Source organism: Bombina bombina, chromosome 6, assembly GCF_027579735.1.
Source record: "Bombina bombina isolate aBomBom1 chromosome 6, aBomBom1.pri, whole genome shotgun sequence".
Taxonomy (NCBI): Eukaryota; Metazoa; Chordata; class Amphibia; order Anura; family Bombinatoridae; genus Bombina; species Bombina bombina.
This window is the reverse complement of record NC_069504.1, coordinates 871,050,787-871,122,875: the sequence shown is the minus strand read 5'-3', so window position 1 is coordinate 871,122,875 and position 72,089 is coordinate 871,050,787. Positions and strand designations below refer to the sequence as shown.

The 72,089-nt window shown below is 39.6% G+C and overlaps 1 protein-coding gene across 1 annotated transcript; it reads right to left on the bottom strand.

Annotated features, from left to right (window-relative positions):
* Window positions 1-17,434: 17,434 nt before the first annotated feature.
* Window positions 17,435-39,830, bottom strand: LOC128664745 (olfactory receptor 1468-like). Its single transcript, XM_053719552.1, has 2 exons — window positions 39,145-39,830; window positions 17,435-18,365 (listed from the first exon to the last, which is right to left on the bottom strand). The coding sequence occupies exons 1-2, from the start codon at window positions 39,828-39,830 to the stop codon at window positions 17,435-17,437; spliced, it is 1,617 nt and encodes a 538-aa protein (XP_053575527.1).
* Window positions 39,831-72,089: the final 32,259 nt, after the last annotated feature.

Sequence of the window (72,089 nt, the reverse complement as noted above, 5' to 3'; positions counted from 1 at the left end):
GAGCCAAGAAACGCGTAGCAAAAAGAATTTGTTCATATTTTTATACATGCTTGCTCAAATATATTGATGTTCCAAGGCTATCATTTGCAGTGCTTTTAATAAAGTATTTGTTTTTAAATAATTATTGCCTGAAATCTTTATCAAGCAAGTGGGACACTACCAGACATCCAGATTGGGAAAAGGAGTTATCATACCGGAGTGAGCCAACTGGTCAGCTCTGATTACCAGCCTGTTTCCACAAGCACTTTGGTGTGCTCTTGGCTATTGTGAATACCTTGTGCACAGATCGTCAGTTGTATGTGTTTTCTTGTTCTGATCGATACACACATTTGGGCGCCTCTCTCTGTTTGCATTTTCAGAAGTACAGGTTTCCTGCTGGTAAATTTTGGAGAGTGCTGCCGGATAGACTGTGACCCTCTAGACATATATTGGGGACTTTGAGTCAAACTATCCCTCATCATACATAAAGAGAAAAGTTCACCAACAGAGAGACAAAGTAAAACCTTTGAGCATTATCAATGCATGTCTTCATTTTCTATTAATATTATATACCTTCCAGCCCTCTTTGTCTCCACCAATCCCTACCCTGGGGTGTCACTGTTCCACTGCTCTGAATGAACTAGGTCCCTGACCTTGAGGATGGGCATAACTCCCAAAATCGAGTTGCCACTCCCCTCTCAATTGAGCCTCTAGGATGTTATTCGTGTTGCATATTGGTTATAGTATTTGTATTTGTTGAGTCTGATCTAGTGTATGAAGATAAACCTCCCACTTACCCATAAAGCGATTTGTGCATCTCTGGGCATCTACCAGTGTGTCTGCCTGCTCATATAGCAGTTGTTGATGAATTTCTCTTTTTAACTGCTTTACGGTTGGGGCCTCTCGATTTAACCAATTTTTAAGAATAACTTTCCTTGCCTGTAAGATTACATTGTGTGTGAATATTGTGTTTGACTTGTTTGTGTTCTGACAATCCAGGAAACAAGTATCTGAGGTGTGAACATTTCCAAGGAGATTCCAATAGATCTTAGCCAATAGTGGGTCATTCCCCAAAATCTGGCCAACAGCAATTCCAGATCATATGCAGCAAGTCCGCATTGATTTGAGCACATCTTGGGCAGGTCCCTGAAGACTCAGTCTCCCAGATTTTATATAATTTTGGCATAATATACACTCTCTCAAGAAGCTTAGTGTGGGATTCCCTAAGATCCATGGACAGGGTTGCACATCATACCCTATATATGCTATGTTTAACCTGTATCATAGAGATCTCCATGTTTAACAGAGCCGACCATTTCTCACTGATGTGTTTCTGAGTGTGCACATTGTTTAATGCCATCAAGGCTTTGTAAATTGGGGTGATAGATGTATTCCCTTGCGAGAATAAGTTACCCAATTGATAAATAATATGATCCCCTTTAGAGAGGGTTCCAGAACCAAGCAGCGCCGCTACGTAATGCCTAGCAAATATGTGAATCGTCTTCCCATCTCCCTCTAACATCTTTAGCACTGTATTCAACCCTCAAGTTTCCCAGTCTTTAAAGGTTTGTGTTGTCATCCCTGGAATAAAATTGGGGTTCCCCTGTAGCGGAATGTATTTAGATACTACAAATTTTCCTTCACGCGTATAGTGGTTGTTGGATTAATGCATGTTGTGGCAAGTGTTTGTCTATTTTTGCAGCTTGCAAATGAGGTAGCATGGCTAAAGACCATGGATATGTAAGTTGTCATTCTAAGTCAAGGATGGTGAAGTTGTCTCCCCCTGTTAGCCAGTCTAGGACATATTTAGCTTGAGTCGCCCAGCTATATAGCTCTATGTTCAGCACAGCCATACCCCCAGAGTCAAAGACGCTTCTCATCCTGTCAGATCTAATTCTGTGTTTTTATTAGCCCAAATAAAGGAAAAAAACAGGGAATTCCAAAATTTCAGATCTCCCTTACTAATTACCAAAGGTAGCATCTGCAGTTTATAAAGTATTTTGGGGAAAAAGATCATCTTAATGAGAACTATCCTACCCAACATCGTAATTGGGAGCTTTGCCCAGTGTGTCACCAAATCCGTGGCCTCTCTCTTTAGTGGTGTGTAGTTAGCTCCATACCAATCCGAGGGATTCAACGACAACTCCACCCCCAGATAGCTAAAGGTTTTCCCTGCCTGTTTGAAATTGTATTGAAAATCTGGCACACCAGTAGTACCAGTCAACCACACAATTTACGTCTTATCGGTATTCATCTTATAGCCAGATATTTGGCCAAAGTCTGCTATAATATCCATCAGTTTTGGGAAATTTAAGCTAGGATTTTGCACATGAAGGACCATGTCATCCACAAAAAGTGACAAGTGAAGTGTGGTTGTTCCCACTTTGAGCCCTCTGGTTTGTAACCTACTATTTGCTGCTAAGGGCTCTATAGCTAAATCAAAGAGCAGGGGTGATAGCGGGCATCCCTGTCTTGTACCTCTTTCAAAGGAAAATGGTTGCGATTGAGTTCCATTAACCAGGACTGCTGCCTGTGGATTAGAGTATAGGATGATTCAGAACTTTATCAAAGCACCAACTTAGGAAGGCCTGGTCTTGGATACACTAACACTTCACAAATGGATTTTGGTATATTTATTATGATACAATAAAAACAATAATAACCAGTGAAATTCCAACAGTGTGCATATATGTTTTTGGTTCAATCTTGTATTTAAACAATATTGGTAGCTAAAATTGGTAAATGGTTTATTTTAAAAAAACAGTCCTTCTTAAAATCTTTAAAAATAAAACAATCTAAAATCTAAAAGTCCCTCATGGATCCATGTTAACAGTCTAGTAATTCTTCCAACCTTTCATTGGAGTCAATATATTGTTAACACTAATAACTGCTTGTTAAATTTCTGACGGTTTAGAAAACTCCCTTAAGCAAAGCACTGAGTTGGGATAATTTTAATATCCCAAGTAATGCTTTCCACGTTTTAAGTGGGGAGCAACGAAAAATAGCTTTCAATGTCTCCTATTATCAGTATCAATCCGGTTGTTGTGTGGCAGTTAAAATACAAATCAACAGTAGTGTAAAAATAAATGGATAGACGTTATTAAATACCGGTGTTCAGTGATGCAAAAATATATATTGTGTGACAATTTCAAAATTAAACTAAATGTTAAAGGTGACTTCCTAAAATCAATATGAAATTCTTTCAAAAATCGTGCTAAATATTCCTTTCAAAAAACTTGAAAAAGAAAACAAAGTATAATCCTCAAGTGAAAAAATATATATATAAATACACTTGTGAGAAATAGTCAAATGAATAATCTTCAATTCAGTGCTAATTCCAAAACTGTATAAAAAACTGTATAAAAAATGTAAAAAATAATAAAAAATGGTCCATGAAAATAAGTGAGGTTATGTGAAAGTCAGAAACCTTGCTTGCAAAAAAAAAAATAAAAAAAAAATGTCCTCACAATCCTATGTGTGCGAGATTTTTCAGGCAGCCCTGGGTCCCTTTGCCCTCAAGTGTATGGTCCCTCAGCCTTTTCAAGCCTTTGTTCCCTCTCCTTGCTAGCTTGCGGTCCCTCTGCCGAAAAAGTATATAATAGTGTAGATTGCTACAGATATATGGGTTGTAATGTTGGGGGGGTATTGTATGTTTTTTTTTACAGGCAAAAGAGCTGAACTTCTTGGGGCATGCCCCGCAAAGGGCCCTGTTCAGGGCTGGTAAGGTAAAAGAGCTTTGAACTTTAGTAATTTATTTTTTGTACTTTAGTTAGTTTATTTCATTGTATTTATTTGTAGGAATTGTATTTAATTTATTTATTGATAGTTTAGTGTTAGGTTTAATTGTAGATAATTATAGGTATTTTATTTAATTAATTTATTGATAGTGTAGTGTTAGGTTTAATTGTAACTTAGGTTAGGATTTATTTTACAGGTAAATTTGTAATTATTTTAACTAGATTAGGGGTATGTGGGTGGTGGGTTGTAATGTTGGGGGGGGGGTATTGTATTTTTGTTTTTTTACAGGCAAAAGAGCTGAACTTCTTGGGGCATGCCCCGCAAAGGGCCCTGTTCAGTTCTGGTAAGGTAAAAGAGCTTTGAACTTTAGTAATTTAGAATAGAGTAGGGCATTTTTTTATTTTGGGGGGCTTTGTTATTTTATTAGGGGGCTTAGAGTAGGTGTAATTAGTTTAAAATTGTTGTAATATATTTCTAATGTTTGTAAATATTTTTTTATTTTTTGTAACTTAGTTCTTTTTTATTTTTTGTACTTTAGTTAGTTTATTTCATTGTAGTTATTTGTAGGAATTGTATTTAATTTATTTATTGATAGTGTAGTGTTAGGTTTAATTGTAGATAATTATAGGTATTTTATTTAATTAATTTATTGATAGTGTAGTGTTAGGTTTAATTGTAACTTAGGTTAGGATTTATTTTACAGGTAAATTTGTAATTATTTTAACTATTTTAGCTATTAAATAGTTCTTAACTATTTAATAGCTATTGTACCTGGTTAAAATAATTACAAAGTTACCTGTAAAATAAATATTAATCCTAAAATAGCTATAATATAATTATAATTTATATTGTAGCTATATTAGGATGTATTTTACAGGTAAGTATTTAGCTTTAAATAGGAATAATTTATTTAATAAGAGTTAATTTCGTTAGATTAAAATTATATTTAACTTAGGGGGGTGTTAGTGTTAGGGTTAGACTTAGCTTTAGGGGTTAATACATTTATTAGAATAGCGGTGAGCTCCAGTCGGCAGATTAGGGGTTAATAATTGAAGGTAGGTGTCGGCGATGTTAGGGAGGGCAGATTAGGGGTTAATACTATTTATTATAGGGTTAGTGAGGCGGATTAGGGGTTAATAACTTTATTATAGTTGCGCTCAGGTCCGGTCAGCAGATTAGGAGTTAATAAGTGTAGGCAGGTGGAGGCGACGTTGTGGGGGGCAGATTAGGGGTTAATAAATATAATATAGGGGTCGGCGGTGTTAGGGGCAGCAGATTAGGGGTACATAGGGATAATGTAAGTAGCGGCGGTTTACAGAGCGGCAGATTAGGGGTTAATAATAATATGCAGGGGTCAGCGATAGCGGGGGCGGCAGATTAGGGGTTAATAAGTGTAAGGCTAGGGGTGTTTAGACTCGGGGTACATGTTAGAGTGTTAGGTGCAGACGTAGGAAGTGTTTCCCCATAGGAAACAATGGTGCTGCGTTAGGAGCTGAACGCGGCTTTTTTGCAGGTGTTAGGTTTTTTTCAGCTCAAACAGCCCCATTGTTTCCTATTGGGGAATCGTGCATGAGCACGTTTTTGAGGCTGGCCGCGTCCGTAAGCAACTCTGGTATCGAGAGTTGAAGCTGCGTTAAATATGCTCTACGCTCCTTTTTTGGAGCCTAACGCAGCCTTTATGTGGACTCTCAATACCAGAGTTATTTTTATGGTGCGGCCAGAAAAAAGCCGGCGTTAGCTACGCGGGTCCTTACCGACAAAACTCTAAATCTAGCCATAAGTTTTTTCTGTTTCCTGGAGACATAAGAGGTAACAACCCCCCTGAGCACTGTTTTACCCACTTCCCAAAAGAGAAGAGGATTATCCCTATACCACTGTTTAAGATGTTATAGGCCAGCCACTCACCCACCAAGTGATTTCTGAGATTGGCATCATGTTCCAAATATCTAGGGAATGACCACCCATCTCTACATGTCTTGACTGGGCCAAGTTTTAGTTTAAGTGTAATTGGGGCATGATCTGAAATGGTTGGGTTATCTATTCCAGCCTCTGTAATTCTCGTGTTTAGAGTTGGAGATGTCAAAAAGAAATCTATTTGCGACAATCTGTCTTTCGTGGGTGTAATGCATGTGTAGCTTTTCAATTCATGGTTTCTTTCTCTCCAGATATCCGTGAGCTGGAGTGCTCTTTTAAACTTGTTTAGTGTTAAGGAATCTTGTTTAACATTATATTGTCTACTGGGGCCAGATACGAGGAGACTTGGGTTCCTATACCTTTCTGCAGGTGTTTGTGATGCTATGTTGTAATCTCCCCCCAGTATTACAGGTACATCCGCCATCTTCAGAATGTTTACCCTCATGGCACTCCAGAATTCTTTTTTGTGTGTGTGGTCCGTAAACAATGCCTAGGATCAAAGAGAGATCCTCCAAAATGACTCTAAGGAGAACAAACCTCCCCAACGGATCCAAGATTGTTTGAGTTACCTTGTAGCTAAGGTTCTTCCTGAACAAAAAAGCCACCCCCTAGCTCTTTTGCTCTCATAGGGAGTGTAGATTTCCTCCCCCGCCCATTGTTGTTTAAATTTCTCATGCCCACTGGGTTTCAAGTGGGTTTCTTCTAAAATGGCAATATCTACCCTCTTGGCTTTGAGCTATTTCAAGATGGCCTTCCGCTTTATAGGTGATGTAACTCCCCCTACATTCCAGGACATAATGTGGACCCTCATAATGAATTCCTAGACTTGGTAGTTATTCCCCCCCTCCTCCTTTCACTAGAGATTTGGTGTAATATCCTTTACAATAATTTTACGAACTGTATGTTATGTGTCTACAGGGTAAGTACTTACAGTTGTACACCCCGGGTTTCTCCTGAGTGTATCGTATTGTCTGGCAACAGTGGCAAACTAAAAACAAAAGATGAACACAGAAAAATGACAACAGTGTTGATAGGATACTAATGCAGTCAAAACTAAACAGATAAAACAATAAAACAACAAAACAATAAAAACAGTTGAAGAAACCCCCATTTCAAAAAGGATATATAACAGAGACCATGTATTGCACAGTAACTCTGCAAGTAAGAGTTAAAGTCTTCAGTCCTTGTATACTGTTATTTCCAACTATATAGGACCTTCACATTATGAAATCAGGCAAGTAGAAATCTCAAGAGAGAACAATGTCAGATCTCCTCTTCCTCAATCCTTTAAGCTTCTATTTGGTTGTTTTTACAAGAAGCGAGGGACTTCATGAAGACCTTGAGTTGGCTGGTGTCCTCAAAAAACTTCTGACCTTGAGCCGTCTGCACCTTGAGTCTAGCTGGGTAAAGTAGAGCAATGGATTCTCCTTTATCTAAATGCTCTTTACAGAAGGGTGAGAACTCCCTCCTCTTTTTAGCTATTTCAGCGGAATAATCTTGGAATAGGTGTAGCTTACATCCCTCATGAACCAATTTGGGGATCTGTCTATATGCCTTAAGAAGTAATGTCTTATCTTTGAAATTTAAATATTTAATCATGACTTGTCTGGGCATTGACTTTTGACCTTCCTTTTGTTGGGGTAGTCCAACCCTATGTACTCTTTCAACCACACAAGGTATATTGGAATTGGCAAGTCCCAGCAGCTTTGGACGTACCTGTTCTGCAAAGTCAATAGAGTTGAGCCAAGGATTGAATCAGGGAGGCCTACCACCCGGATGTTATTCTGTCTGGACCTATTCTCTATGTCATCTAATTTTTCTCAAAGAGCTTTATTTTGCCGCTGTAGCTGAGTGACATTTAATGAGACCTCTCTTTGCTGGCTCTCTGTATCTGCCACCTTTTGTTCAACCGTAGTAAGCCTTGTGGAGAATATATTTAGATCTGTCCTTAGGGTATCTAGCCCTGACTGTAATTGCTCTATTTTCGGAATAAAAAGTGCTTAGAGCTGGGACACTATTGGGTGTGTGTCTTGCTGAACTTGATCTGCCACCTCAGGGGTGGTTGACAGCGGCGAGTGAACTTCTACTTGGCTCTTGAGCCTCCTGTCTTGTTGACGCTGCTTGCTGGCCATCTTGTCCGTTTTTTAATATACGGTGTATAATATTTTTGCATACAGAAATATAAGCGCACGTGTCCACCACAGAAGCACCACAATATACCCAAGCAAATCAGCAATCAGTACAGATTGCAGCAGAAAATGCATGAACACCACCCACTCACAACATTAAAACAGTAGTTTCCAGCTGATGATTCTAGTCTGAATCTGTTGGCGCTCTACAAATAACCGATAATAATAATAGTAGTTAGGTTTCAGCACCGATTAGACCAAAGATGATATTCTGTGTGTGGGGGGGGGGTCTTAGGGGGGAGTATGGGTGCTCTACGCCATCTCCATGTATTCAGGCCCTATGGAAAAGGATTCCCTATGGGAGGCGTAGACTGGCATGTCCCTAACCTCCTGTCTTGCTCCAACTTGTCTAGGGAGGTTCACAGCGTGTTGATATGTGACTATTCCCCCTTTTCCTCTACTTTTCCCCTACCCCCCTAATGATGAAGGCCCTCTCTCCCACCAACTTTCACTTTTTGAAGGGAGCTCAGTTACCCTCAAACTGCCCCACCAAGTCAAATTAGCCGGCTGTGTATTTCTGGAAACGACAGATGGTTCCCCAGACTTCCAATATATCTATAGTAGGTTAGGAGAGAAATACTATTTTGACCTGTTGAGGTGCGTGTAAGAAATTCCTGAGAAAGTTAGTTAAACTGGGGCTATTGTTTTTTGGTAGCGAGGTAGGCCTCAGACAAAAGTTTCTTATGCAGGGTGGTGTTTGCAGTTTGTTCCACTACAACCTTAGAGTGTGACTCTCGCTTCTCTCCCGCCACAAAGAGCCTGAAAGATATTATGTCTGTGTTACACAATGGGGATCTGTAGGCCTCTATTTACCAAAGTCTGGCGGACCTGATCCGACAGTGGGGATCAGGTCTGCCAGACCTCGCTGAATACGGAGAGCAATATGCTCAGAGCAGGTGGACAGGTTATGGAGCAGCGGTCTTTGTGACCGCTGCTTCATAACTGCTGTTTCTGGCGAGTCTTCAGACACGGGCCATCAAACTCCATTCGGAGCTTGATAGATAGGCCCCGTAGTGTCTCAATCCTACCGCCCCACAGCACAGCCGTTAGACAAGATGGCGGCCGTCAACTTGTTGCGCAGCTTACCAGCAGCAAGTCCCGCTGCATATGACTGTTCTGTGAGGTCGGATTCCGACAATGAATTACTGTATCAGGTAGGTCTGAGCACTCTCCTGCCCCTCAGCTATTCCTCAGAGGGGTGTTGATCACATCAATTGCGGCTGCGATCATGTGCCTGATGGTATGTTAATAGTTCTTGCCGATGGGGGAGCAAATCTCACACGCTCCTTGCTAAACTAAGTCCGGGCAGATGTATTTGGATTATCCTGCCAAGGCAATTTACTGGACTGTGTCGCAGTTTTAGAAGCCGGAATGCACGAGCTCCCAAGTCCTGCTTCTGTCCGCTACGCCCACCTACCGAAAGTCATTTCCTTGCTATCTTATAAGTGATAAAAAGTTTAAAGTATGGATTCAGGAAACATGGAGTACATAATAGAGAGTATATTAAACCAGAAATATTTTGGGAAGCCTCTAAGACAGTGCTTAGAGGGGAAATAATATCTTATCTGAGTGAGATCAGAAGGAAACAAAAAGAAAATCAGAAGTGTCAGGACAATTGTCCAGTATAATTCACCATTTTGATATTGCATATTAATCACATATGTCTGTGCTATATAATATAGGGGTACAGTTGATCATGTGTATTTACTTATATATTCAGGTACACATACACATATATATTATGTTTCAGTATTAATATGTAGCTATTAGTTAGTGCTGCTTGTCAGTATATAATTGCTTACTGTGAAGTTTTTGTACTTTATCAAAATAATCCATCTTTTGTTACTATGATATTTAAGGTCCCCAACATAGCTGCATGATTCCTATCATTATATTACTGCTATAAATATTCACAAATATCCCCATGTTTGTCATACATGGTTCCAGTAAGTCTCTTTTTCTATAAACATTAGTGGGGTTCAACCTTGGTTAATGGTCAAATAGAGATACTGACTTGTTTTTCAGAATATATTTACAAAATACATATTTGTCTGTTATAGCTTAGTGATGAGTGCCATCTTCTGAGGAAAAATATTCTAGCTGCTAAATCTTAGCTTATTAACACCAATGTTAATTAATCTGTAATTAGTGTTAGCCAATCAATTATGTGAACCTAACCTTATCAGTTGGGGTGGAGTTAAGCACTTTCCATAAAATACACACTCACCCAACAAAAGGTGGGAGGGGAAACAAGCAGACAGCACAAAGGGCCACACTGAGCATGCATGATGACCACATCCTAGCCAGAGGAGATGGGAGGCTAAGCTGATCAGACAAGTCAGGATAATGGCAAGAGAGGGTCCAGGGGTAACCTAAGAGGGTCTTTTTACACTGAACCCCAGTGAAGGATCCCACAATGTTGATAAGTATGAATCAAATCTATATGAAACAATTTTGTTAATATGGTTTATGTTCTTTACATTAATATTCAAAGTTTTATTATTGAATCAGGTGAGTTAATCAATTCTGGTTTTCCCTTTATAGTCACAAATGTTTTATTAGGTAATTCCTGTTAACCTGGTCTTATCTGTCGACAATAACACTGGGTCAATCAGGAATCTGGTAATAATATTATTTTCTTATGGTTTGCCAGGATTATTAGTTTACCTGATCCTTGCCAGCTATGCTGAGAATTTAAATAACAAAAGTTTCTGTTTCTCTATTATACATGCAAGCTACAGCAAATAAAATAATTTAGTGATTGTTTTCATTAGTTTTAACCGGATAATCATTAAATCATTGTAATGATGTATGCTTATTGATTTGCTTTATTCAAATATTGCTTATTATTTTTAATAATTCTTTTAATAAACTAGGTTTGCTTATTGATCTTATCCCAGTTTAATTAATAGACAAATCAGAACTAAAAGGATTCAGGTTTTATATATATTATCCTTTGCAAATGATATAGTTCAGAGTGTTATTAAATTGCACACATTGCCCCTGCAAAGTTGGTAACCACTATTATATATATAATGAGTTACATTATCAGAATGATATAGAGGTTCCATAATATTTTTTGTGTCTAAACACATAATACACTTTGCTGGTACACTACTGAAATAATAATAATAAGGATAATATTCACAACAGAAGGAAGTGATTCATTTTTTAACAAATGCATATAACAGATATCTAAATAATGCAAGACAAACATGGGCCAAATACGAACAAGCAAAAAAAGAAAGAGATACCTTATTATTACATACAACAGCACAAAAAGAATTAAAATAAAATGCTAAATACATTAGATTTGGAAATAAATCAGGGAAGCTCCTGGCTAATATAGTAAAAAATCATAATAATTCTAATAATATTGAAGCAGTAAGGGTGAATGGTAGACTTACTAATACTAATAAAGAGATCCTCCAGGTATTCTTTGAGTACTAAATATTTTTACACATCCAGACCTTCCCATTAGAATAATAGAAAAGAATTCTGGTCCAAAATTAAAACCCCTAAAATAACTAGTGAAATATTACACAGAATAAATAATCCTATCTCAGAGGAAAAAATTATCCAAGTTATAAAAGATGCTGCAGGCAACAAGACACCAGGTACAGATATGTTACCTAATGAGTACTATAAATTATTATTGCCTGACACTATTACATATTTAAAGAGATTGTTTGATTGATTTTTTATAACTTTCTGTCCTCATGGACAACGTTAATTTTAAAACAAAATAAGGAGCCAGATAGATTAGGGTCATATAGACCCATATCACTGTTAAACGCAGACTACAAATTCTTAACAAATATTACCGCAAGGAGATTACAGATCCCCATGGAAGAAAGAATTGAAATTGGATGCAGAAAAAGCATTTAATTCCATTCACTAGGATCACTTGTTCCACTCTCTTCAGCAATTAGTTTTTTCTTACAATGGCCTCTAGTTATCAACGTGTCTACTTACCTGCCATCGCCGGCCCCAATACGCCCGCCTAAGCTCGCCTACCATCGCAGCCGTGGACCTAAATACGCTCTCCAAAGTTATCAATAAATCTGTAAAAAAATCCGTGCACCAAGTACGTGGCGATGAGCAACGGACTGTGATAGTTATCACTCATCCGATGTCGCTGCTCTTCGGCTTTTTTACAGCTTTATTGACAAGCTGTCACTAAGCACCCAAACTAACTATACTGTTCTACCCCCTATACCGGCGCCCCCTGAGCCCCCGCAACTAAATAAAGTTATTAACCCCTAAACCGCCGCTCCTAGACCCCGCCGCAACTCTTATAAATGTATTAATCCCTAAACCGCCACCCCCGATGCCCACCGCCACTCTAATAAACTGATTAACCCCTAAACCGTCGTTCCCGGACCCCGCCTCCACCTACATAATACCTATTAAAAGAGTCCAATGTGATGGAAAGGATTGCAGGCTGCACTGTAGGTTAAAAGTAAAAACAAAATCGTTTATTGAATACTGTTTAAGAATGCTTATGTTCTTATTTAGAGTATGTTAATATTTCTCTTTATACAGTAATAATATACCCCCTTTGTGCTTAATGCCAAATGGTGCATTTAACATTTGTCATAAGTCAATTTGAGATTTAAATGTGAACAGGCATTTAAGTGGTTAAACTTTTTTACGTGTATAAAGGGCTGTACAAGGAATCAGCTGCTATCCCTGATGAAGTGCTTCTTGTAGCAGGAATCGCGTCGGAGAGCAGTAACTCCTGTGTGCAAGGGTGTTAATACAGTGATGTGTGCTTTATATTCTTAAACAGTATTCAATAAAAGTTTTTGTTTTTACTTTTAACCTACAGTGCAGCCTGCAATCCTTTCCATCATATTGGACTCTTTTGCTCGTTATAACAGCGTTGGGAAATCGCTGTCTTGAAAGGATTTGTGGAACATGTCTAGTCTCTGAGATAGAAGTGTAAGTGTAAGTGCTGCTGGCAGCGTGCAATCAATTGAGCTGAATAGCAGGTGTGTACAGCGTTTCGGATCCACAAGGAAAGCAACAAAGTTTTTTGTAACCTGCTTCCCCTCCCTGCACTGAGTAGGACCGGTTGGATGTATCGTCTGAATCTACAAGGTATTGTCCGGTGTGGGGGAGAACTGTATAAAGCTTTGTGAAGGCGAGAAACTTTCCAAACAGTTTGTATTTGATAATTGGTCTTTCTTTAACCAAGAACCTGCTGTCTTGTATGCACTGTATGTTCACATATAACTTGATGCTCTATCACAATATCGTCACTCACATTGAATGTACTAAGATTTTATATCTATCAAGTGTCTGGAGTGAACATATATGGACTTATACCTGTTTTGCACCCAGCATACATATATCTATTTTATAAAACTACTGCACGCTTGCACACAAACATTACCCAGAGAGAGCCTAGGAATACAGACCGGTTTGCCGATCACAGTGTTCTATGAAGTTTTTGTATGAATGTTGATGCTAATACCTATTAACCCCTATTCTGCCCCCCTATACCGCTGCCACCTATAGTACATTTATTAACGCCTATCCTGCCCCCCCTTCACCGCCACAACTATAATAAAATTATTAACCCCTAAACCTAAGTCTAACCCTAACACCCCCTAACTTAAATATTAATTAAATACATCTAAATATTATAACTCTTATTAACTAAATTAATCCTATTTAAAAATAAATACTTACCTTAAAAAAAAAAACCTAATATAGCTACAATATAAATAATAATTATATTGTAGCTATTTTAGGATTTATTTTTATTTTACAGGCAAATTTCAATTTATTTTAACTAGGTACTATAGCTATTAAATAGTTCATAACTATTTAATAGCTACCTAGTTAAAATAAAGAGAAATTTACCTGTAAAATAAAAACTAACCTAAGTTACAATTACACCTAACACTACACTATACTTAAATAAATTATTCCTATTTAAAACTAAATACTTACCTGTAAAATAAACCCTAAGATAGCTACAATGTAATTAATAATTACATTGTAGCTATTTTAGGAATTATATTTATTTTACAGGTAACTTTGTATTTATTTTAGCTAGTTAGAATAGTTATTCTGATTGGAACCTTTCAGCCAATAGTAATGCAAGGGACGCCATCTTGGATGAAATCACTTGCATTCAAGATCCAGTTTACGGCGGAGACCGTATTGAAGAGGAGCTCCTCGTCGGATGTCTTCAGTATGGACCCAATCTGCACCGAATGTCTTCAGGATGGACTCGCTCTGCGCCAGATAGATGAAGATAGAAGAGGATGCATGGATGAAGACTTTGCTGGCTGGATGAAGATGGAAGACGCCACACGGCTGAACACTTCTTGCCAGCTGGGTGGATCCTTCAAGCGGAACTTCAAAACTGTGTTAGGTATATTTAAGGGTTTTTTGGGTGAGTTTTATTTTTAGAGTAGGGTCTGGGCATTCAAAAGAGCTAAATGCCCTTTTAAGGGCAATGCCCATACAAATGCCTTTTTAGGGCAATGGGGAGCTTAGGTTTTTTTTATAGGGTTTTTATTTGGGGTTTTTTTTTGTGTGGGTGGTGGGTTTTACTGTTGCTGGTGTTTGTATTTTTCTTTACAGGTAAAAGAGCTGATTTCTTTGGGCTAATGCCCCGCAAAAGGCCCATTTAAGGGCCATTGGTAGTTTATAGTAGGCTAGGGTGTTTTTTTATTTTGGGGAGGCTTTTTTATTTTGACAGGGCTATTAGATTAGGTGTAATTCTTTTTTATTTTTGATAATGTGGTTTGTTTTCCTAATTTAATGTTTTTTAATTTTTTGCAGTTTAGCGAGTTTAGCGAGTTTTTTTGTAGTTCAGTAATTTTTATTAAGGTTAAATAGTAGATTTAAATAATTTGAGCAGGGTTAGGTTTTTTTTTAATATGTAATATAGGTAATTTAATTGGTAGTTTAATGTAATTTTAGTATAATAGTTAGGGTAGGTTAATTAATAGTTTAATATAGTTTAATTTAATTCTACAGGTAAGTTTTAATTTATTATAAGATAGGGATGTTGTAATTTTAATGTAAAGTTAGCGGGTTGTTAGATTTAGGGGTTATTAGCTTAATTTAGTTTATGGCGATGTGGGGGGTTGGTGGTTTAAGGGTTAATAGGTTTAGTTAGTGGTAGTTATGTGGGAGGCAAGGGGTTTAGGGGTAAATACTTTTATTTAGCTGCAATGAGGTCCAGGAACAGTGGGATAGGGGTTAATACTTTTATTTAGTTGTGGTGGGGTCCGGGAGCAGCGGGATATGGGTTAATACTTTTGTTTAGTTGCGGTGGGGTCCGGGAGTGGCGGGATAGGGGTTAATACTTTTATTTAGTTGCAGTGGGGTCCAGGAGCGGCAGGATAGGGGTTAATACGTTTATTTAGTTGTGGTGGGATCGGGGAGCAGCAGGATAGGGGTTAATAACTTTATTTAGTTGCGGTGGGGTCTGGGAGCGGCAGGATAGGGGTTAAAACATTTTAGTATAGTGGCAGTGTTTATTGACAGTATTTAAATAAAGTTAGCAGTGAGATCGATGACTGTTAGTTAACAACAGTTCGCTGCTCATCGCCCCGTACTTGGTGTGTGGCTTTTTGCCGGCTTTTTTTAATAAATATAGAGATCATATTCAGGTCCGCGGCCATGATGTTAGGTGATGTTAGGCAAGCGTATTGATGCCGTCGAATTCAAGAAAGATGACGGCTTGATAGATATCCTCCTTTAACTCAAAATGTCCTAAGTATTCACACCCCATTGTAAAGGACTTTAAGCAGCAAATCGGTATGTCTGTCCCGGGACAGGTAAGGGAGTGAGCTTTGTGCAAACATGTTATTTCCCTATTCAGTTTAAGGAAATTTCCTTTGAAATCTCATGAGAGTTAAGTCAAATCTCATGAAATCACAATAAAAGAGTTCATGACCTCAGCATTGTTGATGTTTATTGGCTGCAGTTCATTTCTTAATTTTTTTTTATTTTTTTGTTACCAGCAGTTGAAGTATACATTTTTGCACAGGACTTACTCTGGTGAGCTGAGTAAATTGTGAGGTAAAATATCTTCCTTTTTTTACATAGAGATGCTCATGTGATATTTTCCTGCATCATTTTATAGTGATTTAGCATATGAGTATTATGTCCCTTTAAAGGGTACAAGTGGAAAAGCAAATGTAGTAAGTGTTACCTACAGGGAGCAGATATCACCCATTTATTATGGGAATGCCCGAAAATATATCAGTTCTGGATAAAGATAGAATTTTGGCTCAAAAGAATTATAAGGATAGAGAACTTCCAATTTAATATGCAGATAATAGTGTTCTTAGTTGATAAATGGAACTGTGCTGGAGAAAATAAAATAATCAATCTAGCTATATTAGCAGCAAGATATATAATTAAAAAAAAATAGAAAACTAGACAAGAACCAAAGTTGGGAGAATTGATTAATTTAATCAAGAAGCAACGTATAATAGAGAAATTTAAATCAGTGTTGTTTGAGAGAGATGATCAAGAAACATTTTTTTTAAAAATGGTCCCTGTTTTTGAAGGCTTTTCCAGAAAGAGAACAAAATATACTTACTTACCCTTTTAAATTCATAGAAATACTAGAATTGATATAGACTTATAAATATACTCTGAGAGGATGGGAGGGGGAGAGGGAATATATATACAGTATATATATATATATATATATATATATATATATATATATATATATATATATATATATATATATATATATATATATATATATATATATTTCTCTTGATAAGAGACAAGTCTACATATACTAAAGAGCCTCGAAAAAATGTAATTTCAATAGTAGATTGCAGACTGTGTATGAAGGTTCATCATTAATGAGTTAAACATTGGTACAATTTGTACAGATATATTTATTTTTTGGCCCTGTGCGGCCCCAACACTAAACAAAATATATTTTATGATTATGTTTTTTCTTTCTGTACTGTACTGTTTTTGGTGGGGGTTTTTCCCTAAGTTTTTCCATAAGTTAAAAATTTCATAAGTTAAAGTTGCTGACCAATATCAATGTAAACTAGTGCTGTTTTTTCTTGTTTTGTATTGTTTTTGGTTTTGGTTATGTGGTATTTTTCTTTCTTTCTTTTTGTGCTTTGTTTTAATATAAAATCCCAACAATGTGCAGTTAAAATGGGAGAGATATACACTCTAGCTTAACTGAATATATATTTGGTTTTATTTATATATGCTCTTTATCCTTTTATTGTGCCCTGTGTGCTGCTTAAATTTATTTTTGTATTCCGTACACATTGTTGGTTATAAATAAAGATATATGAAAAGACTAAATAAAATATTTAAATGCCAATATAAGGGTAAAGGAAATACCTGTTAACTATATAATAGACTCCAGCAGGCAAAGTGGATCATTCGGAACAAATTAAAGGGGATACATTTTTGGAGTAAATTGTCCCTTTAATGTATTCCTTTTTTAAAACAATCCAAGCACTAGACCTTTCACTAAAAGTCCCTAGCACATTGTGGCAACCCAAAATGGCCCTGATTAGAAAAGGGGTTAGTGGTATTTTAATTGAAGTCTGAGAAATATATATTGGGAAACATTAATTTATTAATATTTACCCATGTTATTTTATTAAATTTATATGCTTCAACAGAGCTAATCTTATTTCTTTATTCCTCAAACTGTATATGAGTGGGTTACACAGAGGTGTACCCACAATATACAAAAGAGAGAGGACTTTATTTATAATTAATGAATGTCCTTTGGAAGGAGCCATATATTTAGTCATCAATGTCCCATAATAGGTGCATACAACAGTAAGGTGAGAACTACAGGTAGATAAAGCTTTTTGTCTTCCAATGGTGGAGGAAATTCTGTGAATTGCAAGGGAGATATATGCATAACTAACAATTATGAAGATAAATGGAAAAAGGAGTATAGGTAGACAGGACATGAAGACCTCCAGTTCCAAAACAGATGTATCTGAACAAGACAGATTTAGTAGTGGAGCAAGGTCACAGAAGAAATGATCTATGACATTTGGACCACAAAAATTTAAATTAGATATCAATATTACTGGTATCAGTTGGGATAAAGAGCCCACAATCCATGACAACAGCACTAACATTTTGCATAATGCAAGGTCCATTAACGATGTATATTGGAGTGGTTGACAAATAGCTAGGTACCGATCATAAGACATTGCAGTTAGAAGGTAGCATTCTGTTGCAGCTGAGAAACCATAGACATAAATTTGAATAAAACATCCAGTTACAGAAATTGTGGAATGCTTTCTGTTTATAGTATGTAACATATTGGGTACAATATTTGTGGTGAGCAATATATCAGCAAGAGAAAGCTGACCAAGGAAAATGTACATAGGAGCCTCTAAGCTACTTGTTGATACCAATATGACGATCAGCAGATTTCCTAGAAGAGTGAGAATATACACAGTAAGTGCTAGGACAAACAAAAAATGATTAATAATATGAAGTTCTTGAAAGCCAAGCAAAATGAAGGTTATCACTGAAGTCTGGTTCTCCTCTTCTCCAAATCTGTAAATAGAGTTTTGTATAAAATGTGAAATTCTATGCTGCAGCATTTCAAGAAAAAGAGGTGATAGAAATGCACTGTGAGTTTTTGATATCAAATATCTAATTTTGGAAGTTTATTTGTATACAAAATTATCCAAAAGCAAATTATATGAGTGCAAATGTTATTACAACCCCTTTCTAAGGTTAAACTGTTATTTTCGCAATTAAATAAATTACGTTTACAAAAAATGGAATGCTTGTATCTAACTGAAAGTTCTAAATTCAGAGTATTCTTTTAGACCTGTATGAGCAAACCTGATAAGACACACCATTATATATCACGATAGAAACACAGTGCACTACATACTTGTAATTTAAAATATAAATTGTTTCTACTTCAATTAAAGGGTCTGTACATATTATGCAATTGCTATAAAGCTTTATATGTGACATATAATATATGTCTGGTCTTTAAAAAAAAGAAAAAAAATAGTCCTTTATTTTAACCTAGTGGCCAAAGCAATGTGTTAATGACTATAATCTGAAAGAATGATAGCTATAAGTCCACTGGGAGGGCATTGAGGAGCCCTTATCATGTTCCATCACAATATAGAGAGCAAGATATCCTTAACTTAAGAATTAAAGCCATCATTTTTAAAGATCATGGTTTCTGCTCCATTATCTGTCAGCTAGCACTCAATGCCATGCTTACACCTCTTTGGTGATTGATGTTTATGTTATTTGTTGTGGTAGTTCAGCCTGTTTTTTTTATCATCCCATGAGATTTGCGATGATTGTGTTATGATACATACGGGCCAGCAGATTAACAGATCCGCCGCCCGTGAGTAGCGAATGCAGGTGGACAGCTTTGCAAGTTGAGAAGCTGTCCGCCCGCCTGTTAGTACATGAAACCCTTTGTGCTCTGACAGTGATGGCTTTATCAGCATGGAGCTCACTTATATCTGTCCCTAATGGGCCACAATAAAGGAGATAAGAAAAACATACTCAAGAGGCTTTTCAGGCCATGTCGCTGGTCTACAAAACAGTGACATTTTCTTAAATTAATTGCTGATACTGTATATGTTAGACATGTATAAATAAAACCATACAATGGACAATCAGAGACAAAAGACAATGGGTAAAGTAAATTCTCAGTCAGACGGGAATAAAAAGCACAACCCATAGAAATCAATATACTCATTTTTACATTCTTTCATATTAGAGGAAAAAAATAGAACATAGTATAGGGCTCAAAACAAATATCTTTTAATGTTCTGGACAATAGTATATTTTTTTCAAAATATATGCACCCATTTCCAACAATTATAGAAATGTATAAAAAGAACAGCTATTGAAAGAGCAGAGTACCATTTAAGTGATTATAAGAGTAATAGGAACCAAGTGGCCTAAAAAAAAAGTAATGTTTTCTTTTGCATATGACAGATTATAAATCCTATTTTCAAAATCAAACTTTTTAGTAAGTTTATAAACCAATAGTAATTTATATTTACATATTGTTTTCCATTTACGCTTGCAAAAAAAGGGCAGCATTTAACCACTATTTTTGTTATAAATCAGATAAATAACATAATTTATGTAAGAATTTACCTGATAAATTAATTTGTTTCATATTGGCAAGAGTCCATGAGCTAGTGACGTATGGGATATACAATTCTACCAGGAGGGGCAAAGTTTCCCAAACCTCAAAATGCCTATAAATACACCCCTCACTACACCAACAATTCAGTTTAACGAATAGCCAAGAAGTGGGGTGATAAAGAAAGGAGTAAAAAGCATCAACAAAGGAATTTGGAAATAATTGTTCTTTATACAAAAAAATCATAACCACCATAAAAAGGGTGGGCCTCATGGACTCTTGCCAATATGAAAGAAATTAATTTATCAGATAAATTCTTACATAAATTATGTTTTCTTTCATGTAATTGGCAAGAGTCCATGAGCTAGTGACGTATGGGATATCAATACCCAAGATGTGGAACTCCACTCAAGAGTCACTAGAGAGGGAGGGATAAAAATAAATAACAGTCATTTTCCGCTGAAAAAATAATCCACAACCCAAAATAAAATGTATTCTCAGAATGAAAAGAAAAACTTAAAACATCAGCAGAAGAATCAAACTGAAACAGCTGCCTGAAGAACTTTTCTACCAAAGACTGCTTCTGAAGAAGAAAATACATCAAAATGGTAGAATTTAGTAATTGTATGCAAAGAAGACCAAGTTGCTGCTTTGCAAATCTGATCAACTGAAGCTTCATTCTTAAAAGCCCACGAAGTGGAGACTGATCTAGTAGAATGAGCTGTAATTATCTGAGGCGGGGCCTGACCCGACTCCAAATGAGCTTGATTAATCAAAAGCTTTAACCAAGAAGCCAAGGAAATAGCAGAAGCCTTCTGACCTTTCCTAGGACCAGAAAATATAACAAATAGACTAAAGTCTTCCTGAAATCTTTAGTAGTTTCAACATAATATTTCAAAGCTCTCACCACATCCAAAGAATGTAAGGATCTTTCCAAAGAATTCTTAGGATTAGGACACAAGGAAGGGACAATAATTTTTCTACTAATGTTGTTGGAATTCACAACTTTAAGTAAAAATTTAAATGAAGTGCGCAAAACCGCTTTATCCTGATGAAAAATCAGAAAAGGAGATTCACAAGAAAGAGCAGATAGCTCAGAACCTCTTCTAGCAGAAGAGATGTCCAAAAGGAACAACACTTTCCAAGAAAGTAGTTTAATGTCCAAAGGATGCATAGGCTCAAAAGAAGGAGCCTGTAACGCCTTCAAAACCAAATTAATACTCCAAGGAGGAGAAATTGATTTAATAACGGGCTTAATACGAACTAAAACCTGTATAAAACAGTGAATATCAGGAAGTTTAGCAAACTTTCTGTGAAATAAAACTGAAAGAGCAGAGATTTGTCCCTTCAAGGAACTTGCAGACAAACCCTTATCCAAACCATCCTGAAAAAACTGTAAAATTCTAGGAATTCTAAAAGATTTACGAGCTTGTAACATAGTATTAGTCACTGAGTCAGAGAAACCTCTATGACTTAGTACTAAGCGTTCAATTTGCATACCTTCAAATTTAATGATTTGAGATCCTGATGGAAAAACGGACCTTGAGACAGTAGGTCCGGACTTAACGGAAGTGGCCAAGGTTGGCAACTGTATATCCAAACAAGATCCACATACAAAAACCTGTGTGGCCATGCTGGAGCCACCAGCAACACAAATGATTGTTCCATGATGATTTTGGATATCACTCTTGGAAGAAGAACTAGAGGCGGGAAAATATAAGCAGGATGATAACACCAAGGAAGTGTCAGCGCATCCACTGCTTCCGCCTGAACATCCCTGGAACTGGACAGGTATCTGGGAAGTTTCTTATTTAGATGAGAAGCCATGAGATCAATATCTGGAGAACCCCACATATAAACAATCTGAGAAAACACATCTGGATGGAGAGACCACTCCCCTGGATGTAAAGTCTGACGGCTGAGATAATCCACCTCCCAATTGTCTACACCTGAGATATGCACCACAGAGATTAGACAGGAGCTGGATTCCGCCCAAGCAAGTATCCGAGATACTTATTTCATAGCTTGGGGACTGTGAATCCCACCCTGATGATTGACATATGCCACAGTTGTGATATTGTCTGTCTGAAAGCAAATGAATGGTTCTCTCTTCAACAGAGGCCAAAACTGAAGAGCACTGAGAATTGCACGGAGTTCTAATATATTGATTGGTAATCTCGCCTCTTGAGATTTCCTAACCCCTTGTGCTGTTAGAGATCCCCAAACAGCTCCCCAACCTGAAAGACTTGCGTCTGTAGTGATCAAAGTCCAGGTTGGCCGAACAAAGGAAGCCCCTTGAGCTAAACGCTGGTGATTTAACCACCACGTCAGAGAGTATCAAACATTGGGATTTAAGGATATTAACTGTGATATCTATGTATAATCCATGCACCGTTGATTCAGCATACAAAGCTGGAGAGGTCTCATGTGAAAATGAGCAAAAGAAATTGCGTCTGATGCTGCAGTCATGAGGCCTAAAACTTCCATGCACATAGCCACTGAAGGAAATGACTGAGACTGAAGGTGCCGACAGGCTGCAACCAATTTCAAACGTCTCTTGTCTGTTAGAGACAGAGTCATGGACACTGAATCTATCTGGAAACCTAAAAAGGTGACCCTTGTCTGAGGAATCAAGAAACTTTATAGTAAATTGATCCTCCAACCATGTTTTTGAAGAAACAACACTAGTTGATTTGTGTGAGATTCTGCAGAACATAAAGACTGAGCTATTACCAAGATATCATCCAAATAAGGAAACACCGCAATACCCTGCTCTCTGATTACAGAGAGTAGGGCACCTAGAACCTTAGAAAAGATTCTTGGAGCTGATGCTAGGCCAAATGGAAGAGCAACAAATTGGTAATGCTTGTCTAGAGAAGAGAATCTCAGGAACTGATAATGTTCTGGATGAATCGGAATATGAAGGTATGAATCCTATTGTAGACATATAATGTCCTTGCTGAACAAAAGGCAGAATAGTCCTTATAGTCATCATATTGAAAGTTGGTACTCTTACATAACAATTCAAAATTTTCAAATCCAGAACTGGTCTGAATAAATTTTCCTTCTTTGGGACATTTATTCTTTGAATAAAACCCCAGAACTTGTTCCTGAAAAGGAACTGGCATGATTACCCCTGAAGACTCCAGGTCTGAAACACATTTCAGGAAAGTCTGAGATTTTAATGGATTTGCTGAGATAAGTGAGAGAAAATATCTTCTCACAGGAGGTCTTACTCTGAATCCTATTCGATACCCTTGAGAGACAATGCTCTGAGTCCATTGATTTTGGACAGAATTTAACCAAAAATCCTTGAAAAACCTTAATCTGCCCCCTACCAGCTGAGCTGGAATGAGTGCCGCACCTTCATGCGGACTTAGGGGCTGACTTTGGTTTTTTGAAAGGCTTGGATTTATTCCAATTTGATGAAGGCTTCCAATTGGAAACAGATTCCTTGGGGGAAGTATTAGATTTTTGTTCCTTATTTTGACGAAAGAACAAAAACAGTTAGAAACCTTAAATTAACCCTTAGGTTTTTTTATCCTGAGGCAGAAAAAAACCCTTCCCTCCAGTAACAGTTGAAATAATAGAATCCAACTGAGAACCAAATAAATTATTACCTTGGAAAGAAAGAGATAATAATCTAGACTTAGATGTCATATAAGCATTCCAAGATTTAAGCAATAAAGCTCTTCTAGCTAAAATAGCTAAAGACATGGATCTAACATCAATTTTGATAATATTAAAAATGGCATCACAAATAAAATGATTAGCATGTTGCAGTAAGCGAACAATGCTAGATATGTCAGAATCCAATTCTTGTTGCGGTAAATTCTCCAACCAAAAAAGTTGATGCAGTCACAACATCAGCCAAAGAAATTGCAGGCCTGAGAAGATGACCTGAATATAAATAGGTTTTCCTTAGATAGGATTCAAGTTTCCTATCTAAAGGATCTTTAAAAGAAGTACTATCTTCCATAGGAATAGTGGTACACTTAGCAAGAGTAGAAATAGCCCTATCAACTTTGGGGATCTTTTCCCAAAAATCTATAGAAATTGCTGGTAAAGGATAAAAAAATTTAAACCTTGAAGAAGGAATAAAAGGACTACCTGGCTTATTCTATTCCTTAGAAATCATATCAGAAATAGCATCAGGAATAGGAAAAATCTCTGGAGTAACCACAGGAGGTTTAAAAACAGCATTTAAACATGTTCTAGTCTTAATGTCAAGAGGACTAGCTTCCTCAATATCCAAAGTAATTAACACTTTTAACAAAGAACAAATATACTCTATTTTAAACAAATAAGTAGATTTGTCAGTGTCAATATTTGAGGAGGGATCTTCTGAATCAGATAGATCCTCATCAGAGGAGGATAAATCATTATGTTGTTGGTCATTTGAAATTTCATCAACTTTATGAGAAGTTTTAAAAGACCTTTTACGTTTATTAGAAGGTGGAAATGCAGACAAAGCCTTCTGAATAGAATCAGTAACAAATTCTTTAAAATTCATAGGTATATCATGTACATTAGAGGTTGAAGGAACTGCAACTGGCAATGTACTATTACTGATGGATACATTCTCTGCATGTAAAAGTTTATCATGACAATGACATTCGGAGATATAATTTCCACAATCTTACAACAAATGCACTTAGCTTTGGTAGAACCGATGTCAGGCAGCAAAGTTCCAACAGATACCTCTGAGGCAGGATCAGATTGAGACATCTTGCAAAATGTAAAAGAAAAAACAACATATAAAGCAAAATTATAAATTTCCGGAATGGGAAAAAATGCAAACAGCATAGCCCTCTGACATAGAAAAAGGCTAGAGGCAAACAGCAATGGGGTATAAAACAAATGAAAAATTTAGCAGCAAGTATGACGCACAACATCAGTGAAATTTTTTTTGCCTCTAACAATATCCGGAAATTACACACTTGCATGACTAACAATGCAACTGCGTGTAAGGCTTCCGCATCAACTACGATGAAGGAAATGACGAACTTGCGTCAACTAACGTAGTTTTCGTGCAAAAAATATTCTCGCACCAAGAATGACGCAATAAAATCTAGCATTTGGCGCTCCCGCGGGCCTAATGCTGCCCGCAATTTGTAAGAAAAAAGTAGTCAATTTGAAAAAAAGACTAAACCCCAGGTAAGAAAAAAAATATTTCTTAATATGTTTATTTCCCAAATATGAAACTGACAGTCTGCACAAGGAAATACATGAACCTGACTCATGGCAAATATAAGTACAATACATATATTTAGAACTTTATAGAAATGCATAAAGTGCCAGACCATAGCTGGGGTGTCTTAAGTAATAAAGAACATACTTACCAAAAAAGACACCCATCCACATATAGTAGATAGCCAAACCAGTACTGAAACAGTTATCAGTAGAGGTAATGGTATATGAGAGTATATTGTCGATCTGAAAAGGGAGGTAGGAGATGAATCTCTATGACCGATAACAGAGAACCTATGAAATAGACCCCCGTTAGGAAAATCATTGCATTCAATAGGTGATACTCTCTTCACGTCCCTCTAACATTCGCTGTACTCTAAGAGGAATCGGGCTTCAAAAAAGCTGAGAAGTGCATGTCAACGTAGAAATCTTAGCACAAACTTACTTCACCACCTCCATAGGAGGCAAAGTTTGTAAAACTGAATTGTGGGTGTGGTGAGGGGTGTATTTATAGGCATTTTGAGGTTTGGGAAACTTTGCCCCTCCTGGTAGGATTGTATATCCCATACGTCACTAGCTCATGGACTCTTGCCAATTACATGAAAGAAAATTCTTAATTTTGGTCTTTTGGAATGGAAAACTGATGCAAATAGGTAAATGTATTAAATGGCGAGCGGACATGATTCGTTATAGCAAATCATATCTGCTCAACATTGCTAAATGCCGACAGTATACGTTTAACATTGCATAATCATTTCTAATGAAATGCTTGTGCAATGCCACCCCCTGCTAACCAGCAGCCAATTGACCGCTGGTAGGGGGAGTCAATAATCCGCATTGGATCTTATGACCGCTGCTTTTTAACTTGCGTTTCAGGCGGACCTGAAACTATCGGTGTAGAATGCAGCATCCGCTGCATAATAAATCTACCTCTAAATATTTATGATATGTTTTAGAAAAATATGTTTCTTACACTGGACTCGATTACAGGTAGAGCGATACATTTTTATCACTCTAGAGAGCTAACAGCACTCAAGGTAAATTAGTAACACTCCTAGCGCTTGTATAAACAAATTGAAAGTAAAAGGTTAGCGCAAGAACAAAAGACACAGGCAAGCTAACATCTGGAGGTCAGCTATCCTGACCGCTATGTGGATTTCTAAAAAGCCTTTTCTTTTTATAGCTCATGCACTAACCTGAAGCTGGGCTAGACCAACTGCACTTAACCTGAATCTTTCTTAGGAATACTTCAAATACCTACACTTAGAAGAAAATAAAACTTTGTCATGCACCATATCTTATTTAAAAACCTTTTTTTTAATTAAAAACTATTTTTTTATTGAAAATTCATATATATGAGTGTGATACTTTATTTTAAATATTTTTTATGTGTTTTGTGGCCCTTTTATATTAACCCTAACACTTCACTTCACACCCCACTAATTCTTCTAGTTCTATTTTGGCTTATGCTCAAGTACAAGCCATACTTTCAACTTGTAATAGGATTGATATTTAGCACAGTCTTAATCTTCAAGCATAGGGCATTCTAAAAGGATGCCTGCTGTGCTAAAACTTCTCTGGTAAATCTGTTTTACTGTTGACTTGTGATATCAATTTGCACGCTAATTTAAGTGTGGGCCAGCAATATTGACTTTGCAAATGTAAAATGTACCTGATTTAAAAAAAGAATAAAATAATAAAATAAAATAATAATACCCAAATTTGAGTACTCTTTTTCACATTTATTTGAAGTCACCACAGATACCAGTCACATTTGCACTATGAGAAGCCTTGTGTTTTCTTAAAGGTTTCCTTACCCTAAATTCATACTAATTCACACAGAAAGGAGATGTGGCCGTTAGCTGGAGACTGCAAAGCCCAGACGGCCTATTTTGCACTCCTTTTTGTGCAAACACCTTTGTGAGTAAGCAATTGTCAGCATTTACCTATCCACATTTTTTTATCTTGGATAACTACACTATGAGGCACTCTTCTTTATTTCTTTTTTAATAAAATAATAAAACCGTTTTTTGCATTCTTTGCTGTTTATGGGATACATATATATTTAAATTTTGAATGAAAGCTGCTTTCTGTTAGCAGAAACACTTACCGCTCACATGCTAACCCGACTGCTAATAATATATATATATGAATATATACAGCTATACTATATATATCTATATATATATGAATATATATTTAAAAATACAAAGAACGTTTTCTACTATGTGAAAAACATTGGTACGTAAGATATTTACAATAATTACACAGTAAGACATTACAACTGAGTAAGAATGATTTTTCATATTTTAAAATATTTAAGTGGAAAGGGCTCCAAAAAGTGTGTGCGTGCATGTGTGTGTGTGTGTGTATATATATATATATATATATATACACATACAATATAGCTCTTTCTATTCAAATACCATGTCATATACCAAATATAATTTAACCCTTATAAAAAAAAATATATGAATATTTACATGAATTATATTTCTAATATAGTGCATATATGAGTGTTACATTTTATTTTAATGTATTTATGTTGTGTTTGGTGCATATTTGTTTTAACATCATATACCACACTAGTGGGTGCAAATTTTCTTATCGCGACCCATGCTGACAATAGCGCGCCACTTATAGCCCAATATAGTTTATTCATAGTAGGCTATAATGGAATTTTCGGAAATTCTTATTGCATAAGGTTATAGTAAGAATTTTTGATTAAGCTTAGTCGTTTGAAAAAAGTATAGATATAGAGATAGAGAGAGAGAGAAACTAGGAAAAGCTTACAAAGGGGCAGACCACATTTTTTTTCAGATTATTTATAGAAAATCATTAGATAACATTTTCTAAAGGAGTGTGATGAAGCCATAAATGTGCAGTATCATATCCTGACTGCAGATTGATAGAGAAAAATAGACTTACCTGTTAGTGTACATTAATGGTTAAGTTGATTCACATCTGACATTAAATTGTTCTCCTCATGTACTTCCTGTTAATTGTGATACAAATTTAGAATTTAAATGCATCAAATAAAGCTGTAAATATTAGGATTTTTTTTATGCAACTGAATACTAGATAAGTTTTAGACGGGCAGGTGGTGGCTGTGCTGAATTTTGTTTCGGATTTAATATCTGTTGACAGTTATTGATATTCTCCAGCCTTAATGTTTATACAGATACCTGTGATGGACATATTGTATGTGGTTGTATAAGCAGTTCATTGATACATATTTATATAATTTCCTCTAATGGGTCCACCTCTGTGATTTGCTGTAGGCTCCCAGTAGCATTCTTATTATGGAATGTATTTCAAAATCCCCATATGCAACAGTTTAATATATGTAGCCTACACATTTATTGACTTTTTGAATAAAAAAAAAAACAAGCTAACATGCTAATAATATTATTTGTGGCTATGTTCAGCTTTTAACACTGAACCTAAAATATTATTCCATTTTTTTTTTATTATTCATAACATTACACACCAATTAATATTTATTTAAATATAAAGTAATATTACCCCGGGGGGTGTATCCAAGCAGCAGCTCTATGCAGTCACACTTTTCTAAGCTCTGAGAGAAAAGTATCTAATCCGCCGATTATTACTGGAATTCTACCGCTTTTTAAAATCTGTACAAGTGGTGTTGTACTATCTCGGAACAGCAAACAATATATTCTCTTAAAGGGCTGTATTTATGATCTCAGAGAGATAATTGAGGCCTGGAGTGATGGCTAATCCTCAGGCAGCGGTCCCCCACTAGGAAATTCCTAGGGTATTTTGTCAGAGCTGGATAACCTAATCTAAATACCGGAATATGCAGATTATCATAAGCGGATAACACCTAACTGAATCTATATATTATTACAAGCTAAACGAGTGATCAGTGAGAGCTGATACAAACATCAACTATGGCAATACAGACCGATGAACTCCTCAGACTGTCAATTGGCCAAATTAGAAGCCTTACTACAAGCTATGCTGGACAAAGCTCCATCAGAACAGGATTTACAACTATTAATAGAGCGAGCAACTTTTAGAAGGAACACGTTAAACAAACCACAATTCTTACTGGCAGAGGGATGTGATCCGGCCGCAAAACTAGAAAAGATCCACACATCCATCACATTGAGTGACAAAACAACTATTTACCCAGAAGGCGACTCTCTAACATCCCCCCATTGCTAAATCAAAGGGGCAAGCACAGAACAGTAAACAACATACAAAGGCAAGCAATTCAAGCTGAACTCCTCAGCACGGAGCGAGATACTTCAAAAGAAATTTATGTCTCCACATTTCTCAAGATGGCGCCTAACATCATGCTGAACAGATTCCTGGAGAAATATCCGTACCCAAGTCACACAGTCATCAACAAAGGAGGCAAGTGATTATATCCCTCTACATTCTCACGCTGCACGAAGGTACAGTTCAGGACAGGGCAGAGTCTGGAGTCAAAGCCAATGCTGCGGGGGCTCCCTTGGGTGGTTGCAGATCATGGAAAAATAAGCTCTTTATATAATTTTACCAATTCGTGGGTCAGCCTAGACCTTGCGCAGATGGACATGTTGCGAGATATTGAGGGGCCAACATTTGTGAACATTAGTGGGACTGGGGAAAATGTAGACACACTTAATTTTTTACCCCTTGAGCCAGCGCTGAAATTTCCACAAATAGTTTTCCCGGCTGTTTTTGCTTGTTTGTACTTTGCTCCTCCCCTGCCCAATTTCACTATGAATGTTGTGGGCGTGCCGTGGGGCTTGCGAAGTTGCGCTGTTAGCCTAAACCTGCCTACCTATCTGTGCTCACTGTTCAGTGACGTGTGGAGCAGTGAAGTCACTCACTGCTGTGCTATCTCTCTAAATGGGAACCAGGAAATCGTGAGGGGGATGCCTGGCACCTGACCGCATAACTGTCTGACACTGTCTCTAAAGTGAAGGAGCCACATATGATGCCCACCAGACCGGTACGGTTACGGTACACTAAGTGCACTGAAGAGGTAGGAGGGGAGGGCAGGCAGGGTCTGGGGGTGGGCAGAGTGGAGAGGTGATTGGCCATAAGAAGCTGTAGGCATGCGGCCCGGGGCTGTGCACTGACAGACTTGGAACAGAGTCAGAGAGCAGAATTGTCATAGTTTGCGCACCTAAACCTTTTCTTTAGTGATTTATTTTTAGAGTGCACTGTTTATCTTTCATTTGATGCTCTGCTGAGCCAGGGAGCAGATATAGGCATGAGCTTTATAATTAATGCAGTGCAGTTTACATATTTTGTATGTGTCTGAGTTTTTGTGTGTGTGTCTGAGTGTTTTTGTGTGTGTGTGCCTGAGTGTTTCTGTGTGTGTGCCTGAGTGTTTTTGTGTGTGTGTCTGAGTGTTTTTGTGTCTAAGTGTTTTTGTGTGAGTGTTTGAGTGTTTTTGTGTGTGTGTCTAAGTTTGTTTTCCGAATGTTTGTGCATGCATCTGAGTGTGTTTTTAAGTGTGTGTCTGAGTGTTTGTATGTGTATGTGCCTAGTGTTTTTGTGTTTGTGTGTGTCTGCTTTCTGGGGGGTGTGGGGGTGACACCATAACTTGTCGCACCGGGTGACACCAACCCTAGTGACGCCACAGCAACTATAACAAATGCATAAATAGCGGTATGCACATGAGAAAATATATAATAATATAAAAATATAATAAAATAATACAATAATATTAAAATAAAAAAAGAGTTCATGACATATGACAATCAGTACATGCAAAGAGCAGAGCAAAACTGCAAATAGTTGCAAAAAGTCCCAAATAAGTGAACACACAATCAGGAAGGGTTTGAGAGCAGTGTTATAGATGTTATGAGAAAGGTAGATATAGCCCGGAATCCTCCCCATCCTGGTAAATCTCACTTACTAGAGGTAACCTCAGTCATACGAGGTAAGTAAAGGCCCACAGAGAACAAAAGATGATCACATGTACGTTGGCATCTGTAAAAAAAAAACATGAGAGGAAAGGAGTCTGGAGCTGGGAGGATGAATTCTTGGAGCTGGCTGTGAATCTTATCTCCAGGAGGATTTCCTTTACACGTCCGGATGTAAAAAAGAAAACAACAAATACACACTAATAGCGCATTATTGTTTATTACACATAAAGAGGATAAAAAAGGAGATCCTTAGATAAAATAACCTCAATCATATGAGGTAAGAAAACTGCTGCACAATTGGTGATGTGTCTGTAAATTGTGAGGTAGACCCGGGAAGCCCACTAAGAAACTTATTCGTTTTGAAGAACTACGTCTTCTTCATCAGAGACCTCTGATGAAGAAGAAACCTCTGATGAAGAAGACCTCTCTTTTTTCTTATCTTTGTATGTTAAATCTCCTCATAAATAAATAAATATTTAAAATATATAGAATATTTTACAGATTTATCTTAGGGGCATTTGGTATTTAGTCTGGCATATCATATAAGTTATACCTTTGTTATAATTGTGGTTTTGACCAATACTTTACTTTGCGCTAGACTATCTCTTTCTTTTTTTTTACATTTTGTTCTATATTCACTATGGGTTGTTATGTCCCCATTGAGGGTCTCCTGTAGCTGCATTTCCTCAGTATCAGTCACACCCTATAGGCTCCTTTTTTCTCTTGTTTGTTTTTGTTTATATATTTATATCTGTATATATATATATATATATGTATATATATATACATATATATATATATATATATAATTAGAGAGAGAGAGAGAGAGAGAGAGAGAGGAATATCTATTTAAAAACACTTGGAAAATATCCCCTTTTTTACTGTAAATATGAATATTGCATATATATATTGCATGTATTCAGCTACTTGACTGCAAAAGACTCCAATGCACTTAAATATATACATATAAATGTATTCATATATAATTATGTGTTTATACATGTATATACATCTATAAATACATGTATACACAGGGCCGGAATGGGCCGTCAGGATACCGGGAAAAATCCCGGTGGGCCGGCAGCTGGTGGGCCGGCAGATGCACATTAGTGTGTGAAGAGCAAATCCTCTAAATGTCCCAGAGTCTGTGTGTCATAAAATAGATAACTCTGCACTTGCTTGTTTTTCCTGTCAGGCATGGTGTTGACTGTTGAGTAATCGTACCAGGAGTCAGCACACCTTAAGCATAAAGATGATGTCAGAAAACAAAACTCCACTTGAACGTGCTCCATCTGTAAAATTAGAAGTTTAGATGTTAATTAGAACCACACAGGATGATCAGCACATCTTAAATGTTACACCAATTAATCCAAAACACAACAATCAGGAACTCCCAGACCCTCACTTTACCAGTCCATCTGGGACTGCACTGCATTTTTTAACAACACAAAATGTACTACCTAGCAGGGAGAAACAATCTCTCAAATTCAAACTGCATGTCTCACGCGGCATAAAAAAGTGTTAATCACCACCCGGAACTTCTCTTAAAGATTCCTACTACAATGCAATAACATTCTGTCCTGGAACAGTGGTAAGATTTATTTAGGGTTGCCACCTCAGCCATGTTTTCCTGGACACTTATGAGTTACACATGCTGCAGGGTGTGCAGGGAGGAACATGTATTGTGTGGACAGCCCTATTCATATTCCTCCCTGCACACCCTGCAGCATGTGTAATTTATAAGTGTTCTGTATTTTAAGGGACAGGTGGCAACCCTAGATTTATTGCTCCCCACTTTGTGGTATCTAAATGCTTACCAGCAGCAACTCAAACAGAACTTTGCCGAGGAATTTTACCTGACCTGAGTGACATGATAGTGACTTTTTCCTATACCTTTGTTTGTACATTCCGGAGTATATTAATGGCTAACAGGGAAAGAGTAGGTTGATATAGAGCAGCCTGTTTACTTTATATCTGCCTTCAAGTCAGATCAATAACAGATAACATTGGCAGTTTAAAAGGCTTATAAAAGGAAGAATTTGACTGAGAACTTTGCAAGCATATGCATTACATTGTTACATTAATTATATTATTTATTTATATAACGTTCTGCAAACTTACGGACTGAATATAGGTAGGGTTGGTCTTAATTTTTTCTAGGGCTGTTTTTTATTCCCAGTCTGGCCCTGTGTATACACATATAAACACATAAACACATAAATACATATGTAAACACAAACACACACACACACACATATATATATATATATATATATATATATATATATATATATATATATATATATATATATACCTCCTCTGTGTATCTGCACTCACAGTTCAAAAGTGTCTTCCACCAGGCTGCAAAGTGAAATTATTTGTAGAAGATCCAAGCAGGAACTGCACTCACTGGATTTAGAAAATACATTAATATTTATTAAATGGTAACGTTTCGGGGTTTGCAGACCCCTTCCTCAGACCAGACAAAGTGTAAATTAAAACAGTGTTACTTAAATGTGCTAAGCCCCACCCATCAATTAATTAAAAAATTGTGCTTAAAACAAATCTGTGAAAGGCACATGGGGGTCGATCCGATATAAAGCGTTGCCCGCAAAAGCCGGCGACGCCAATATTTGCGCGGATTTGGTATCACATATACGGCGTAACCTAGAAGTTACGCGCGTATATTTCTGCCGTCGCCCGCAGTTTTTTGGGCCATAGGCAGGTATACCAAACCCGCGCAGTTTGGTATCCAATATGCAGCGTAAGGACTTACGTGGCGAAAATGGAGAAAACTTACTCCATTTTCACCTCGCCACAAAAAGCAGCCGTAAGAAGCCTTACGCTGACTATTGGAGCCCCGTAACTCCCTAAACTAACTAGAAAATAAACCTAACACCTAACGCATGCGCAATGTCTATCTCCCTGTCAACCGCGATCTGCTAAAATAAACCTAACACCTAACGCATGCGCAATGTCTATCTACCTGTCAACCGCGATCCCCCCCCCCCCGAAATCCCTAATAAAGTTATTACCCCCTAAACCGCCGCTCCCGGACCCCGCCGCCATCTACATAAACTAACCCCCTACTGTGAGCCTCTAAAACCGCCGCCATCTACCTTATCTATCCCCTAATCTGACCCCTTACACCGCCGCCACCTATATAAAAATGATTAACCCCTAATGTAAGCCCCTTACACCGCTGCCATCTCTATTAAAATGATTAACCCCTAATTTAATCTACCTACCCCGCCGCCAGCTATATTATCTATATTAACCCTAAGTATATTATAGTTAATATAGGTATTACATTATATATATTAACTATATTAACCCTAATTATATTAGGGTTAATATAGTTAATATAGTTACTATAGTATTTATATTAACTATATTAACTCTATCTAACCCTAACTAAATTTATATTAAATTAATCTAATTCATTTATAAACTAAAATGTTCCTATTTAAATCTAAATACTTACCTATAAAATAAACCCTAAGATAGCTACAATATAATTAATAATTACATTGTAGCTATGTTAGGGTTAATATTTATTTTACAGGTAAATTGTTAATTATTTTAACTAGGTATAATAGATATTAAATAGTTATTAACTATTTAATATCTACCTAGTTAAAATAATTACCCAATTACCTGTAAAATAAATCCTAACCTAAGTTACAAATACACCTACACTATCAATAAATTTAATAAACTACTAACATCTATCTAAAAATACAATTAAATTAACTAAACTAAATTACAAAAAAAAACAAACACTAAATTACAAAAAATAAAAAAAAGATTACAAGATATTTAAGCTAATTACACCTATTCTAAGCCCCCTAATAAAATAATAAACCCCCAAAATAAAAAAAATTCCCTGCCCTATTCTAAATTCAACAAATTTCAAAGCTCTTTACCTTACCAGCCCTTAAAAGGGCCTTTTGTGGGGCATGCCCCAAAGAATTCAGCTCTTTTGCATACAAGAAATACAATACCCCCCCCCCCATTACAACCCACCACCCACATACCCCTATTCTAAACCCACCCAAACCCCCCTTAAAAAAGCCTAACACTACCCCCCTGAAGATCTCCCTACCTTGTCTTCACCACACCGGGCCGAACTCCTGATCCGATCCGGGCGATGTCTTCCTCCAAGCGGCAAAGAAGAATTCTTCCTCCGGCGATGTCTTCCTCCAAGCGGCAGCAAAGTCTTCATTCTTCCGGCGGCATCTTCAATCTTCTTTCTTCGCTCCGCCGCCGCGGAGCATCCATCCCGGCCGACTGCTGAACTTGGAATGATGTACCTTTAAATGACGTCATCCAAGATGGCGTCCGCCAAATTCCGATTAGCTGATAGGATTCTATCAGCCAATCGGAATTAAGTTAAAAAATTCTGATTGGCTGATTGAATCAGCCAATCAGATTCAAGTTCAATCCGATTGGCTGATCCAATCAGCCAATCAGATTGAGCTTGCATTCTATTGGCTGATCGGAACAGCCAATAGAATGCGAGCTCAATCTGATTGGCTGATTGGATCAGCCAATCGGATTGAACTTGAATCTGATTGGCTGATTCAATCAGCCAATCAGAATTTTTTAACTTAATTCCGATTGGCTGATAGAATCCTATCAGCCAATCGGAATTCGGCGGACGCCATCTTGGATGACGTCATTTAAAGGTACACCATTCCAAGTTCAGCAGTCGGCCGGGATGGATGCTCCGCGGCGGCGGAGCGAAGAAAGAAGATTGAAGATGCCGCCGGAAGAATGAAGACTTTGCTGCCGCTTGGAGGAAGACGTCGCCGGAGGAAGAATTCTTCTTTGCCGCTTGGAGGAAGACATCGCCGGAGGAAGAATTCTTCTTTGCCGCTTGGAGGAAGACATCGCCCGGATCGGATCAGGAGTTCGGCCCGGTGTGGTGAAGACAAGGTAGGGAGATCTTCAGGGGGGTAGTGTTAGGCTTTTTTAAGGGGGGTTTGGGTGGGTTTAGAATAGGGGTATGTGGGTGGTGGGTTGTAATGGGGGGGGGGGGGGAGGGTATTGTATTTCTTGTATGCAAAAGAGCTGAATTCTTTGGGGCATGCCCCACAAAAGGCCCTTTTAAGGGCTGGTAAGGTAAAGAGCTTTGAAATTTGTTGAATTTAGAATAGGGCAGGGAATTTTTTTTATTTTGGGGGTTTATTATTTTATTAGGGGGCTTAGAATAGGTGTAATTAGCTTAAATATCTTGTAATCTTTTTTTTATTTTTTGTAATTTAGTGTTTGTTTTTTTTTGTAATTTAGTTTAGTTAATTTAATTGTATTTTTAGATAGATGTTAGTAGTTTATTAAATTTATTGATAGTGTAGGTGTATTTGTAACTTAGGTTAGGATTTATTTTACAGGTAATTGGGTAATTATTTTAACTAGGTAGATATTAAATAGTTAATAACTATTTAATATCTATTATACCTAGTTAAAATAATTAACAATTTACCTGTAAAATAAATATTAACCCTAACATAGCTACAATGTAATTATTAATTATATTGTAGCTATCTTAGGGTTTATTTTATAGGTAAGTATTTAGATTTAAATAGGAACATTTTAGTTTATAAATGAATTAGATTAATTTAATATAAATTTAGTTAGGGTTAGATAGAGTTAATATAGTTAATATAAATACTATAGTAACTATATTAACTATATTAACCCTAATATAATTAGGGTTAATATAGTTAATATATATAATGTAATACCTATATTAACTATAATATACTTAGGGTTAATATAGATAATATAGCTGGCGGCGGGGTAGGTAGATTAAATTAGGGGTTAATCATTTTAATAGAGATGGCGGCGGTGTAAGGGGCTTACATTAGGGGTTAATAATTTTAATATAGATGGCGGCGGTGTTAGGGGCTCACTTTAGGGGGTTATAGATATAATATAGCTGGCGGCGGGGTACGGGAGCGGCGGTTTAGGGGTTAATAACTTTATTAGGTTGTGGCGGGGTACGGGAGCGGCGGTTTAGGGGTTAATAGCATTTTTATTGTTAGGCTAGTGAGGGGGGATAGCGGATAGAGGGTTAGACAGTGCGGGCTATGTTAGGGAGGCGTGTTAGACAGTGCGGGCTATGTTAGGGAGGCGTGTTAGACAGTGCGGGTGTTTTAGACTTTAGTCAGGTTTTATAGGCGCCGGCAGATTCTAACGTGGCGCAAGTCACTGGCGACGCCAGAAATTTGTACTTACGCAGATTTCTGGACATCGCTGGTTTGTCAGACTTACGGCACGTTAGCATCTGACGGCGACATATATGGGATAGCTCGAGTTGCGAGCTGAAACTGCGGGCGACGCCGGTTCCCTCGCTTGCGCCGCAAACTGCGATCGATATCGGATCGCGCCCATGTTGAGCAAAAAGAGGCTGCTTCTTGGGTGGTAACTAGCCATAGAACAAGCTATAATGCTATTGTTTGTTCCCAGGTTGAGCGCTTCTCTCTTTTTTTTATTTTTATTTTTTCAATATAATAAAACTCGTTTTTTTTTTAAACAGTTCAACATTTTTTGTCCTTTGCTTGTTCCTGAAAAGAAGTAAACATTTTAACACGAACCAAAAGACATACGGAAGACAGATAAGATAGGGTTCAGAGTGTTTAAGAAGGGAGAGAGAAAAAAAAAAAAAAGGAGAAGGGAAGGGGAAGAGAGAGAAGGGGGAGAAAAAAAAATAATAAATAAATAGATAAATAAATCGTCGAATATTTGTAATTGCATGCATTAGCACGGTCGGGAGTATAAAAGTATAAGTAATGGTCCACCATTATTGTGGATGTGTAGGAGGAGGGTTCCAAGTGGCCAACATCAGTTCATATGTGGCCATCTGGTTGCTCCTGAGGTAATGGAGTTTCTCTAGGATCAACAGTTCCTCTACTGCAGAATGCCAATCAGAGAGGGCAGGTGTTTCTCTAGATTTCCACAACTTTGGTATTAGTCTCTTAGCTCCAGTGAGCATGATCAGGAGAGGGGCCCGGTTATGGCTGCTCTTAGTGTCGGGAAGATGAAGAAATAGTAAAGTTTCTGGAGATGTGGGGATATTTAAGTTCAATTTATCGGACATCTCCTTCAGGACTGACGTCCAATAGTTGGTCAATTTGGGGCATTCCCACCAAATATGAATAAGAGTACCCTGTTCACCACACCCTCTCCAGCAGGCGTCTCTGACTGTCGGGAAAATCTGATGGAGTCTGTGTGGGGTGTAGTACCATCTTAAGAGTAGTTTAATATGTATTTCTTGGACTGTGGCTGAGACAGAGGAACGTTTAATTAACTTAAACGATTTAAGCCAATCATCTTCTTCAATAATAGAATTTAGGTCCCTATTCCATGATCTAACAAATGAGGGGAGTGGAGTGTCTGGTGGGGTCAAGAGTAATTTATATATTTTTGAAATTAGTCGTCTTGGAGGTGAGGTCCCTGTACAGAGTGTTTCAAAGGGAGTAAGGTCTCTGAGAAAGTTTCCTCTGTCGTTATGGTGAGACAAGTAGTGCGATAACTGATGATATCTTAACCATGAGGAAAAGACTTCCCCATGGAGGTCAACCATCTCCTGTTGTGAACGTAATCTGCCGTTATGGAGAGCAAAATGTAGTATTCCTAATCTCAGATTATGTGGTGCAGTTTTACGTTTACACAATTCATAATAGGGAATCTCATGATTCTCAAGAATCGGAAGCATTGGTGATGATCTTGCCGATATGTGTGTGCTAGTTGCAAGTAATCTATCCCATTCAAAAAATGTTTCTGACGTTAGATGATATTTGTGTAAGAGTTTAGGGCGCTTAGAGGCATGGATCCACGCGAAGGATGCCACATTGTTGGTATGAAGGATCTGTCCGTCTAACCTAACCCATTGTTTCTGGGCTGTGTTGTGTGACCATTCCACCAATCTCTGAAGGAGTATAGCTCTTCTATACAAGGCCAGATTAGGGAATCCCAACCCCCCTTATCTCTAGGAAGGTATAGTGTTTTTTTTGGTATTCTGGGTTTTACTCCAGTCCAGATAAACCGTTCTAAGGAACCCTGTAGTTGTAATAAGAAGTCTATGGGCAGACGTATAGGTACAGTTTGTAAAACGTACAGTATACGTGGCAAAATGTTCATCTTAATTAGACTTATTTTTCCCAGCCAGGATAAGGATTTATTTCTCCAGGAGGAAAGATCATTAATTATTTCCCTACGTAATGCGAGGTAATTATGTTTATATAAATCTGAGGGGTTTGCTGACAGATAAATGCCTAGATATTTCAGTTTGGATGCAGCCAAGGGAACATTATAATCCGTAGCTAAGAGTCGGATTTGTTCTACAGGGGTATTAATGTTAAGGAGCTCCGACTTTGAGAGGTTCAGATGAAAATTAGACATCTCACCATATTCTTGAATCTCTCTCAGTAGCTCTGGGATGGACGTTTCTACATTAGTGAGGGTGTAAAGAACATCATCGGCGTATAACGCCTGTTTATACTCCATATCACCTATTCTAATACCCGTAATATTTGAATTAAGCCTGACCTTTTGCGCCAGGGCTTCTATGGAAAGGGCAAAAAGTAAAGGGGACAGAGGACATCCCTGGCGGGTTCCATTTGATATTGTAAATGTATTTGATAGTGTTCCATTTATCCTAATTCGTGCATTTGGGGATGAGTATAGTGCGAAGACCATGTTCAAAAAGGGTTCTCCAAAATTCATGGTCCTCATAACCTGACGCAGAAAAGACCAATCGACCTGGTCGAAGGCCTTCTCCGCGTCAGTCGAGAACAGCGCCATAGGCACCCTCTCGGTCTGCGCTTAGTTTAGCAGCTGAATCACCTTATTGGTATTATCCCGCGCCTCTCTCCCCGGAACAAAACCAACTTGGTCAGATGAGATGAGACTCGGCAAAAATCTGTTGAGGCGATTCGCCAGGATTTTGGCTAGAATTTTACGTCCAAATTTAATAAGGATATAGGTCTGAAATTAGCTGGGGAGGTGGATGGTTTTCCGGGCTTGGGGATAACTGTAATATATGCTTCAAGCATAGAGCTAGAGAGTGTGGGCTGTTCTATTAAATTATTGAAAAGTTGGAGCATTAGGGAATTCAAAGTGCCCCCGAATAATTTATAATACCTGGGCGAGAAACCATCCGGACCCAGGCTTTTCCCACTCGGGAAATCCTTAATGGCTTGTGTTATTTCGTCTGCTGAAATGCGTTTATCTAGGCTATCTCTTTGTTCTGTATCTAATTGAGGCAGTTTCAGTGTGGTTAAATATTGCATCACCAGACTTTCTTTCTCGGAGCTGACTCCGCCAGAGTCCTCTGGTCTCTGAGGTTGTTTGATGTTGTATAGTGCTTGATAGAATGAATGAAAAGAATGAGCTATTTGTTTTGAGCCTTTTAATATCGACCCGTCTGGATTTTGTATCTCATGTATATGTGTTTTAAGTTGTTTTCTTCGGACTGCCCTAGCCAATAATTTGCCAGGCTTATTGCCTCCTTCATAGTATTGCTGCTTTAGATGTAACATTTTGTGTTGATAGGCCTCCCGCAAATGTGTATTTAAATCTGATTTAGCTTTCTCTAACTTCATTTTAGTATCTACATCTGAGGGGTCTTCTTTGTGTTTCTTTTCTATTTGAATAATGTTTTGAAGCAATTGCGTGTGTATTGATCTGCGGTTCCTATTAAGTCTCGCCTGGTGTTTGAGAAACTCGCCTCGCATCACGCATTTATGTGCTTCCCAAACTGTTACAGCTGAGGTCTGGGAAGGACAATTATGAGCTAGGTATTCAGTCAGTGATTTTTGTATGTCGATTTTTACTAGAGGGTCATTTAGTAGGGAGTCGTCTAGTCTCCAGGTATATGTTGCAGGTGGTAAGTCAGGCCAATGTACTGCGCAGGTAACGGGGGCGTGGTCAGACCAAGTGATCGGTCCAATTGAGCAGTCAGTGATCATGTCCAATCCGTTAGAGTCAGTAAAGAAATAGTCTATACGAGAATATTTGTTGTGTGGGGATGAAAAAAAAGTGAAGTCTTTGTTGGTTGGGTGTAGTGTCCGCCAGACATCATGTAAATGTAAATTTGTGAATGTGGACCTGACAGATTTAATTATTTTGGGTGAGGTGCTAGTTAATCCGTTTGATGTATCCAATTGTGCGTCCATGGTGATATTAAAGTCACCGGATAGAAACACCGGGCCCCTCGCATGATCCAAGAGAATCTTAGGAAATTTAGTCATGAATAGATGCTGGTCAGAATTTGGGCTGTACAGTGTGGCTAAAGTGATAGGATGCTCATATAGTAGACCCGTGACTATCAAATACCTGCCCTCTGGGTCTTTTTCTATGTGTAAATTTTTCAGTGGGACTGATTGGTGAATCAATATACCCACCCCACATCTCTTAGTAGTGCCAGAGGCAAAAAAAGCAGTCGGGTATTGTGCGTTAAACCATTTCGGCTCTCTTCCCCTGCGGAAATGTGTCTCTTGGAAGAAGAGAACATGACTATGAAATTTCTTGAGAGCATTAAAAGCGATGGATCTCTTACCTGGATTATTTAACCCTTTAGCGTTGATCGTGGTCAATGTTATGGTATGAGCGCCAAATCTACTAGCACGTTGAGTCATTCTGGAAAAAAAAAAAAAAAGGGAGAAGGATGGGTGGGGAGAGAAGTCGGACGATTAAAGTGTAAAGAAGGGTTGGTGAGGACAATTAAAGGATATATGAAAGAAAGTATTCAGTTTAAGAGAATGAATATAGTTTAAAGGTATAAAGAAATAGAAAAGAAAAGTGTACAGTCAAATACTAGTTGAGCATTCAACAAGAACAGTGAAACAAAAGTACTAACGGGGTAGTAACCCTCAGGCTAATTCAAACAATAGATACTTTCATGTCCCCTAGCATGGGTCTAGCCCATTCTCTATAGGGTATTTGTACAGTTGGCATATGATAATATATGGCGAGGGGAAGGGGGAGGGGGGGAGGGAAAAATGAGGGAGGTTAGGGTAGGGGTAGGATAGGTTATGAGTGAGGGGATGAAGGGGAAGAGGGAAGGCTATATGGAAAGGAGGTAACAATCTAAAACTATTAATAAGAATATTTGAACTTATTCCCACCTTTGGTAACATGCAGTAATCAACATTATAAACCTTATATTAATCAATTTTATATAATCCAAGTGCAACAAATTCTAGAAACCATGGGTCTCTAGTTGATGGTAGTCTCAATATTAAGGGCATCATGGTACATCATAAAATATCTGTGGGCCCTTATTTCCAGGTGGACCAGGAGGGTCACCAGAGTCATATATTTGACTAAAAGCGTAGTCAAATGAAAAAGGATACAATTTAGGCGGTTCTTGAAGTAAAGTTCCTGTGATCTCAATATGGAAAGTTTCCTGCTTTGGTTGTTGTTGATCACAGGCGTGAAGAAGAGTGTCCCTGAGGCGCCTCTGGGCCAGGCAGAGGCTCAGCAATGGAGAGGCTTGTATAGAAAGCTTGCAAGTCTGCCCCCGGGCTGAACACTGCAGTCTTGTTCTGGTGTGTTGCCGCTAGTGATATCGGGAATCCCCAGCGGTACTGAATTTTATGTGCCCTTAATCTGGATGTAACATGACTCAGCTCCCTTCTCTTTTGGAGGGTGGTAGGTGACAAATCTGAGAAGACTTGAATTTCCTCGCCTGCATGGTGAATAGGGCTCTTAAGGCGGGCAAATTTGAGGATCTCTTCCTTGTCTTTGTAATTTAAAAAGCGAACAATTATGTCCCTAGGGGGAGCCTTAGGTGGTGGCTTAGCTCTAAGAGCTCTGTGTGCACGTTCGAGCATTATATCTGGAGCTGACGGAGAGTCTTTTAGGGTTCGAAATAAACTTTGGAGGTAGCCATCAATTGCCGGTGGGTGAACAGATTCAGAGACCCCTCTGAAGCGTAAATTGTTACGGCGGCCCCTGTTATCCAGGTCCTCCACCTTGTCTGAGAGCTGTTGTATAGCTTCATTTTTGGGTTGGAGCTCCGTGTTCAATAATTGTACCGATGTTGCTTGTTCATGTTGCGTCGTTTCCACTTGCGAGACCCTGGCATCCAGTATTGTGATGTCTTTTCTAAGGTCATTGAAAAGGGTGCGCATCTCTTGAACCGCATTTTTGATGTCCTCTTTTGAGGATAGATGTTTTAGATCTTCTTTTGTTATGTGTTCACTGTTAGAGGCCATTTTGTCAGGATCTTTTTGTTGTACAGCAGAGTATGGCAGATTGGTCTCTACAATATTAATAGTTGGAGAGCAGGGTTGTTCCACTTGCTTTAGATATTTATTTAATGTGCTTGCAGCTGTAATTTTGTCGATTTTAACTTGTTTCTTGCAAGGCATCACTCAGTCTCTTATTGAAAGCAGGGGGAAAAAAATTCTCACTTTTCTCTATCTTTTCTTCTCTTTTTTTTCCTTTTATTTGTTATTTTTTATTCTCTTTCCTCTTTCCCACTTTATTTTATCCTTTCCTATGAAGCTGCCAAAATTCTGCTGTGTTATAGTAATGTGGATAACTTCACTTTCTCTTTATACCAATGCATATATTCTTACTTGGCATGAAAGTTGTGACTCATTAATATTATGATACATCGTTGATAAAAAAGATATATATCTTCTAATTTTAATCTTAAAAATTGATGCAGTTTTTCCACCTCTCTGATTGATTTCAGACTTATAGTGCAGTAAAAGTAACAGAAGCACTCAAAAAGATTCCCAGTTAGAGAAAGTGTCAGCCTGAGCTGTGGGCCTTAATTACTCCGGTTAATTTTCAGGTGGCCTTCTCATGTATGTCATTGTATTGTTGACATGGGATAACAGTGTGTTGGTGCCTCTAATCCCCTTATCAAATCTAAAGATGGCTGTAGTAGCTCGTGAAGAGCCTGTGAGGATGTGTGACGCAACCAGGCCCCGGGCTGTATAATGCGGCGCGGCCGCGTGAAAAGCTGTGTATCTTACCTCGGGTCTGTGCGAGGAGGCTATAGTGTCACTGAGAAGTCAGGCGGTAAGCGTTATCTTCTTTTGCTTTCTCCTCCGGTCCGCTCAAAGGAGCGGTGTATATTGTATTATGTCGGCGCCACCGCACTTTCCTTGCTGAGTGTTCAGCTGCCTGAGGCCTGATCGCAGCTGTCTGCCCTATCTCCAAGGGATCTCCGTCAGCAGTGGGGATTTGGTAGTCTAGCAGGGGGTGCTGTACAATTGTTCCTCCTTTTGAAAACTTTGAGCCATAAAATAAAAAGATTATGCCATTTTTATGTTAAATTCGCCTGAGGGTTTAAGGAGCAGACTTAAAACACAGCCATCTGCCTGCGTGGCTTGGCTCCACCCCCGCTTCTCTCTTTTTATTTATGCAAATTATGACACTTAGGGAAGTCTCCCTAAGTGTGATGCAGCAATCCAGATGTGGACCCGTTGCTCAGTGTGCCTAGAGGGATATGGATGCACCTCACTGATGAGGCCCACAATAGGCCGAAACGTACGTCTGGGGTTTTGCTGTTTCTCTCGTTCAGAAAGGGATTGCCTGGTATTTCGGGCCTGGACTGTTCTGTGAAGTCAGGATCAGACTGATATGCATCAGGAAAGTTCTTCTCTGTGAAAGGCACATGTTGTGCAAAAAGTGGATGCTTCTTGGGTGGTAACTAGCCATAGAACAAGCTATTATGCTATTGTCCATTCCCAGGTTGAGCGATTCTCTCTTTTTATTTATGCTTAGATCTGTTGCCTAGCACTCACCCTGCACTCCTTTGTGATCTTCCCACTATCTGGATATTTACAAGTAGGTTCAACACGTATAGACTGCTTCTTTTTAGATTTAGACCTCTATTAGCACAAAACATAACAGCATACCTACAGATTGGGCTTACTTATAGGTTGAGCGCAGATGTCTATATTTTGATGCGTTTTTACATGTCTTAGTAGGTGTCTTTTATAATTCTAGCCCCTGGGGGATTTTCTGAATTTACAACGAAGGTAGAATGTTTTGTATATCAACATTTGCTAATCAACTCAGTATGATTAACTTTGCTTTAACGGTTTTGCGCCTGGTTATTATTTGATGCACATGATATTAACAAAGGATATTTTCTTATACACATTTTGATGCATAATTTTGTTCATGTATGATATATAATTAGGATGTTTAACACCATGTTTTATTTAACTTTCAGGTATTCATTTATTCTGTGTACTTTTATACTGAGCACTATATGGTGGGGTGTATACATAGTTGTTGTTTCTTTCCCATTATGTTTATGTTTGTTACTAGGCAACTATGGGTTTGCTATGACAATTTTGTTTTTGGCGCAATTTTTTAATTAATTGATGGGCGGGGCTTAGCACATTTAAGTAACACTGCTTTCATTTACACTTTGTCTGGTCTGTGGAAGGGGTTTGCGAACCCCGAAATGTCACCATTTCTTAAATATTAATTTATGTTCTAAATCCAGTGAGTGCAGTCCCTGCTTTATATATATATATATATATATATATATATATATATAAATATTAGATATGTGCAATTCGGTTCGGTTTGATTTGGAAATTCAGAAAATTCGGCGATTTGGATCGAACCGAATTTCCGAATTAAAATACTGCCGAATTTCACGAATAAATCCGAATTACTTCGGATTTATTTGGTAAATTCGGATGGCCATGGATTACACTAGTATTGTACAGTATATTAGGTTATATCACTCTGCTATGGGTTACACCTAATATACAGTACATAATACTAGTCTAATCCCACCTAACACTTACCGAAATTCCGAATTTCCGAACCGAATTGAACTGAATACAGCCAAATTTCTTTTGAATCCGAATGAATCCGAAACAAATCCGAAACGAATCGATTCAAAATTTTCCGAATTTGAATCGATCCGAACTAAACTTCGAAAAATTCTGAATCGATCCGAACCAAACCAAACCAATTTTTTTTGCCATGCACATGTCTAATAAGTAAATATATATATATATATATATATATATTTATGTACATACTTATACATAATTAGACATGTGTATGTATGAATCTCTATGTTAAAGACTTTTGCATGCTTTTTTCTTTCTAACACCTGAGACCTCTTATAACTTTTTAATGCAATATTTTTTTAAAAGGTGCATGAATCCCCAAATTTTTCTTTCATGATTCAGATAAAGAATACAATTTTAAAAATGTTTCCATTTTACCTGTATTTTTAAATTTTCCGTTATTCTTTGTTAAAGAGATATCTAGATAGGTAGTGTGCAAATGTCTGGAACACTAATGACAGGAAATAGTGCTGCCATCTAGTGGTCTTGCTAATTTATAACTGCTGCCATCAGTGTGTTTAATAAATATGGACCACATTTTTAAGACTGTGATCTGCTTGTTCTTAATTCATCACAGTGTCATGTAAACAGAGTATGGGAGCCTTTTTAAGTAGTGTTATGACTTTTTTATTTCACAAAATTTGGAACAAGATGAACTCTTTTACATGTTTTACACCTGTGGATGCTTTAACAGAGAATGATAATAATAACATACAATGTTCAGAAAAAATGTCAATAAACCAGGGGAATTTTTGGCTTAAATAGGTCAAATTTTTATTATGGTATACACTGCTCTAGCAACTTAATAAAAAATAAAAAACTATTTAGACATCAATTTGGGAGTGTGAATGAACAATATATATAGGACCAGATTACCAAAGTACCCAGGTTGAAAATCCACCTGGACTCATGTTGTAAAAGTAAATTGCCCTGATCCCCTCCTCTAGTCAGAGGAGGGACATGGTCAATGATCACGTACCTCAAATCTGAGACCGCATGGCCAAACATCGCAAAATGTCGTGCAACAGGTTGCTCCGACTCGTCCTTTTTTATGGCCATATGAATAGAAGTACAATGGTTGGCCATGCGAGTCCGGAGGTCATCAATAGTTTTTCCGACATAGAATAACCCACACGGACAATGCTATAGATAAACAATATAAGTCGTTGTGCAGGTTACTCTATGTCGGATCACAAACTTTTTGTTTGTGAAAGGATGGGTAAAAACTTAGTATTAAGTAGACCATTACAGGTAGTGCACCCAGCAAACATGTAACAACCAGGTTTAACTTGTTGAAGCCAAGTAGTAGTCCTATAGCTTTGAACTGGATCCACTTTAACCAGCTTATCCCTAATAGATCTAGCCCTGCGGAAGCCAATTTTTGGAGGCTGCATCTTTTTGAAGGGCAAATTCCCATCTGATTCCACAATGTTCCATTCTTGTTTGATGATATTAGGCAATGACTTCTTATCCGCTGTGAATGATGTGGTAAAAATCATTCTGTCTTCCTGATTCTATTGTGTAGAGGAAGTGAAAGCCATATCCTGGTCCATATCCTTAAACATATTGTAATGTCTGAGGATATGTTTTTCATGATATCCTTGTTGAAGGAAATGGTCCTTCATCTCAGTCAGTTGTACCTGTGCTTTAGTCCTTTCACTGTTATTCCATATCACTCTCTTGAATTGTGATATTAGTAATGCATTTTTTAGAAATGGTGGATGGCAGCTGTTGGCATTAAGAAGATAATTCCTATTGGTTTCCTTTCTGAAAAGAATGGTATTCAACCTACCATCTTTGGCATAAATTCTTAAGTCCAAAAAATCCACTGATGCAGCATTGTAAGTCATTTTAAATTGAAGAGAAGGAACCACCTTATTCAATGTCTCAAACCAATTCTGCAATACTTGTTCAGTCCCCCCCCCATAGGAGAAACAAATCATCAATATACCTTCTGTAGTATTTTATATGATGGTGTTGAAAGATGAAGATGCCAAATTCTTCAAATTCTGCCTTGTATAAATTGGTGTACGATGGGGCCACGTTGGACCCCCTAGCCATCCCCATCAGTTGTAAATAGAAATGTGTCTCAAATTTGAAATAATTCTTTGTAAGGCATGTTTTGAGTAATTCAAGAATTAACCCAGAAGGAGGTCCCATATATAGGTATGTATTCAGATGGTTGCGAATCGCCTGCATTCCCAGTTCATGTGGTATCACAGTATATAGACTTACCAGGTCAAGTGTGACTAGAATCAAGGGTTCATCCATTATGGAAAATGTCTTCATTTCTTTAATCAGACTCATAGAGTCTAACAGAAAGGACGGCATATTACGCACCATGGGCTGGAGTATACTGTCTAGATATGAGACAATGGGCTGTAGCAGTGAGCCAGGCAGGCAAATTGGATCCTTATGGACCTTGGGTAAGGTATAGATATTTGTCTTTCATGAGGTTTAATTAATTCTTATCCAACCATGTCTCCTTAAGAGATTCATCCAGTATATTATCAATTTCAGTTTTGAACACTTTTGTGGGGTCACCGGTGAGTTGTTTATAGGTGGTGGTATCCTGCAATTGTTGTAAAGCCTCTTGTTGGTAATAGGTGTAGTCCATGAACACCAATGCACCGCCCTTATCCGCCTCTCTGAAAATCAGCTCCTTATTCTTGCTTAAGGTTAGCGCTGCGGAATCTGTTGGCGCTCTACAAATAACCGATAATAATAATAATAAGGTGTCCAATATACCCCATTCTTCCCTGGATAGATTACTTCAAATGTGTGGTTTAAGCTGTGCACAGCTCCCGGCTGCTCATTGGGTGACCAATCTGATATAGGTTTTTATACTTGGATTAGAACTACTGGGATCAAAATGACTCTTCTGCTTGAAGCCTGTATATTCCGCTTTTGTGGTTCCAAAATGCTCTTTTAATCTTAAATTTCTTTAAACTTTTTGTAGATTAATGAGATTCTCAAAAGACTGCTGACGTGTAGTAGGTATGAAAGACAGTCCCTTATTCAGTACTGCAGATTCCATAGTTGTTAATTGGTATGAGCTCAGATTAATGACAATGTCAGGGGCTAGTATCTCCTCGCCCCGGGGGGGTCTTCCTCTTGCCACCCCCTCTCCTGACATGTGTCCTGAACCTCCCAAGTTTTTTGAGCGTGTTACCACCCCTCCTGTTTGTTCCTGTTCAGAATCGGAACTATTGCCAGATGAATCCACTGTAGCAATATTCCTTGGTCTGTAGTACCGTGGTCTTCTTGGTCTTGTATCGATTAATGCCTGTCTGTCCTTGGCAGACAGTAACCAATATTTGCCTAAATAGTTGTCAACTTTTCTAGATTTGTCATTGCCAGTAACCATGGTTACGGCGGGACCTGCGCAGTGGAGCGGTCATGACGCCATGGGATTTCCGTTTTGCGGCTGAAGTGTTCACAGCGGTGGGGATATAAAGGTTCAGGTATGTCTTATTTGTATTTTATATGGTCTGAGAATGGGGCTAACACCCCCGAAACGTTACTAATAGTATTGATTTACAAGACCCGGTTGTTACAGAAGCATTAGTTATTTTGTTGTGAAAAGCTTATTTCCCAGCAGCAATGCCTGAACCAGCAAGCCAGCGCCTAAGAAGGGCTCCAAGAAAACCGTAACAAGTTTCATTTCATAAAGAGTTAACTCTTTTTTTTCAGCTTTTAGAAACTATTGTCTAATCACCTCTGGAGCCAGACTGCTAATTGATAAGATGAACTTGTAAACTTGTTATCTTAAGTACTGTAATCCTATTGTGGCCTGTCAAAGGACAGTGCTCTCTATCTAAATGTGTGATGGGGGATTTTGTGCTTCCCCCCCCTCCCCCTGGGAGTGCCCTGTGTGCATGTAACCTTAATAAAAAGCAGGCTGGGCATCCCAGTCCTGAGTTCTTGTTTTGACCCTCAATCGCAGCGTTGACTCGTTTTTGTGGGCAGAAGGGTATCCTAGCTGTACTGCAGCTAAGGGAGATTATTCTATATTTGCGAGACTCATATAGAATACTATGGAAAGCAGCTTCTCCCCTCTTTAGCAATAGGGATCCAGGCTACTAAGCGGTCCATCTCTCAGCGAGACTAAGGGTAACCGTAACATTTGGCGGCAGCGGCGGGATTTTCCTGGATTTCCTAGGAGAGGTACAGAACGGATGGAGAGCGCTTACGAAAAATTGAAGCGTACAACCCTAAAGGATTTACTTGAAAGCAGAGGGGGGTACGCCAGCAACCGGCCGAGGAGAGAGCTGATCGCAGAATTGACCGAACTGGATCAGAGCTTCACAATGGCGGAAACACCGACCACGATTAGTGACGAAAAAACCAGGATTGTTCGGGAAAGGCTCTCATTATACGGGCCGAACCCCTCCATGGAATTGGTACAGCAGTTGATGGCGGAGGCGGACGAGGATATACGAGAGACTCGAGCTCACGAACTCAACCTAGCGAACGCACACCGCAATGCTGAAGCCCCGCAGGTAATCATCCCTGTCGAAAATGCTGGGAGGCCCAAGATACCCTATGCGGCATTTCGACCCTTCCTAGAGAGCGAGACAGGGATTGATGAATATTTGGCGGACTTCGAAAGGCAATGTGCCCTGCACCAGATTCCCAACAGAGAGTGGCCCACGATATTGTCTGGGAAACTATCCGGGCGAGCCCTGGAAGCCTTTCGTACTCTGGGTGCTGAGGAAGTGACACAGTATGAGCTAGTTAAGGAGACACTGTTGCGACGGTACGCTGTAACTCCGGACACGTATCGCCGACAGTTTCGGGGCACGGAAAAGAAGCCTAACGATACCCATATGGAATGGGCGCACCGAATGCGGAGAGCGGCAAATCACTGGCTGAGCGGAAGTAAAGCGGTGACGGGGGAGGAAATTTTACAATTGTTTCTCTTAGAACATTTTTATAATGGCATGGAACAGCAAGGGAAGGAATGGCTGCGAGACAGGCGGCCTTCTACCTTAGAAGAAGCAGCCAAATTGGCCGATGAACATTATGACTCCCGTCTTCACGAACCCATGAACTACCGAGCTCCAGCACGGGTCGAACCCAGAGAGGTTTACCGTGCACCCCCTCGTGCTGAATTCCGAGCCCCGGTGCCCACAGGGCCCGTCCGACACTCAGGACCACCCAATAACAGCTCTGAGCGTCCCAGACCGACTTGCCACCGATGCAAGCAACCAGGGCATTTCATGGCTAGCTGCCCCCTTAATACGCACCAGACACCCAGGAATTACAATGACCCCTCTGGGTCCTATCGTCCGGCCCGGGCCCTCTGTGTTAACCAAGAGGCCCCTATGGAGGGATATGTGGGGCCGCTTCACGAGGCAGACCCTGTATATGCTGCCTCAGATAACCGCCAGCACCATCGGCAGAGGGTATGGCTCGAGGGGCGATCTACCGAGGGATTGCGAGACACAGGGGCTACTATCACGCTGGTACAGAGTCATTTGGTGCCAGAGCACAAGCGATCCGGACAGACTGTGGCCGTTAGAGTGGCGGGGGGGGGATGTGTACAAAATTCCAACAGCTAAAGTGCATCTTGATTGGGGAGCGGGAAAGGGGGCTGTGAACGTGGGCCTAATGGATAATTTACCTGCCGAAGTACTACTGGGCAACGATTTGGGCCCCATGACTTCTGCCTATGCTCCAGTATGCAACAACGAGGCGGACCCAGTGACTACACGGGCCCAAGCCCGGACGGAGCGAGAGCTTTCACCAGTGCGGGAGACACAGGTAAGACCTACCCCGACCTTGCCTGACAGGTTAGGCCCCATACCCTGGGACACCCCAGATGCTTTCGAGGCAGAGTCTAAGACTGACCCGACCTTACAAAAGTACCGGGAACGAGCAGAGACCGGAGGGGGCGGGGCAGATAACGAAACATTCTTATGGGAAAAAGGGAAACTATACCGCTGGACAGAGAAAAGGGGACAGCGTAGGCGACAGCTGGTAGTGCCCCACAAATACCGTCAAGAAATCCTCAAAATAGGCCACGACATCCCCTTAGCAGGCCACCTAGCCGTTACCCGTACCCTACACCGCATTACTCACACGTTCTTTTGGCCAGGGGTGCACGCTGACGTTAGAACTTACTGTAACACCTGCGATGTGTGTCAACGAGTAGGAAGGCGAGGCGATCACCCTAAAGCCCAGCTAGTAAATATGCCCATTGTAGAGGAACCCTTCAGCCGGGTTGCTATTGACCTAGTGGGACCACTGGCTACCCCTAGTCCCTCCGGTAAGCGATACATTCTTACCGTAGTGGACTACGCTACCAGGTACCCAGAGGCTGTCGCCCTATCCAACATACAAGCGGATACGGTAGCGAATGCACTAGTACAGGTGTTCTCCCGGGTAGGATTTCCAAAAGAAATCCTATCCGACCGAGGCACCCAATTTACGGCTGAATTGACCCAACAACTCTGGCAGGTTTGCAAAATTAAGTCCCTCCTAAGCTCCCCATACCACCCCCAGACGAACGGGCTGTGTGAGAGGTTCAATGGTACCCTCAAGCAAATGCTCAAGACGTTCACTCAGGAATACCGAGACTGGGAACGCTTCCTGCCGCACCTCCTATTTGCTTATCGGGAGGTGCCCCAGGAAACGACAGGGTTCTCTCCCTTCGAGTTGCTCTACGGAAGAAAGGTACGGGGACCCCTAAACCTGATCCGGGAGCACTGGGAGGGAGAGATGGAGGCTGACGGTGTCCCAATTGTGCCATACGTGCTGGAACTCAGGGACCGAATGGAGCAATTAGCCCGTGCGGGCTAATCTCCAGTTGGCCCAGAGAAGACAGAAAGTATGGTACGATCGGGGGGCCCGAAAGAGAATCTTCACCATAGGACAAAAGGTGTTAGTACTTAAGCCGGTGAAGACAGACAAATTGCAGGCGTCCTGGCAGGGTCCCTACCAGATCGTAGAGAAAAGGGGAGACACCACTTATGTGATAGCTAGCTGCCACGACAATAATCTTAGAAAGACATTCCATGTAAACATGCTCAAGGAATATTTTGAGCGACCAGAGAATGTGACGGCCATATGTTGTTCCCCTCAGGAAGACCCCGACAGTTTACCCATTCCAGACCTATTAGAAAAGAGCCTCCCCACAGGTATAGTGGCTCAGGTTCAGATAGGGGACCGACTTAGCCCCACTGAAAGGGAGCAGCTCAACCAACTCCTCCAGTCCAAACACCTCACCTTCTCCCCGAAGCCAGGGTACACTACTTTAACCACCCACCAGGTAGATACTCCGGGACAAGCTCCCTTGCGCCAGGCTCCGTACCGAATCCCCGAAGCAGTTAGGACAGGAATGAAGAAGGAGATCGATGAGATGCTCCAGCTCAGGGTAATTGAGCCCTCCGATAGTCCCTGGGCCTCCCCAGTTGTCTTGGTGCCCAAGAAAGATGGGACCACCCGGTTCTGCGTAGACTATCGGAGGCTCAATGAAAATACCGTGACGGACGCTTACCCTATGCCCAGGGTAGACGAGCTACTCGATCGTATAGCCAGGGGAAATTGCCTGACCACTATTGACCTCTGCAAAGGTTACTGGCAGATTCCCCTGGCCCCGGAGGCTATCCCCAAGTCGGCATTCGTCACCCCATTCGGCTTATATCAGTTTAGGGTAATGCCGTTTGGGATGAAGAATGCCCCAGCTACATTCCAGCGCTTGGTGGATAGGCTCCTGGATGGCTTCCAGAGTTTTGCTTGCGCCTACCTGGACGACATAGCGATCCACAGTGAGTCCTGGGAGGACCACTTAGCTCATGTGGGAATGGTTCTGGATCAGATCCGGGCTGCTGGCCTGACTCTGAAGCCAGAAAAATGCCACTTTGGGATGGCCGAGGTACAGTACCTGGGTCACCGGGTGGGGTGTGGAAAGCAGCGACCAGAGCCGGCCAAAATAGAAGCTGTCGCCAATTGGCCCACCCCCATCACTAAGACTCAGGTCCTAGCCTTCCTGGGCACGGCAGGGTACTATAGACGGTTCGTACCAGACTACAGCACACTTGCCAAACCCCTGACTGACTTGACCAAGAAGAACTTACCTCGACAGGTCCTGTGGTCTCCCCACTGTGAAACGGCTTTCCAGGCTCTCAAAAATGCTCTAATTAACGCTCCTGTCTTGGCGGCCCCAGCCCTTAACAAACGTTTTATCGTCCATACCGATGCTTCCATGTTCGGGCTGGGAGCCGTCCTCAGCCAAGTAGGCGAAGATGGAGGGGAGCATCCAGTTGCCTACATCAGCCGGAAGCTCCTGCCCCGCGAAGTCAGCTATGCAGCGGTCGAAAAGGAGTGTTTGGCTTTGGTGTGGGCATTAAAGAAATTGACTCCCTATTTATATGGTCAGGAGTTCACTCTGGTCACCGACCATAACCCGTTGGTGTGGCTGAACCGGGTCTCTGGAGATAACGGCAGGCTATTACGTTGGAGCTTATCGTTGCAAACCTTCAATTTCACCATTACTTACAGACCTGGGAAACAGAATGGCAACGCCGACGGGTTGTCCAGACAAACCGACCTCAGCCCCGCATAACCAGTGGTCTGGACAGCCTTAGTCTGCCCCGAAAAGGGGTCAGACCGTGTCTGCCAGAGTGTTCCACAGAAAGGGAGCAATGTTACAGAAGCATTAGTTATTTTGTTGTGAAAAGCTTATTTCCCAGCAGCAATGCCTGAACCAGCAAGCCAGCGCCTAAGAAGGGCTCCAAGAAAACCGTAACAAGTTTCATTTCATAAAGAGTTAACTCTTTTTTTTCAGCTTTTAGAAACTATTGTCTAATCACCTCTGGAGCCAGACTGCTAATTGATAAGATGAACTTGTAAACTTGTTATCTTAAGTACTGTAATCCTATTGTGGCCTGTCAAAGGACAGTGCTCTCTATCTAAATGTGTGATGGGGGATTTTGTGCTTCCCCCCCTCTCCCCCTGGGAGTGCCCTGTGTGCATGTAACCTTAATAAAAAGCAGGCTGGGCATCCCAGTCCTGAGTTCTTGTTTTGACCCTCAATCGCAGCGTTGACTCGTTTTTGTGGGCAGAAGGGTATCCTAGCTGTACTGCAGCTAAGGGAGATTATTCTATATTTGCGAGACTCATATAGAATACTATGGAAAGCAGCTTCTCCCCTCTTTAGCAATAGGGATCCAGGCTACTAAGCGGTCCATCTCTCAGCGAGACTAAGGGTAACCGTAACACCGGTGAGTGCTTTATATTGGATGGGACTGTTTTAGTACTAAATGCACCCTGGGCAGCTGGAGTTATAAGAGTGAGTGCGGATCTCTATGTGGGATTGCTGGATAAAGGTTTTGGCTCCTTTTTAGCACCCTTACTATAAGAGAGACCTTCTACACCCCAGACTTTTTATTGCCATTTTCTTTGGCATTTGATTTTAGTTAATTTGTTTGTGGTACTGATGGCTTCCCCCTGTAATAACAAGGGGGGATGAGGATGATCAAATACATGGGGCTACGATATTTAACTATACAGAGGACAATGCCGACAGGATTAAGTTTGCTGCTCTCCCTGCACGGGATTTAAAGGAACAGCCCACCCCCCATTATACGAAGTGGTTAAAATTAAAGAAAAGGAGAGTTGATTTAACATCACACAGCACTTTCCTTTCAGAATATCACAGGAAAATGTTCATTCCCAAAGGGTTCAGGGTAAAAAATGTTACCACAATTGGGAGAAATAATGCTGCATTCTGTATAAAATGGTGCAGCATTTTAAACAAATGTTCTTTGGACCGAATACTGTTGGTAATTGAAGAGGTACAAGAACTTATGTCAAAAGCAGAAATGGAAATCCAACAATTTGAAGATTTAAATAAATCAACATTGGAAGCAGATCATGATCCGAATTGGATTGAGAAATTGAATAAACAAGAGTTTGAGACAGAGCTAACTACCTTCAAAAATGGGATACAGTTACCTAGGATTATAAAGAATAGAGGGTATACAGGTGGTTACTGTCTGCCGAGGACAGACAGGCATTAATCGATACAAGACCAAGAAGACCACGGTACTACAGACCAAGGAAAATTGCTACAGTGGATTCATCTGGCAATAGTTCCGATTCTGATATCCCTACACAGTTCCAACAGGGAGGACAAACAGGAGGAGTGGTAACACGCTCAAAAAACTTGGGAGGTTCAGGACACATGTCAGGAGAGGGGGTGGCAAGAGGAAGACCCCCCCGGGTGATGAGATACTAGCCCCTGACATTGTCATTAACCAGAGCTCATACCAATTACCAATAGTGATGTTGCGAATAGTTCGCTGGCGAATAGTTCCCGGCGAATATAGCAACACAACGGCGGGCGAACATATGCGATGTTCGATCCGCCCCCTATTCGTCATCATTGAGTAAACTTTGACCCTGTATCTCACAGTCTACAGATAAATTCCAGCCAATCAGCAGAAGACCCTCCCTCCCAGACCCTCCCAGCTCCTGGACAGCAGCCATTTTAGATTCATTCGGAAGCTGCATTGTTAGTGAGAGGAGGGACAGTGTAGCTGCTGGTAATTTAATAGGGAAATTGATAGCTAGGCTAGTGTATTCAGTGTCCACTACAGTCCTGAAGGACTCATCTGATCTCTGCTGTAAGGAAAGCAACCCCAAAAGCCCATTTTAGGGCTAGAACATCTTTTTTTTCCCCTGTGTAATCAAATTGCAGTTGCTTGCCTGCCAAGCCACTTGCCCAGTGCCACCACTCATATCTGGTGTAACAGTAGTGTAAATTTTAAAAAAAAAACTTTTTTGACTGTGAAACATCAGTCTGCTAGTGTAATCTAATTGCAGTTGCCTGCCTGCCAGCATGTGTGCCAGGCCCACTTGTCCAGTGCCACCACTAATATCTGGTGTAACAGTAGTGTAAATTTAAAAAAAAAAACTTTTTTGACTGTGAAACATCAGTCTGCTTGTGTAATCTAATTGCAGTTGCCTGCCTGCCAGCGTGTGTGCCAGGCCCACTTGCCCAGTGCCACCACTCATGTCTGGTGTAACAGTAGTGTAAATTTAAAAAAAAAACTTTTTGACTGTGAAACATAAGTCTGCTAGTGTAATCTAATTGCAGTTGCCTGTCTGCCAGCGTGTGTGCCAGGCCCACTTGTGGCCCACTTGTGACGTTAATCCTACACACTCAGTTACGGTAAACATTACCAATCTAAGTGGAAGTGAACTGTTTTTTCACCCTATGTGGCCCAATTGATACAATCACAGATCAATTTTTATGTTCTGTTACATTGCATGTAATACAAGTTTTTAAATTGTTGCCCTTGTTAAACTGGTGCCGGCACCCCATAAATTGTATTAACAGATTTTTCATTTTACTTCTTATTTGCACAAATTATTAAATTTTTAATGTTGTAATACCATGTATCCATTTAGCTAGTTTAATCTTTGAGGTTATACTAGTTTGAACATGCTGAAAACATATTCATTTCAATTATTTTTCTCTATCAGTTCTAAAACTTATTTTACACACATAATTATCCCAGACATTTCATTTTTGTCTTCAGAATTTTTTGGTGAGTTCACCTAAATAATTGGTATTTAACCTTTTTTGATACCATTTATTTCCATATTGAGTGTCCTAGGTATTACAAATTACATTGCCCCTTCACTAAGCTGTGTATAGCGCTACCCATATTACTACTTTTTTCTTTTGCCGGGTGCACTTGCCCAGTGCCACCACTCATATCTGGAGTAACAGTAGTGTAAATTTAAAAAAAACAAAACTTTTTTGACTGTGAAACATCAGTCTGCTTGTGTAATATAATTGCAGTTGCCTGCCTGCCAGCATGTGTGCCAGGCCCACTTGCCCAGTGCCACCACTCATATCTGGTGTAACAGTAGTGTAAATTTAAAAAAAAAAAAACTTCTTTGATTGTGAAACATCAGTCTGCTAGTGTAATCTAATTACAGTTGCCTGCCTGCCAGTGTGTGTGTGCCAGGCTCACAGCGTATACTGTGCCCACTTGCCCAGTGCCCCCACTCATATCTGGTGTAACAGTAGTGTAAATTTAAAAAAAAAAACTTTTTTGACTGTGAAACATCAGTCTGCTTGTGTAATCTAATTGCAGTTGCCTGCCTGCCAGCGTGTGTGCCAGGCTCACAGCGTATACTGTGCCCACTTGCCCAGTGCCACCACTCATATCTGGTGTAACAGTAGTGTAAATTTTATACACCAAAAAATTTTTGGACTGTGAAACATCAGTCAACTTTTTTGTGTCAGGCTCACAGCGTATACTGTGCCCATTTGCCCAGTGCCACCACTCATATCTTGTTTAATAGTAGTGTAAGTGTACATTTAAAAAAAAAAAAAAACTTTTGGACTGTGAAACATCAGTCTGCTTTTTTGTGTCAGACTTACAGCGTATACTGTGCCCACTTGCCCAGTGCCACCACTCATATCTTGTTTAATAGTAGTGTAAGTGTACATTTAAAAAAATAAAAACTTTTTTGACTGTGAAACATCAGTCTGCTTTTTTGTGTTAGGCTCACAGTGTATACTGTGCCCACTTGCCCAGTGCCACCACTCATATCTTGTTTAATAGTAGTATAAGTGTACATTTAAAAACAAAAAAAACTTTTTGGACTCTGAAAAATCAGTCTGCTTTTTTATTTCAGGCTCACTATCTATAAAATCTATCTATCTATCTATCTATCTATCTATCTATCTATCTATCTATCTATCTATCTATCTATCTATCGTATCTATCAAATGTTTCTATTGCATCTATTGATCTATCTATCTAATCTATGTATCTATCTATCTATCTATCTATCTATCTATCTATCTATCTATCTATCTATCTATCTATCAAATCTATCTATCTTGTGGCCGGACTGTTATCTGACAGCCACTTGTGTTTCGGCCAAATGTCCGTCGGCCAAATGTCCGTCGGCTAAAAGTTCGGCCACGATTGCATGCGCAGTGCCCCAAATTTGAAGTAGGAGGGCCGACCAAGCATCTTTTTCTATCTCCCGGTTCTTAAAATCCATGCCATATACACGTCCCCTGATAGGGGACTGAACAGGGATTAAACTGATAGGAATAGTACTACTTAACACACCTTATAATAACGCAGAGAGAGGCAACGCAGAGAGAGGAGTCTGAAGAAGAGGAGTCAGAGGAGGAAGGTGGCTTTGAAGAGGTGGAAGACCAAACACAGCAGGCGTCCCAGGGGGCTTGTTGTCACCTTTCGGGGACCCTTGGTGTTGTATATGGCTGGGTGGAGGAAGAGACCTTCAATGACATCAGTGAGGACAAGGAACGGGACATGGCTAGCTTGGTATCCAACCTTGTACAAATGGGGAGTTTGCGGTGGTGCAAATGGACTGTTTGCGGTGCGCTAAACGGGGAGTTTGGTCTGTCACTGTGAAGCGGGCGTAACCCTTACACTACCTGATCGATACAACATCATACCTGATGTTTTAAAGCACGTTATTCCAAACAATTTAGGAATGTTAGGTGATTTATGCCCTTTATGGATTAAAACCAGACTCTGCATCAACTATGTAATTTTACGTGGGAGTTTTGCCATGGATCCCCCTCCGGCATGCCACATTCCAGGTGTTAGTACCCTTGAAACAACTTTTCCATCACTATTGTGGCCAGAAAGAGTCCCTGTGGGTTTTAAAATTTGCCTGCCTATTGAAGTCAATGGCGGTTCACCCGGTTCGCCCATTCGCGAACAGTTGCGGACATTCGCGTTCGCTGTTCACGAACGGAAAATTTTAAGTTTGCGACATCACTAATTTCCAACTATGGAATCTGCAGTATTAAATAAGGGACTGTCTTTCATACCTACTACATTTCAGCAGTCTTTTGATACTCTCATTAATCTACAAAAATTTGAAAGAAATTTAAGATCAAAAGAGCATTTTTGAACCACAGAAGCGGAATAAACAGGCTTCAAGCAGAAGAGTAATTTTGATCCCAGTAGTTCTAATTCAAGTATAAAAATGTATACCAGATTGGTCACCCAACGGGCAGCCGGGAGCTGTGCACAGCTTAAACCACACATTTGAAGTAATCTATCCAGGGAAGAATGGAGTAATCTATCCAGGGAGGAATGGGGTATATTGGACACCTTAAGCAAGAATAAGGAGTTGATTTTCAGGGAGGTCGGACAAGGGCAGTGCATTGGTGGTCATGGACTACACCTATTACCAACAAGAGGCATTACAACAATTGCAGGATACCACCACCTATAAACAACTCACCGTTGACCCCAAAAAAGTGTTCAAAACTGAAATTGATAATATACTGGATGAATCTCTTAAGGAGACATGGTTGGATAAGAACGAGTGAAACCTCATGAAAGTCAAATATTCCCGGATTCCTGTGTTCTATACCTTACCCAAGGTCCATAAGGATCAAATTTGCCCGCCCAGGAGACCTCTAGTGTCTTCTATAAGGTCACTGCTACAGCCCATTGCCTCTGTAATGTTGCGCTGAGATTAATTACAATGTAGAACTCAACTTTAGATAATAAACTAAGTGGAACAAATGTATCACCCCGCTGTATGGTATCACTATGAGTGCTTAGTGATATCACTTCACAGGTAGAGGAGAGATTTTAATATCAAGCAAGACCTTGAGATTATGTATCTCAAGGTTTAGGAAAACAGGACTTCAAACAAGCAGCTTTACTTATTAATGGTTTATCCCTTATAAAGTTCAGGATAAGTTAGAGAGGGATGTTAAAAGATAGTATGTAAATAATGAGGGTCACTTCTTCCAAGTAGCTTTAGACAGCTAAATAACAATCCCTGCAAGAGAACCAGTGCTTGCGATAAAGTATTAGGCAGTCCGGTCAGGATTCACTGGTTAGGTTATTGCAAGAGTTAGAGCCCGGCCGAAGATCCTTAGCTGCTTCACGCAGCACAGACAGAGCCGAGAGTAAAGGCAAACAGGGGCAGAGTTTTCCTCTGACAGGCTGTGGTTGATTTACAGCACAGCCGTTACTGTGAACCGGGTGGTTGCTTAATCGCAAAGTATTTGAGAGCCGGGAGGAAACATCAGGCCTAAGTTTTCAGAGCTATCTCAGACACCGTAGATGGAATGTGCATGCGATTATGTTTACCCGGGTTGCCATGGTAACCAGCGGCAGTTCCGTGCACATGATCCCTCTGAGGTGGGAGAGAAAGACCTGAGAGTATATGCCCCAATTACCAATCGGTCACACATTTGGGCTAGGTATATGCAGTAACAACTGATGTGTGCTTAATGCGTTAAGTTGATTTCACTTTTTGTATGTTTTCACATGTATCACTTACGATGTTAGTAATGAAAAAGCATAGGTTGATTCACTGTTTGAAGCGGCTTATTAGCATCAAGATAAGATTGATGCTAAAGGCTAGATCACATTTGAATATTTGAATATTTAATATGTTGAAATCAGATAATATATTATTTTGACATTCTCACACCGGTAGTGCTTAGATACATAGTACTTCCGTTTTTTCACTCTGAATGGAACGCAAGGCGTGCATTCCAGCTCAATGCCTACAGGTTTTGAATTCACTGATTACACACAGGTATTGCTTGTTTAATTATTTTTGAATTGTGTATGTATGTATAAATTGAACACATTTTCACTTTTATGTTATGCTGATGAAGGGGAAGATATCCCTGAAAACACATCAATAAAACAAACCTTTGGTTTCACTTGGATTGAGAAGACCTGTGAGTGCATTTACTTTTCAAGGATTATATATATATGTACAACTACCTATGTACCCCTAAACCGAGGTCCCCCCACATCGCCGCCACTATAATAAATATTTTTAACCCCTAATCTGCCGCTCCGTACACCGCCGCAACCTACATTATCCCTATGAACCCCTAATCTGCTGCCCCTAACACCGCCGACCCCTATATTATATTAATTAACCCCTAATCTGCCCCCCCAAAGTCGCCGCTACCTTACCTACACTTATTAACCCCTAATCTGCCGACCGGACCTTGCCGCTACTATAATAAAGTTATTAACCCCTAAACCTAACTCTAACCCTAACACCCCCCTAAATTAAATATAATTTTAATCTAACTAAATAAAATAAATATTATTAACTAAAGTATTCCTATTTAAAACTAAATACTTACCTGTAAAATAAACCCTAATATAGCTACAATATAACAAATAATTATATTGTAGCTATTTTAGGATTTATATTTATTTTACAGGCAACTTTGTATTTATTTTTACTAGGTACAATAGCTAATAAATAGTTATTTATAATTTAATAGCTACCTAGTTAAAATAATTACAAAATTACCTGTAAAATAAATCCTAACCTAAGTTACAATTAAACCTAACACTACACTATCAATAAATTAATTAAATAAATTACCTACAATTACATACAATTATTATAAATTACAAAAAAACAAACACTAAATTACAAAAAATAAAAAAGATTACAAGAATATTAGGCTAATTACACCTACTCTAAGCCCCCTAATAAAATAAAAAAGCCCCCCCAAAATAATAAAGGTCCCTACCCTATTCTAAATTAAAAAGTAACCAGCTCTTTTACCAGCCCTTAAAAGGGCTTTTTGCGAGGCATGCCCCAAAACAGAGCTTCCAGTTACTAACATGTTCATATCCACCTGTGCAGTAGCAAGACTTTTAAATAAGCTTCCAATTAAGTTTAAATTCCCCTTGTGAATATAATTAGGCCCCAGTGATATATGTTCCTAAATATGACAACAATAGGTTGGGTAATAGTAACACTTGCAATTAGGAGTATGATGTCCACTTATGTATTGCTATAGGTATTTTTTGGTGTCCCAATTAGGGTTAACGGTCCCCAGGTGAATATGGCCAACAGTTAAGAGATTAATACTTCTCCATTGATAGCATACTTCAGCATACAGTATTGACTGTTAGAGGTTCATATCAATAACACATATGAGTAGTGACAATATGCAGTAAGGCTGAGATAGGGCTGGTAAAAGGGCTGATTACTTTTTAATTTAGAATAGGGTAGGGACCTTTATTATTTTGGGGGGCTTTTTTATTTTATTAGGGGGCTTAGAGTAGGTGTAATTAGCCTAATATTCTTGTAATCTTTTTTTATTTTTTGTAATTTAGTGGGGTTTTTTTTTTTTGTAATTTAGTTTAGTTTATTTAAGTGTAGGTACTTGTAGTTAATTGATTTAATTTATTTATTGATAGTGTAGTGTTAGGTTTAATTGTAACTTAGGTTAGGATTTATTTTACAGGTAATTTTGTAATTATTATAACTAGGTAGCTATTAAATAGTAAATAACTATTTAATAGCTATTGTACCTAGTTAAAATAAATACAAAGTTGCCTGTAAAATAAATATAAATCCTAAAATAGCTAAAATATAATTATTTGTTAAATTGTAGCTATATTAGAGTTTATTTTACAGGTAAGTATTTAGTTTTAAATAGGAATATTTTAGTTAATAAGATTTAATTTATTTAGTTAGATTAAAATTATATTTAATTTAGGGGGGTGTTACGGTTAGGGTTAGACTTAGCTTTAGGGGTTAATACATTTATTATAGTAGCGGCGAGGTCCGGTCGGCAGATTAGGGGTTAATACTTGAAGTTAGGTGGCGGCGATGTTAGGGAGGGCAGATTAGGGGTTAATACAATTTATTATAGTGTTTGCGAGGCGGGAGTACGGCGGTTTAGGGGTAAATACATTTATTATAGTGGCGGCGAGGTCCGGTCGGCAGATTAGGGGTTAATAAGTGTAGGTAGGTGGCGCGACGTTGGGGGTGGACAGATTAGGGGTTAATAAATATAATATAGGTGTCGGCGATGTTAGGGGCAGGGGATTAGGGGTTCATAGGGATAATGTAGGTTGCGGCGGTGTCCGGAGCGGCAGATTAGGGGTTAATAGTATAATGCAGGTGTCAGCGATAAAGGGGCAGCAGATTAGGGGTTAATAAGTGTAAGGTTAGGGGTGTTTAGACTCGGGGTACATGTTAGGGTGTTAGGTGCAGACTTAGAGAGTGTTTCCCCATAGGAAACAATGGGGCTGCGTTGGGAGCTTAATCCTGCTTTTTTGCAGATGTTAGGTTTTTTTTCATCCCAAACATCCCCATTGTTTCCTATGGGGGAATCGTGCACAAGCATGTTTTGCCAGCTTATCGCTACCGTAAGCAACGCTGGTATTGAGGGTTGAAGTGGCGGTAAATTCGGCTCAACGCACCCTTTTTGGAGCCTAACACAGACCCTCAGACAACTCTAAATACCAGGGTTGTCTTAAGGGTGCGTTGGGAAAAAAAGCTGCGTTAGCTACGCGGGTCTTTACTGACAAAACTCTAAATCCAACCGTTAGGAAGCTGCAACCTGCAGCATGAAGGGAGACTCTGGAAATGTGGTGTAGGCTTTGGTAATAGCTGCAGAGAGCATTTCACTTGAGAATGCTGATCTGGTAACTGGAGCTGAACTAGAGAACTCAGCTGTGTTCACAGGAAACACACAAATTACTAGGCACCTGAGAAGGGGTGTGTGTAGAATAAATAGTGCTAGGGGAAGAGGATATTGTAGCCCCTAAAGAGACAATCACCCTGACAGTAAAACTTACATATGAGAGGCTCCCTCAGGTAATAATGCAGTTATTAGTCTTGAGATGGGTAACTATCAGATGCACTTAGCGTTTACGTAGTATGCCCTGGAAATTGGATCAGACTATATACCAATAACTATCGGAGGTATATTACACTAATAGTTGACTGATTTGAGTTGTGGTTTCACCTATATGGGTACAAACAGCCGTACTTATTATTGAGCAATATTTATGACAGATGAATGTATATAGCGATAACAGTTTGCTAGGTAACATTTTATGAACATTTGGAACATACTACAGGGGATTGCTATTTAATTTATGCATACTGTGTATTTGGATATATGAGTACAACCAATTAAGTGTATACAGTCTACATTATTGTAGTGCTGTAATATCAATTGTCACTTTGCTTTTTAGTTTTGTCCTATGAGTGGTGCTGTTGGAGGCCGTTGGCGCATGTGCAGTTGTGTCACTGGAAAGCCGGCATTGCATTCAGGCTTAGGACTTTGATGCACGGTGTGGGGTGTATATATATATGGGGGTAAGTCTGTTTGGTTATTATGTTTTTTATGGTCTGTGGAAGGGGTTAAAACCCAGAAACAACACATTAAAGAGAACTGAATGAGGTAAGGACAGCACTGTTTAAATGGGTAAAGGTGTCCCATAGAAAAAAAAAACAGGACTGCACCGCAGAGTGGATCAATAATTGAATAATCTTTTTTTTTTCAGCATATCAGCAAATACAGTGACAGACAGACAGACATGGAGGCTGCAGACAGTCTAACGCATTTCAGGCCCCTAGTGGCTCTTAATCAAGAATCCTCTGATAAAGCGGATATTGTGCGTGAATTAGGTTAGGCCATGCCCATCTTACGTCACGGTGAAACGCAGAACTACACACCAAGCTAATTTTGGGCAGTTGGTGCATATACCAAGGGTTACTGAGACATATATTGTCCCTGGAGGGTCTAGAGTGCCTCTCTTATCCCCGGTATTGACCACTGCTTTTACTCCAGAGCTGCTTTTGAGCAGATTGCCATGAACGTTGTTGATTGTATGAAGCAGCATTGCCTGTGAAATTGCCATAGTGAGACACCTTTACCCATTTAAACAGCGCTATCCATACCTCATTTGATTGAGGTTTTAAATTGTGAGTACCCATATGTATGGGAAGATTTATTTGTGTATGATTTTAAATGCCTGATTAATTATACCATGAGAAGTGTCTTTGTGTGCTTGTTCTTCTAGATAACACACACATACACACACACACACACACATATATATATATATATATATATATATATATATATACAAATATATGTCTCTACACTAATAAAGAATCAGTGTAATCAACTTCAAGTGAATATGCATCAAAAAAATGAGTTTAATAAATGAACAAAACAAAAAGTGCAAAAAGAAGCAACCTAATTGTAATCCATAAACTAAACACAAATGCAGACAAACATTTAAAAAAGAAAAAACTGGGCGTCCCCAGTTATAAGGCAGCAAACAAATTGTGGATGTCAGACCCTAAATCAGAGCCATAAGCCAATACCATGGATTTAACAGAATCTCATGCAAATAAATGAACGTTTGAAGCCATGGATATAATAAAGTAAAATGCAAGCAGTAAGTTGGCAAGCAAGATAAGGCAGTTCATGCAATTATAGCAGTTCATGCAAATGTAGCAGCATGGTTTGTAAGCTGACAGTTAGTGAAAATGCAATGTTATGCCCTGCAATCATGCGTATATAGCAATATAATGTTCCATAACGTAACAGTAATGAAAATTCATGTATAGAGTATTGCTCAAATCATGTGGATATACTCAATTCTCCTCGGTGTGTAAGAAAAAGGTATGCAGAATACACCGGCACTCCAGGACCAGGGTCCGCCAGTGAATGATGATTATGTAATTGTAACGCTCAATGAGCGATCTCACCCAATCCGTGTGGGATCATAAGAAGCTCGATACACACTATCAAGGGAAGGCATCCAAGCGTGATAATGTGATGTTGCGATAAAGGTTCAACAGGTAACAAGCTGTCAGCAATTCAAACCAGCTTGCTTGCATCAGACTCCATTAGCATCTGACGTCCAAGTATGAACAATAGTACACTACTAGTAGTTAATGTCAGAAATATATGTTACATGTAAATAGTAAATAATTATGCAATACATCGATACAAAAATAATCTACAGGCATGTGAAATCTAAACAGAGACATCCTTTAAGATACAATATATAATCAGCAATAAGAAGATAAGATAAAGAGAAGTAAAGGAAAGCTAAAGTGGAGTTCCAATATGTAAAGTACATAAATATATTAGGCAATACTACACTCGCTAACCCTACTGTTTAACATCTATACTCCTGAAATAAGAGGGATACAGATGAGTCACAGTCTCTAGACAAATGTACCCCAAATAATTTCCCTATTCAAGCCATAGGGAGTCATAGAATCCAATTTTTGGATCCATAATGCTTCCTTTTCGAATAACAATATTTGTCTATTCCCACCTCTCCTTAAAGGGCTCACACCATCTACCACTTGAAATTTGAATTTACTTTTATTATGACCCAAAAGTGTAAAGTGCTGGGCTACAGGAGCTGAAGGATCAAGTTTACCTATGGCTGTTTTATATTGTTTGATCCTTTTTTTAATGGGTTTGGTGGTCTCGCCAACATAGGCTAGACCACATGGACATTTAATTACATAGACCACAAAGTGTGATTCACAAGTGAAGTACCCTCTAATAGATAGACGTTTACCAGACCTAGGATGTGTAATGGTGTCTCCTGATTGGATTGAGTTACACTGTGCACAGTTATTGTACGGAAAGGTACCATTTGCAGCTGCACTGTTAGTTACTCTATTCAGTCCAGTTCCCACATCAGCTTTTACTAGGGTATCTCTCAAATTCCGATTCCTTTTGTAGGAGAATAAAGGAAGATCCTTAAAGGTGTTTGCTAGAATTTTGTCTTCGACAACAAAGACCAATGTTTTTTGAATATCCTTTTCAAAGGTGGAAAATGATATCCATATGGTACCACAAAAGGAATCCTGTAATTAAGTGCCCTCTTGGTGGATTTTGTCTGAATAATATTTGCAAGGGGAATTAACTCCACTTTTGATTTGTGGGTTTGTAATAAGTCATCCGGGCAACCCCTGCTTTCAAATCTATAAGAAGAAATCTTGAAATTGTTCATTCAAGTGCATCTCATTGTTAACAATCCTCTTAGCCCGTAGTAGTTGGCTGACGGGAAGGCTCCTAATTGTTTGTGGAGGATGAAAACTACAAAAAACAAAAGGTTATTCCTAACTGTATCTTTCCTGAACACATCTTTTGACAAGGAACCATCTCTCAATGAGACAGTGATGTCTAAAAAGTTTTGAGTATATGAATCAAAGTTCATGGTAAATTGGAAGTTTGGATCAAATATATTCAGTTTTTCAAAAAAAGTTAATAAGGAGATATTGTCCCCTGTCCAAATCATAAAGACATCATCTATGTACCTTTTCCAAAATTTACAATGTTTCTTGAAGTTTTCATTGGTATAGATATAATTATTCTCAAATGCATGTACATATAAGGTTGCATATGTGGGGGCCATATTGGCCCCCATAGCCGTACCCTTTGTTTGCAAATAGAATGAGTCTTCAAAGAGAAAATAGTTCCTTGTCAACACTGTTTCAAGTAAATCCATAATGAACATGCGTTTCCTGGTTGAATAGAGAACCATCCTATTCAATTGCTCACCTATACATTTCAAGCCCTCTTGGTGTGGTATGGATGTATATAAAGATTTAATATCAAAAGTTACAAGGATAGAATCCCTGTCCATTTGTAAATTTTCAATATGCCGCAAAAAGTCTGAGGTATCTTCTAGATATGAAGGTACATTGTCTAATAGTGGCCGTAATAGTTTGTCAAGAAAAATTTAAATTGGTTGAAAAATTGAGTTTGTGCTGGCCACAATTGGCCTACTTGAGGGATTATTAAGACATTTGTGTATTTTAGGTAACCAATAGATAACTGGTATACCAGGGTCTTTCTGAATCATGGCTCAAAATGTCAATTTCTAAACTACTAGCCAGGACAAAATGTTACTTGCCACCTCTAATCCCACTCACACCACACCTATTACTTCACCCCCTCTTTGCATATGTTAAGCCATTGTGAAACATTTTGTAATATTGTGTTTTTTTATACCATAACAAATTAAATAATGCTACATACAGTAATACATTAACAAAAATAAGTTCATAGCAGCAACAGCACCTATTGCTTCTGGGGAAGACAACAGCTGGATAGAAAAAGGAAGTTGTTGAACATAGAGAGTGCTGACATTAATCAAAGGTCTTAGCAAACCTGGATATTTTATTTTTTAAATAATTAGCATCTCTCCCTTCTCTCTCTTAAATATCTTTCTTAACTCCCTCCTCTCTTCAGTATATTTTTACATTCTCCCTTCTCTCTGAGGTCATATCTTATCTTTACACTTTCTTTACCCTCTCTCATATCTCTTCACTCTTAATTCTACCTTCTTCACTTCCACTTTTTCTTCTCATAATTAACAGTCTAAACACTAATGGGGTCCCTGCAACCCTAGAAGAATAACATATCCTTGCACTTTCATGGATATATAATATCCATGATAATAGTTTTAGCACATAGCACAGAATGTGTGTTTATCATAGCTGCAATAGAAGTGTACATTTTGCAAATACAATGTGCCAACTTTGCTACTTACAACATACCACCAAACTTCAACATGCTCAACATTCACTAACTAACTTGCACTCACCACTGTTAAATTTCCACTCGCCAATGGCTAGTGGGCTAGTTGAAATTTTGAGCTCTGTATATAGATAATATATGTATATATATATATATATATATATATATATATATATATATATATATATATATATATATATATATATATATATATATATATATCCTTTAATATAAAAGGCCAAGTGTGTTTGCCCAAAGCTGTCATGCACAGTAGAGACTGCGTGAGGACAAACACACCTGGCCTTCAACAAACTGACCTGTCTGCTGCAAGAACTGTATGCATGATGGGAGCAGGGCACACCAGGCATGACGAGAGCGGGGTCGGCGGGCATGACTGGGATGGGGCTGGGCGGGGCCAGGCGAGAGAGGCCATGGCCTTGAGAGAGAGAGCAACAGAGAGGGGGGGAGATAGAAAGAGAGGTGGGAGAGAGAGCAAAAGAGAGGAAGGAGAGAGAGAAAAAGAGAGGACAGAGAGAGGAAAAGAGAAGGAGAGAGAAAGGAAAAGACAAGGAAGAGAGAGGAAGGAGAGCAAAATTAGAAGGGATAGAGAACAAAAGAGAATGGAGAGAGTGCAAAAGAGTGGAGAGAGAGTGCAAAAGAGAGGGGAGAGAGAGCAACAGAGAGGGGGAGAGAGAGCAAAAGAGAGGGAGGAGAGAGCAAAAGAGAGGGAAGAGAGAGCAAAAGAGAGGGGAGTAAGAGTAAAAGAGAGGGGTAGAGAGCAAAAGAAAGGTAGAGAGGGAGAGAGAGCAAAAGAGAGAGGGGGAGAGAGAGAGAGCAAAAGAGAGGGGAGGGAGAGCAAAAGAGGGGGAGAGAGAGCAAAAGAGAGGGGAGAGAGAGAAAGCAAAAGAGAGGGGGGAGAGAGATAGAGCAAAAAAGAGGGGAGAGAAAGAGAGCAAAAGAGAGGGAGGAGAGAGCAAAAGAAAAGGGGGGCGTGAGCACGAAAGAGAGGGGGAGAGAGAGTGCAAAAGAGAGGGGGCTAGAGAGAGATCAAAAGAGAGGGGGAGAGAGAGCAAGAGAGGGGGGAGAGAGGGCAAAAGAGAGGGGGAGAGAGCAAAAGTGGGGGGAGGGATAGAGCAAATGAGAGTGGGAGAAAGAGAGCGCAAAGAGGGGGGAGAAAGAGAGCAAAAAAGAGGGGGAGATAGAGCAAACGAGAGGGGGAGAGAGCAAAAGAAAGGGAGAGAGATAGCGCAAAAGAGAGGGGGAGAGCGCAAAAGAGAGGGGGAAAGAGAGAGCGCAAAAGAGAGGGGGGAGAGAGCGAAAAAGAGAGAGAGGGAGAAAGAGAGAGAGCGCAAAAGAGAGAGGGGAGAGAGAGAGAGCAAAAGAAGGGGAGAGAGAGCAAAAGAGAGGGGGAGAGAGAGCAAGAGAGGGGGGGAGAAAGAGGCAGCAAAAGGGGGGGAGAGAGATCAAAAGAGATGGAGGAGAGAGAGAGCAAAAGAGAGGAGGAGAGAGAGCATAATAGAGAGGGGAGAGAGAGAGAACAAAATAGAGGGGGGAGAGAGAGAGCAAAAGAGAGGGAGAAAGAGAGCAAGAATAGTAGGCATGAGGGGAGCGGGGCCGACCAGGCATGACGAGAGCGGGGCCGGCCAGCCATGACTGGGACGGGGCCGGGGTGGGCCAGGTGGGAGAGGTCATGGCCATGAGAGAGAGCAACAAAGAGGGGGAGAGATAAAAAGAGAGTTGGGAGACAGCAAAAGAAAGAAGGGGGAGAGAGAAAAAGAGAGGACAGAGAGAGGAAAAGAGAAGGAAGAGAGGGGAAGGAGAGCAAAAGAGAAGGGATAGAGAACAAAAGAGAAGGGAGAGAGAGCAAAAGAGAGGAGAGAGAGAGCAAAAGAGAGGGGGGAGAAAGAGAGCAAAATATAGGGGTATAGAGCAAAAGAAAAGGGGGAGAGAGAGCACAAAAGAGAGGGGGAGAGAGAGGAAAAGAAAGACGGAGAGAGAGAGCAAAAGAGAGGGGGAGAGAGAGTGCAAAAGAGAGGGGGGATTGAGAGAGATCAAAAGAGAGGGGGAGAGAGAGCAAGAGAGGGGGAGAGAGAGAGAGCAAAATAGGGGGGAGAGAGAGCAAAAGAAAGGGGGAGAGAGAACAAACGAGAGGGGGAGAGAGAGCAAAAGAAAGTAGGAGAGAGAGAGTGCAAAAGATAGGGTGGAGAGCAGCAAAAGAAAGGGGGGGAGAGTGCAAAAGAAAGGGGGAGAGAGTGCAAATGAGAGGGGGGAGAGAGCGCAAAAGAGAGAGAGGGAGAAAGAGAGAGCGCAAAAGAGAGAGGGGAGAGAGAGAGAGCAAAAGAGGGGGGAGCGAGAGAGCAAAAGAGAGGGGGAGAGAGAGCACAAAAGAGAGGGGAGAGAGCCAGCAAAAGAGAGGGGGAGAGAGAGCAAGAGAGGGGGGAGAAAGAGGGAGCAAAAGGGGGAGAGAGAGAGCAAAAGAGATGGAGGAGAGAGAGCATAAGAGAGAGGGGGGAGAGAGAGAACAAAATAGAGGGGGAGAGATAGAGCAAAAGAGAGGAAGAGAGAGAGCAAGAATAGTAGGCATGATGGGAGCGGGACCGACCGGACATGACGAGAGTGGGGCCGGCCAGCCATGACTGGGACGGGGCCGGGGCGGGCAAGGCAGGAGAGGCCATGGCCATGAGAGAGAGCAACAGAGAGGGGGAGAGATAAAAAGAGAGGTGGGAGAGAGAGCAAAAGAGAGGAGGGGAGAGAGAAAAAGAAAGGACAGAGAGATGAAAAGAGAAGGAAGAGAGGGGAAGGAGAGCAAAAGAGAAGGGATAGAGAAGAAAAGAGAAGGGAGAGAGAGCAAAAGAGAGGGGAGAGAGAGCAAAAGAGAGGGAAGAG

Excerpts from the sequence above, each read along its gene's own strand:
- LOC128664745 (XM_053719552.1), bottom strand. The coding sequence starts at position 39,830 with ATGGCGCTGTTCTCGACTGACGCGGAGAAGGCCTTCGACCAGGTCGAT. Across the intron at positions 18,366-39,144 it reads AACATTTTGCCACGTATACT|ATTTGGAGAAGAGGAGAACC; the intron begins GTACGTTTTACA and ends CTCTATTTACAG.